This window comes from Ambystoma mexicanum, chromosome 11 (assembly GCF_040938575.1).
Source record: "Ambystoma mexicanum isolate Mex_15411 chromosome 11, UKY_AmexF1_1, whole genome shotgun sequence".
NCBI lineage: Eukaryota > Metazoa > Chordata > Amphibia > Caudata > Ambystomatidae > Ambystoma > Ambystoma mexicanum.
Genome location: NC_090934.1, coordinates 489,812,725 through 489,884,813, shown reverse-complemented (window position 1 = coordinate 489,884,813; position 72,089 = coordinate 489,812,725).

The following is a 72,089-nucleotide window of genomic DNA, read 5'->3' as shown; positions in this document are numbered from 1 at the left end:
CCCCTATCAGAGATAATCTTTCTGGGTAGGCCGTGAAGACAAAAAATGTCTCTAGTGAACACCGATGCAATCTCTGCCGCTGTTGGAAGACCTGGTAATGGGGAAAAATGTACCATCTTCGTAAAACAATCCACAGTAACCATGATGCAAGAACACCCTTCTGAGGGTGGCAATTCAATGAAGTCTGTGGATATAGAACTCCAGGGTCCATTGGGCAGAGGTTCCTGTTGAAGATAACCCACCGGCTTCTGTGTAGAGTACTTCGCACGATTGCAAACAGGACAGGGCTTGATGTAGTTTGAAGTATCCCTAACCAAACCAGGCCACCAGAACTGCCTTCTTAAGAGATTGGATGTGACTGTAGTTCCTCTATGACCTGCCACAGGGTCATCATGACGCCATCGAAAAGCCCTCTGGCGAGATTTCAGGTCAGGCAGGTACAGTCATTGATTGACAAAATATAGGCCATCGTTCTGGCGAATCAAGTCTGAAGATTTGACACTTGGTGCGGATGATATTTCTCTGGAGGCCTGGCAGACCTCTTCAAGAAACGTAGAGACTACACCAATGGCCCTCCGTTGGGGTAGGATTAGGTTAGGAAGATCTACCTGAGAAATCCCTGGCCAAGGAATCCGTGAAAGGGCGTCGGCCAGAATGTTCTTGGAACCTGCGATGTAAGTTAATTTGAAATCATATTGTGAAAAAAAATGTGCCCAGCGGGCCTGCCAGGAATTCACACATTCCATCTGTTGGATGGCCTTGAGATTCTTGTGATCCGTGCAGAATTCAAAAGGAAAGTATGCCCCTGTAGTAGATGACACCACTCCTCACATGCCACCTTCATTGCCAGTAATTCCTTTTCTATCACAGAGTAATGGATCTGACTAGAGATTAATGTCTTAGACACGTAAGCGATGGTTTACTCAACACCTTGATGTTCCTGCAATAAGGCCGCTCCTATGGCCGCAGTTGAGGCGTCGGATTCAATGATAAAGGGCCTCTCTTTGTCTGGTTGATGGAGCATAGGAGCAGAACAAAAAGCCTTCTTCAATCGCAAAAATGCCTCATCTGCCATAGTGGACCATTGAAACGGGGCAGAGGTCTTCTTTAACAAACTAGCAATGGGTACTACCACTTCTGAAAATCCAGAAATGAATTTTCGGTAAAAGTTGGCAAGACTGAGAAATCTCTGAATATCTTTCACCGAACTTGGTACGGGCCATTCCAGAATAGCTGTGACCTTATGGGGGTCCATCGTGATGCCCTCAGCAGATAATATAAATCCCAAGTAGGGAATGCTAGAGACTTGAAACACGCACTTCTCTGGGTTGACAAGTAGGTGATTGTCTTTGAGCCTTTGTAGAACTTCCTGAAGATGACGTATATGGAGTTGCTTACTAGAAGAGTACACAAATATATCATCCAAATAGATGTTGGTACTGTGAAACAAGCGATCAAAGAAAAAGCGATCCATGAACCTCTCAAAGATGGAGGGAGCGTTCACCAAACCGAAGGGCATTACCCTATACTCGAAGTGACCAAATGGAGTCCGGAAAGCCATCTTCCATTCGTCACCTGAGCGGATACGCAACAGATGGTAAGCTCTCCTCAAATCAAGTTTAGAAAAGATAACTGCCCCTTGAACTGCTTCCAGGATATCCTTGATGAGAGGCATCGGGTAACGGTCTCTGATGGTCACTTGATTCAACCCACAATAGGCAATACAGGGTCTCAGCTCATCTGTGTCTTTCTTGGGTATGAAAAAAAGTGAGGCCCCTGCCGGGGAATGTGAGGGTTGGATCAGCCCATTATGAAGGTTGGCATCCAAATACTCTCTTAGAACCTTTCTTGTGGAATCAGAAAAATACAATATTAAGGCTGTTACACCAAGCAAAGGAAAATACACCACACAGGCTTGTAAAGATTCCCAGAATCTTTATTACAAAACTGAACAGTATTGAACAAAGTACACACATAGCTATTTGGCTGTCAATACATCACAGAGACCACCAGCAGGGTTCAATGTGAGCAGTGAGCAGAATTTGCTAGCTGGACATGAGCGTATTTATACAGTTTGTTATAATGATGTCCAGCCTCTTACAAGTTAATTATACAATGGGATAGGGTCGCGCCAGGTTTGTTTCCTAATTTACATATCTCGTGCATGCGGTTTACTTTTAAATACATTTACTAACAGACATTATTATTCCCTTTTTTAACGTTACACTCTTTACATATTGCTTTAATACAGATCAAACAAATGTTTCGATTTTGTCGTATTTGGATAGCATTATTGTTCTTGTATACTTGTAGGTTAACATTGCTAATTCAAGTAATCCCCTGATCCCGAGGTCAACAAAGGACAAGGTCTACATGACCCTAACAGGTAGCCTGAAGGCAGATTGGACATTAACCCTCCTACAGAGGTTGAAGAGGTTAAGGCAAGAACAAGAGCACACAAGACAGCCATTTTAGACTACAGGCTGACTTTGTACAATAAACTAAAATGGCGGTTCTAACCTAAAATGGAGGCTCGATTCACTTGAGGTCACAACCTTGTAATACGGATTTCCTCGCAAAGCGACTGGGCATAGGCCAACATATACAATGAGGATGAAACAATATTATATCAGTTCTAACAAACCCTCCTTTTGGCCTATGGCAAGCGCTAAACTACCTTCAATCACTTTGTGACTAACTCCACACTTCAACATCTATACATCCCGAATCATTGTCTGACATATCTATTGCCATTAGATCTGACACCAGAGTTTCTTTTAACACATACTCTTTGGAAACCTTCTCTGGGGCGTATATTTTATGCCCTAATACACTTGCTGCTTGCGCGCAACATCCCCCTAATACTGAGCATATACCAGGGAGACATTGTATACAACAGCAAAGAAACAGAAAACTTCCCAAGATAATCAGCAGGGCCGAAAACAACATCCATCCCCATGACCGTAGGAGGTCCAAAAACCATGCACTAAGTTCCCAGTTTCCTTCAGGAACATGTACTTCTGAACTAAGAACATGTAGATTTCGGATAGCTATAAAGATCGTCGGAGAGGAGTCTGGTACCTAAACGCAGCAAGTGGACCCCACTAATTTACATACTCCTCCAGGCTCGGCCAGAATGACATCTAATGCCATCCGGTTCTGAAGAGCCACTAATCTTATCGCTTTCTGTTCTAACGTCATATTATAGAGTATGTCAGTGGTCCGATTGATGGTTCTCTCCAATACTCTTGCTAGTCCCCTGATATCTTAATTCACGGCGAGGAGAAAACCGTTTCTGTAAGTACATAATACCTAAACTACCACCATCTGCTTCCTCATTCTGTAACCCTTCCAACTCCTTCCTATACTCAAAAACCCTCTCAACATGCTCATATACCTTCTCCGCAGTATCTCTGGACAACGCTAAGGCGTTCAAATCCCGTAACCCCTGTGGGAAATCTTCATTGTTTAATCTATTCCACATTAAACTCAATGAGTCCCTAATCCTTCAATAAAAACATTTTTCTCAGGAATACTTTTTAAATTTTCGAGAGTGGAAAAAACATCAGCTTGTTCACCCTTCTCCATACAATGTTTAGCCCAAGCAATCAATTCACTCTTTTGGTCTGGGAACACAGTATTACGAGTCACAACCCTTGGTCTCACTCCCTGGTTTACTACAAGCGATGCAGAATCACTTGGAAGAAGAAGAGCAGGCACATTCTGAATATCAACAGGTGGAGGCAAGGGGGCAGGCAAAGGAGCGACGGCTGGAAGAACAAGAGGAAGAACAGCAGGGAGGACCGGAGGAACTTTAGGAGGGGGAACAACAACGGGAAGGGGCAAAGCGCCAGGAGGAGGGACGTGCGGAGGTGGCGCGGAAGCATCGGGCCTTTGTTCATGCAAAAGTTTATTAATCAATTCATCTGACGTATGAAAATCTTTTGAAGGGTAGATTTTCTGAATGCCTAACTGAAACGCCCTGTCCGTGTTCCTAATTGACTCCAATTGTTTATTTTGATCATATAACTGTGCTTTTTCAACACTTGTCATATGTCTATGCATATGTTTCTCTCTACTCTTTAGTTGCTGCAAAGCTTCTGTTTTCCAACTGTGCAATGCGTCAAATGCTGCAGGTCTAGCCTTTTTCTTTACTAATACAGACTCTAAATATTCTATACGAGGGATTTCAAAACTACCATTGGTTGGCCACTGAAGATTAGAATTATGTCTGGTCTGTCTGTGCCAAATGTTATTAAATACTATACTACCAAAGCCTTTCTTACAGTACATAGTACATGCCGGCGACCCCTCCTGTGGTGCGGGACGGCTATCTTCCAAAGATTGTCAGTCGCTGCGGAATAATGCCCTAAAGCAGGCAGACAATTTCCCAGGCATATCAAAGTTCTGGTGTTACCTGGTTAAATAATTGTGCTTGCGAGTGCAATGCTCCAAATTCAAATTGTCAGGGTTAGATTAAGAATCGGGCACGATTCACCTGACCAAAGGACTGGGAGGCCTGATCGGGTTACTAAGGACAATGCTAAGGACCCACGTGTCTGGTGATTTTCGGCAAATTTACTCACATCAATACATGGACCCTCGTCAAGACGTCGTCTCGGGCTACAGCTCACCGTTCAGGGATCGGATCGTGCAGTTTCGTTGAGGAATTCGCTTCTCGTCTAGAGTGGCTGTTTCTGTTGGCACCGTCCGATCCCGGTCCGATAGCCGAGCCAACCTTCAACGAGAGGAAGTCAATCTTGAGGGTCCCTATTCGGGCGCCATCTGTGGAATCAGAAAAATACAATATTAAGGCTGTTACACCAAGCAAAGGAAAATACACCGACACGGGCTTGTAAAGATTCCCAGAATCTTTATTACAAAACTGAACAGTATTGAACAAAGTACACAAATAGCTATTTGGCTGTCAATACATCACAGAGACCACCAGCAGGGTTCAACGTGAGCAGTGAGCAGAATTTGCTAGCTGGACATCAGCGTATTTATACAGTTTGTTATAATGATGTCCAGCCTCTTACAAGTTAATTATACACTGGGCTAGGGTCGCGCCAGGTTCGTTTCCTAATTTACATATCTCGTGCTTGCGGTTTACTTTTAAATACATTTACTAACAGACATTATTATTCTCTAATTTGACGTTACACTCTTTACATGTTGCTTTAATACAGATCAAATAAATGTTTCGCATGTCGTATTTGGATAGCATTATTGTTCTTGTATACTTGTAGGTTAACATTGCTAATTCAAGTAATCCCCTGATCCCGAGGTCAACAAAGAACAAGGTCTACATGACCCTAACAGGTAGCCTGAAGGCAGATTGGACGTTAACCCTCCTACAGAGGTTGAAGAGGTTAAGGCAAGAACAAGAGCACACGAGACGGCCATTTTAGACTAAAGGGTGACTTTGTACAATAAACTAAAATGGCGGTTCTAACCTAAAATGGAGGCTCGATTCACTTGTGGTCACAACCTTGCAATACGGATTTCCTCGCAAAGCGACTGGGCATAGGCCAACATATACAATGAGGATGAAACAATATTATATCAGTTCTAACAAACCCTCCTTTTGGCCTATGCCAAGCGCTAAACTACCTTCAATCACTTTGCGACTAACTCCACACTTCAACATCTATACATCCCGAATCATTGTCTGACATATCTATTGCCATTAGATCTGACACCAGAGTTTCTTTTAACACATACTCTTTGGAAACCTTCTCTGGGGCGTATATTTTATGCCCTAATACACTTGTTGCTTGCGCGCAACATCCCCCTAATACTGAGCATATACCAGGGAGACACTGTATACAACAGCAAAGAAACATAAAACTTCCCAAGATAATCAGCAGGGCCGAAAACAACATCCATCCCCATGACCGTAGGAGGTCCCAAAACCATGCACTAAGTTCCCAGTTTCCTTCAGGAACATGTACTTCTGAACTAAGAACATGTAGATTTTGGATAGCTCTAAAGATCGTCGGAGAGGAGTCTGGTACGTAAACGCAGCAAGTGGACCCCACTTATTTACATACTCCTCCACGCTCGGCCAGAATGACATCTAATGCCATCCGGTTCTGAAGAGCCACTAATCTTATCGCTTTCTGTTCTAACATCATATTATAGAGTATGTCAGTGGTCCGATTGATGGTTCTCTCCAATACTCTTGCTAGTCCCCTGATATCTTAATTCACGGCGAGGAGAAAACCGTTTCTGTAAGTACATAATACCTAAACTACCACCATCTGCTTCCTCATTCTGTAACCCTTCCAACTCCTTCCTATACTCAAAAACCCTCTCAACATGCTCATATACCTTCTCCGCAGTATCTCTGGACAACGCTAAGGCATTCAAATCCCGTAACCCCTGTGGGAAATCTTCATTGTTTAATCTATTCCACATTAAACTCAATGAGTCCCTAATCCTTCAATAAAAACATTTTTCTCAGGAATACTTTTTAAATTTTCGAGAGTGGAAAAAACATCAGCTTGTTCACCCTTCTCCATACAATGTTTAGCCCAAGCAATCAATTCACTCTTTTGGTCTGGGAACACAGTATTACGAGTCACAACCCTTGGTCTCACTCCCTGGTTTACTACAAGCGATGCAGAATCACTTGGAAGAAGAAGAGCAGGCACATTCTGAATAGCAACAGGTGGAGGCAAGGGGGCAGGCAAAGGAGCGACGGCTGGAAGAACAAGAGGAAGAACAGCAGGGAGGACCGGAGGAACTTTAGGAGGGGGAACAACAACGGGAAGGGGCAAAGCGTCAGGAGGAGGGACGTGCGGAGGTGGCGCGGAAGCATCGGGCCTTTGTTCATGCAAAAGTTTATTAATCAATTCATCTGACGTATGAAAATCTTTTGAAGGGTAGATTTTCTGAATGCCTAACTGAAACGCCCTGTCCGTGTTCCTAATTGACTCCAATTGTTTATTTTGATCATATAACCGTGCTTTTTCAACACTTGTCATATGTCTATGCATATGTTTCTCTCTACTCTTTTGTTGCTGCAAAGCTTCTGTTTTCCAACTGTGCAATGTGTCAAATGCTGCGGGTCTAGCCTTTTTCTTTACTAATACAGACTCTAAATATTCTATACGAGGGATTTCAAAACTACCATTGGTTGGCCACTGAAGATTAGAATTATGTCTGGTCTGTCTGTGCCAAATGTTATTAAATACTATACTACCAAAGCCTTTCTTACAGTACATAGTACATGCCGGCGACCCCTCCTGCGGTGCGGGACGGCTATCTTCCAAAGATTGTCCGTCGCTGCGGAATAAGGCCCTAAAGCAGGCAGACAATTTCCCAGGCATATCAAAGTTCTGGTGTTACCTGGGTAAATAATTGTGCTCGCGAGTGCAATGCTCCAAATTCAAATTGTCAGGGTTAGATTAAGAATCGGGCACAATTCACCTGACCAAAGGACTGGGAGGCCCGATCGGGTTACTAAGGACAATGCTAAGGACCCACGTGTCTGGTGATTTTCGGCAAATTTACCCACCTCAATACATGGACCCTCGTCAAGACGTCGTCTCGGGCTACAGCTCACCGTTCAGGGATCGGATCGTGCAGTTTCGTTGAGGAATTCGCTTCTCGTCTAGAGTGGCTGTTTCTGTTGGCACCGTCCGATCCCGGTCCGATAGCCAAGCCAACCTTCAACGAGAGGAAGTCAATCTTGAGGGTCCCTATTCGGGCGCCATCTGTGGAATCAGAAAAATACAATATTAAGGCTGTTACACCAAGCAAAGGAAAATACACCGACACAGGCTTGTAAAGATTCCCAGAATCTTTATTACAAAACTGAACAGTATTGAACAAAGTACACAAATAGCTATTTGGCTGTCAATACATCACAGAGACCACCAGCAGGGTTCAATGTGAGCAGTGAGCAGAATTTGCTAGCTGGACATCAGCGTATTTATACAGTTTGTTATAATGATGTCCAGCCTCTTACAAGTTAATTATACACTGGGCTAGGGTCGCGCCAGGTTCGTTTCCTAATTTACATATCTCGTGCATGCGGTTTACTTTTAAATACATTTACTAACAGACATTATTATTCCCTAATTTAACGTTACACTCTTTACATGTTGCTTTAATACAGATCAAACAAATGTTTCGCATGTCGTATTTGGATAGCATTATTGTTCTTGTATACTTGTGGGTTAACATTGCTAATTCAAGTAATCCCCTGATCCCGAGGTCAACAAAGAACAAGGTCTACATGACCCTAACATGTAGCCTGAAGGCAGATTGGACGTTAACCCTCCTACAGAGGTTGAAGAGGTTAAGGCAAGAACAAGAGCACACGAGACGGCCATTTTAGACTACAGGGTGACTTTGTACAATAAACTAAAATGGCGGTTCTAACCTAAAATGGAGGCTCGATTCACTTGAGGTCACAACCTTGTAATACGGATTTCCTCGCAAAGCGACTGGGCATAGGCCAACATATACAATGAGGATGAAACAATATTATATCAGTTCTAACTTTCTTTCCTTCAAGGAAAATGAGAACATCCGCCCAAAAGGGACAATAGCATCAGGAACAACTTCTATAGCGCAGTCCTCAGGTTGGTGTGGAGGTAGTTCTTGTGATACCTTGTCAAGAAAAACTTCTTTGTACTGACACAATTCAGTGCGGATGTGATTAACCCCTATGGCGGCTGGAGACTGGATCTTCTCTTCTAAGGCTTTGATTGTGGTATAATGCGATTCTGTCAGACACGTCTTGAGACAAACAGGGAGGAGAAAGACATCTGATTCTTCTCCCAATCAATAGTGGGGTTATGCTTGCGCAGCCATGAGATTCTAAGGATGACGGGAAAATGAGCAGCTCTAATGAGGCCGTACTGGATCTTCTCCGTATATTGGAGCACTTTCATGGTAAAAGATGGACTGGTGTGCGTGATGAGACCGGAGCTAAGAGGTTTTCCATCCACACCTTCTACTCTTTGGTCCACCTCCTTCTCCAGCCTTTCTATACCAGCCTTATGGGCCCAGACTGTGTCCATGAAACATCCGGCAGCTCCACAATCAATAAGAGCCAATACATCGAATTGTGTTTGTTGCAGTTTCAGTTGAATGGCTACCACCATCAGACGACTGTCTTTTGCCGGGGTAATCGAGGTAACTGACATGGATACGTAGGGACTCACTGTTCCCCCTCGGTAACCTGTCCCTATTGGTTCTGAGTTCGGCCGTTTCCCGGCCTTCTTGGAGGCACATCTGGACAGTCACGTAGCAGATGTTGTTCAGAGCCACAGTACATACAAAGATTATTATCTCTACTTCTCTTCCTCTCTTCTGGGGTGAATGGGTCTCGGGTAATTCCAATCTGGATGGGCTCTTCTCTTAAGCGCAGAGGTTAGGAGGGAGAGGGGGTAGGCATATCAGGTACATTTGTCAAAGGACATCCTTTTCGTCTTTCTGATCGTCTCTCAGATATTCAAAAGTCTAGCTGTAACACAGTAGACAAGAAATCTGATAAAGTGTCCAGACGGGGTAAACAAGCAAGTTCTTCTTTTAGTTCTTCTCGAAATCCTTGCCGAAATATTGTGTATTGAGCAGCTTCAGGCCAGCCGGTCTCTGCAGCAATACGCTTGAAGGTAGAGATATAGGACAGTAGATTGCTATTGCCTTATCGAATGTCCAACAGTTGATCACTTGCGCCATTTCTTTTCTTTCAAAGGCTTCCTTGAATTGGGCGGTGAAACCGCTATAATCCTGTAGTACAGGACTTGAACTTGTAACCAGGGGTGTAGTCCAGGCTAGCGCATTCCCGGTAAGATTGGAAATAAGGAACCCTATGCACGCCTGGTCTAAAGCAAACGTCTGGGGTCTGAAGGTGAAATGAATGATACAAGCTTCCATATATTCGTTGAATTTATGGGGTGAAACATCAAATTTGCCTGAAGCAAGGAGCAGAGAAGGTAGTTTGGTCTGCATTCTCTCATGGTTATCTATCCTCTGCCTAAGAGTGGCATTTTCCGCCTTTACTGCTTGGAGTTATTGAGATAGTCCTTGTACTGCAGTGAGTAACTCTTGGATTTGTTCTGCAGAGGCCATGTTGGTAGAAATTGGGCATTGCAATCTGTCAACTCCTGGACCCTCTCGCTCCTCAGAACCCCCTTCCTCCTCACCTGAGTCTTCTGTGGAAGATTTCCTTCTTCTTTCCTTTTTCTTGGGAGTCTGTTTTTTTGAGACGAGGAAAGGTCGTCCCTGGAAAGAAGCCTTCCTGGGACCCTAAGAAGTCTGGGTAACAGGGGACCCCCTTCCGGGGTACACCGGTAGAGAGGAAAAAAGCAGTGGTCAAAAAAACCCCTCTGAGTGTTGAATGGCCGGTACCAAGGGCAGATGTCTTGCTCCTTCTGAAGATTCAGAAAGTTCGTTTGGTAAGCAGAGTCAGCGAGTGAAGGCTTCCCAGAATCTGATGAATGTTACTCTGAGGCGTGGAGCATGTGGATTATCCACCCTAGGCAGCGGAATCCAGTGAGTAGAGTGGAAGCGAAACAAGACTCTGCCACTGCGAGAGTGCAAGAGAAGGAACCTTCCATGAGACCTTCCATTCTGGAGGTGATGGAGGTATTGGAGGCGGCGGCAGCTTCAGGCGGCTGTGTGGCTTGATGCCGACGTCGATGTTGATGGGACGCCCGATGGGTCCCTTTCTCTAACTCCCTCGCTCACTCTGGCGTGTTGACGCATAGATTCCGGCGGCCTTGGCGGCTCCGCAGCTCCGCCAGTGGTCTCGTATTGCAGTGGATGAGACTGACATATGATACTTGGCAGAGATTGTCAGTGGAAGACCCTTTGACACCTTGGGCGTTTTAGCCAGCCCTCGTGCTAAGCGCTTAGGACTCAAATATAACTTTTGGTCAAGTTCTGCACCACGCTAGAGGTACAGCGTTTGGCAGGTCTCTCTTTGTTTTTTTGGACTTTCCAATCTGCCGTTGTTGCATATTTTGCCAATTCTGTTTGTCCAGCCCGGGTCGTATAATTTGGGGTCATTATGTCCGCGAATAAGAAGGGCAATCATCATGGCACGCGGAGCAGTCCCCAGGAACAGACTGAAGGGGCCTCACAGGGTTCTGTGGCCTCTTCCCCTCCGACCATCAGAGACCGTGTCTCGGAGGTCTTGGCACTCAGTACTTGTAGGAGACTGAGATTGCGGGATAGACCTCCTGCCACTACAATGCCTCATAATAAAATTCTTGCCTACTCGAAAAAAACTTTCAGTCTGGAACCATGTAGTTCCCCTTTTAAAATTGGCCCCCCAGAACCTGTGTCACCAGAGTGCCTAAAACAATCTAGCACTGCTGAGACCACGGTGCAAGTTTTAACCCCAGTCAAATCTCCATGCCTAGGAAAACTCATGAATTACATGGGTAACAATCAAGGCTTTGCTCCACAAGACCGGGCCAGGCCTATCTTAGCTCAATTTCAGCACATCGACCCTTCACAATGGTCTGCTCTTATGGCCAGTATAGCAAGGAGCTTCTTCTATGTAAGGATCCTTTTGACCTAGGTCTTCTGGCTGATGCCCTTAATGATTGGGTAACGGACATGAGACTGCCTAAAGTGAATACTGTGTCACAAACAATCGAGATGCTCAGTCTTCCAGTCCCACATCAGATATTAAAGGTCAATAATGCCTGTCAAGTTCGTATTTTAAAGGAGATAAGAGATCAAGCCATACAAACTGATGTTTGTAGTGAGAGGCCACCTAACGCCACCCTGCCTATATTAGTCAGCAGGAAGGAAATAACAACTCCCAATTCGTACCCTAAGAGCCTAATACAGGATTTATTATTCTCCTCACTGCCTTCTAATTAGAAATTCGACCAAGAAACGGCCAACCTGCCTATAACGATGAAAGTTAAATGTGAGACTTAACCCACATGGAACATTTGCTTAAAAAAGTCACAAATGCCAACAATAAAGGACACGAATATGCATGATTTCATCATGGACCAAAGAAATGTTATCATAACTAACATTCACAAAATAGAAGGAAAAGAGACTAGAGAAGGTTTGCGCAATAAGGTTCTTGCCTGGCTGGGTCAGAGAACTGGACCTGGTGTGATTAGACTTTCCGATTTAAAAATCATTTGCAGAATGGACCAGAGTGACTGGTGTTCCCAACCTAATAGCGATTGTGTCTTAGTGGGTTGTGGGGACAGTACCCTACCTGCGTTTCTCAGCTGCTGTAAATATTTACCTAGAGAGCCCTCGAGCTGTAATTTGATTCTTTGATGAACATTTAGGGTATACCTTTTTGGTCCCTTTATCCACCCCAAATCTATGGACCTTACGCTCTCTGAGTCTGTTGTGATTTCCTGATTTAATGCTGAATTTCTCATCTCAATGTACGATTTTTTATTTAGCTTTCCTGTTTGTATCTATGTTCTTTGTTCTGTAAGCGCCCTTAAGCCTGCGGGTACCTGGAGTGCAATATAAATAATAAACATAAACATAAACAAACTAGAGGTATGAGGGGAAAACTACGACTAACGAGGAATCCCAGGAATGAGGTAAGTAAAAGAGAGATGGAAAAGAGGACGAGAGAGCGACAGCACCCGGAGCAGAAAGCGAAGGGTTGCAACGCACTAGACAGAACCGGGGACGTGGGTAAGTACCGGAAGAAAACAAAGGAGAGAAAGACTAGACTGGTGAATAAGGAAGTGAAACAAACTAATGGGACACTTCAATGGTGGCGGAGCTTCCATCTACTCCATACCTGCTAAGAAGGAGAGCGCATGACAAGTCATTCCTTTAGTCACACACTGTTTGAATAGTACCCAGGAGGGTGTTCTTTGGTAAAATGTAAGAAAATTGTGATATTTAAAGACTATTTATTCAGCAACAATGGTCAATACAACTAGCTGCATAGTTAACTCATTAAACTGGCCACATTTGCCAATAAAGCGGCCCATTGTGACTGTCCTGCACTAGCAGTTTTGGTACAGGCATTGTCCTATTGAGCTATAGGTCAGTCTGAGCATGACGTTCCATCCATAATGGGCGAAGGGGAGTCCACCCAATGGCCCTCTCACCCATTATGGAGGAGCTGAGGAGCCAGCCCAGAGAAACACTGAGCACTCCCTCAGCTGCTTTTTCCAGCTGAGGGAGTGCTCCTGGGCTGACTGAATTGTCAAAGGGAAACATTGTTTTATGTGAAACCACCTTGTGTTATGAGTGAGTGTACGGTGATGGGTGCTAGTGTGAATGAGGGAGTGATTGCTGTGTGAATGTGTGTGTGTGTTTGTTTTAGTCCATTGTGCTGATTTTGGCGAGTGGGGGTAGAGGTGGGAAGGAGGGTTGTTTTTTTGAAAGCTTGCTCTAAAATGCAACATTTGAACCCATTATTTAAAAATAATTCATGGGGCAAAACCCCCCTTGATTGGTTCGGGCTCCCTCGCTGCGCTCGGTCGCTATGGCATGTCTGGTGGAAATATTTGTGCCCCTCCACTTTAAAAATTCACCAGCCACCACTGGCCCTGGGACTGTGCTGGGAGCAAGGTGGGGGAGTCCAGGGACTGTGGTGGGATCAGGATGGGACGGGAGCCAGGGGATAGTAGTGAGAGCAGGGTTTGGAGAGCCCAGGGTCTGTGGTGGGTTGGGAGAGCACAGGGACTGGGCTAGTAGTGGGATGAGGAAGTGAAGAGACTTTGATGGGAGCAGGTGGGTGTAGGGTGAGGTGACCACGTGCGATAGTTCATAGCCATTTGGATTTATCATCAAGAATATTCAAGTCATTCTCAAAACCACCATCCACCACTAGCACACCCCCATCCACAATAGTATGCAACTCCCTCATGGACCTCTTCAACTCCAAAATACACAACCTCAGACAAGATCGCCCGTCCACAGCCAACTCCAATAGCACATCACCACAAACAACTGCCTCAAGCCATTTCAATCAGGCTCATGCACAGGCCACAGTAAGGTGACTGCAACCCTTCACACTCTGTATGACATCCACAACATTACCAATAAAGGCACTCAGCCCTTCCAGTACTCCTCAACCTCTCTGCAACTTGTTTCCCACATGATGAAACTCTCAGTCACTTTTTCACAACAAGTTTAATTCCTTCTTTACTGAGAGAATACACTTTATCTCAACTGCCCCCCCTTTGATGGAAATCCACTCCAGTTAATTATAGGGTACACAAAGGATCTTCCCTATCCCCCTCCTGTTCAAGCTATATTTTCAATCTCTCAGAGAAACCTTTCAACTGTACACAGACAACACACAAATATACTTTAACATCTACTACCCCTCAGAACCGTGCACTCTCAGAAACATTCTCTCCACTATCAACACCTTGATGGACACCCACTTCCTAAATCTCAAGCAATCCAAAATGGAATATCTCCTCATCTTCCCCACCCCAACCCACCAGGCAGATCCCAACCTTACACCCTGGATCAAATAACTCACCACTGGCAACCCCCCCCCCATCTCCCTCTCCACACCAGGCAAGTCCCTAGGTTTCACCACTGACCAAAACCTATCCTTCATAGACCATTTCACTGCTGTCAACAAAGCCAATGCAGGATACAACACTGTGAAGCTGGACATGTTTTAGGATGGACAGAGCAGGCTAGTCCTTGTCCTACCACTTCTCTGTGTATGTTTTCTCTATGTTTTCTTCCACTGAGGTACATCCTGGATCTCTGGCAGTGCAGCTCTTCAAGTTTTCGTTTTTGGTGAACACCTCCCATGGGAAACCCTTATGGCACCCATGGGTGGAAGAATACCCTTGTACCCCTTGTGTGTATTTCTAGGCACCTGTGTGTTGTCCACAGAGCAGGGTATGGGCTGGTGACAGCTAAATGTGGATGTGGCAGTGGCTCTGAGTGTCCACCATTTTTGAGATACTGAGACCCTGCCATAGGAATTAATGTATTCCTGATGGAAGGCAAGATGGCCACTGTGGCCTCTTGGTTTCTATTGTCTTTTACCTTATTTCCCAAAGTCCTGGGAAGCCCTGACTCTGTCCCATCACACTGACTTGCTGTGGGGTGGAAATATCATATATGGCTCTGGGGCTGCTTCCTGTCAGACTGACTGGAGCCTTACCAGGGTATGTGTGTTGTGGGTACACCCTAGGGGTGGGACATGTGTGAATTGAGTCTGAAGTGAACTCATATTCTGTGTTATGGGTGTCTGGGTGTGGTGTGTGTGACACAATGCCAGAGACTGCCTGACCGAAACTAACATGAATGCAGTATAGTGTGCTGAAAGTGTTAAGGGTGGCTGGGTGGAGTGAATAGTCTGAATGCCTGTGAACCTGATTTGCTGCCTGCCTGCATGAATGCCCTTCTGTGTGATTGGCTGTTTGAGTCTGCCTCAGCCAGAGTGAACGGGGAACAGATGTGTATAGCTGGGGACCTCTCACTTACCAATTTGTTCAGAAGCTGAAGTCAAAGCTGAAGCAAGAAGAAGGTGTTCTTTGAAGCACAGCTGGAGGAGAAGTCTGCTGCTTTATTTTCTTTGTGTAATCCAAAAGCTGCTGTGCTCCTCCAATGACTGATGCAGAGAGGACCTGCAAAGGAGACCTATCCCTGAGTAATGAGGGACCATCGTGCAACCTGCTAGTCTTCATCTGAAGTGCCCTGAAAGCCAGTCGTGTGTGCCTGCCATCTGGAGAAGTCTTTGTGAGTCCTGAAGATGAGTTGCCGTTGCTGTCTACTGCCCAGAAGAGACGGGAACCCTGGCACAGTGCTGCTGGACACCCAGAGCTGTGAAAGTTCCAAACAGCCTAAGAACATTTTAAAGGACAACCTACCCATCATCACTGACTATGTTTTCCCACCAGAGAGACTCCAGAGTAACTGGGTTCAGAGGAAAGTCTATCAGTGGTTTTCCCACCACCAGAAGCTAACAAATACCTCCTGAGGGTACAGACTTGGTGAGGGTCAGAGGTCCATTCCATGGTCGAGTCCAGGTCACCAGAAGCTGTTCAGAAGTTTGTGCTGTGGCTGCAGCACCGAAGAATGATAGTCGAACAACCGCGTAACCACGAAACCCGACACCAAAGGTGACCTGTGAACCTTTCACTGCAAGAAGTGATTGAAGGGTGCCGGGGTTCTTACTCTCATCTGCCAATCCTTTAAGGACCCCACAGCAAGTTTCATCTTCCCAGGTCTTCTACAGTCGGAGAAATCGTTGACCAAAGGAGAGCACTGCGAAGAGCCAAACTGCTGCACTTCAGAAAGACTTTGGTTCAAATGTTCTCATTATTCCAGTGGCTCCTTCTTCCAAGCGGAGTCCATCCTCGGAGGGAACCATCGAGTGAAACCGAGAAACTCTGCCAGTTCGCCTGCCAATGCACCAAAGGTACTGTTACGAGAAAGAGCATCTTCTTGCTTCAAGAGTCATCCAGGGGTTCCAAATTCATCTTGGATCCTGTTCTGCTGTGGTCTCTCAGCTACATCCAGGTGGTAGAACCTTTTAAAATAAAGTACAAGATTATTGAACATTATTGGACTGGGCTGTAAAAGACAAGATAAGTTATTCCCTAACCTTTCCATTACAGGTTGCCCAGTTGGGGGGATCCTCACTCAGAATGACTTATCTAGTCTAAAGAAAGCATTCTGCCACTGTTCATAACTAACGTGCCTCCCTATTCTAGGCTGTTACATCTCACTTACGAATCCACATGCCTATTTAAAACTGTCTGTAGTTAGTTTTTCTCTTACTGAATTTAACTATTGTGTGATAACACATAGAGTGTATATATTTGCCATTCTTTGAATAAGTATTGCCAAAGTACAAAGTGTTATTATTGAAATGTATATATATATTACTGAACTTTATTTTATATAAAGATGCTGTGTTGTCACCTAATATAGCGTGTGGACATTCCTTTGTGGGGGACTTGGGGAAATACTGTACCTGAGAGCCGCCTTCTGTGCATTTACCCTACCATATTCAGGGCAGAAGTACAGATTGTGTGTACTCCCGTCTTTACAGACGCATCCTTCCTCCTTGATCACATCCGTACTGCAGTCCAGGCACTTGATATCTTCAAGCTGGAATATGGAAATTCACTGGACTCCCCAAGAACACTCCCACCCTCCTGCAAACCATTCACAATGCAGCAACAAGACACATTTTTCACTTACCAAAAACACATATAATTAGAGCTATTTCTCAGCTCTGCAAGTTCCCGATACCCCAGAGAAGTGCTTTCAAAGAACTCTGTACCACAAATAAGAACATCCACCTCAAAACACCACACTACCTTCAAAACAATTTGAAACACATCATCAACACAAACCCCACACAAACCAACCAAATTCTCCTACACATCCCACCCTGCAAGCTAATTTCACCCATTGGGTACCAAGATAGGCTTCCCTCTTTGACCAATCTGGAATCCTGGGAAAATCACTCCACCTAAATAGATTTCATTTTCTTTGGGTATCAACATTGGTCTCACCTAGAAGCAAGGGTGATTCGCTGAACTGTCAGTACCCTCACCCATTATGGAGGAGTTATGGTTTAAACTGGTTTCCCCTGACAGTTATCATTACCCCTTGTGCATGCCCAATGCACAATGCAAGGATGGGGGTGTTTTGTCTCCCAGACTTACATGGCCTAGTGAGGATGCAGGCTGGGCAACTATACCTCTGACTGTGCATAGTGGGTGCTCCTGCACCTCCCCGCACATCTGACTGATGGGGCAGTGCATCAGGATAACACCTGCTCCTGTGGGCATGTGCAGGAACCAGGGATTTCCCTTTGCTTCCATGTTCCTGTTCATGCTGTGGGAGCTGGGAAGCTTTCAGGGAGGCGCTGGCGGTGAGCCGGATCTAGACTGGGGCATACATGTGCATGTATCTGTGTGTGTTTGTGTAATGAGTGAGTGTATGATGAACGAGTGCATGATGTATGAGTGTGTGTGTTTGTGTGATGGAGTGAGTGAAAACTGTGTGTCAATGATTGATCGAATGTTGTGTACATGTGTGTGTGTGCGCTTGTGTTTACTGGGTCAGGGTACTGATTTTGGCAGGGGTAGGAAGAGAAGGGAAAAGAGGAGGAAGATTACAGCTTTTTTAACAGACATTTTTTGATAAAGCAAGCATGATAAGCGTTATTACGTGGTTGGACTGGCATTTTGATGCAGCCGGTCTAGCCATTTCTTACTGTGACATGGAATTTTAATGGGAAAGTCAACAGCAGTTCGCTTTTACGTGGGGATGCTGGCATATATTGGCAGAGCCAGCTCGGACATTTATTTATGTATTATTTATTCATTCATGCATTTGTAGCAGCGTGCTACACCCTCAGGTATCTAGGCGCTAGTTACATTAGGGAAAGAGGAAGAGGTGTGCAGGTAAAGGTGAACAGGGAAGTAGGAAATGTATGTTCAGGAAATTCAGCAGTAATATATGGTCTTGGCTCCAAGGAGCTTAGGCAAAAAGCCAGGTTTTCAAGTTTCTACTAAAGGACCAGTAGGAGGGTTCCATTCTCAAGAACAAAGGGAGTTTGTTCCACAGCTTGGTGGTGACGACAGGGAAGCTTGAGCCTCCTGCAGATTGACGATTGAAGCTGGGGACTTTGAGCAAGTGCTCGTGTGAGGATCTTAGTGGGCGAGAGGGGGTGTATCTTTCCACATACTGAGAAAGGTAGGCAGGTGCCATTTCGCAGAGGCACTTGTGAACGATAGAGAGGATCTTGAAGTTGATCCGCTCTCGGATCAGCTTCTCATGGCCGTCTTTTCTGTCTTACAAGACTTGGGCATTTTTGGTAAGTCAGAGGGCAGCTTGGAAGGCATTGTTTTGGATGATTGGTAACCTTTTCTGGTTGCATTCCGACGTGCCAGCAAAGAAGGCGTTGCAGTAGTCCAACTTGGCCCCGGTGATGGTTCTATCAATTGGGTATGGAGAGGAAAGGCTCACTGGTGTTGATCAGTTTGGCTGTGTAGACGGCAGCAGAGGAGATGGTGTTAACTTGACATGAAAGATCAAGTGAGGTGTCTAGATGGACACGCAGAGTTTTGGCAGAAGGTGAGATGAGGATTAGGTTGCCATCGATGTTGAATGAATTGTAGGCCGGTTCCAAGTTACGGAGAGTGGTGGGGGAGCCTACAATGAGAATCTCGGTTTTATCATTGTTTAGGACTGAGAGGGGAGGAGTATTTGGGTGTCATTGGCATAGTTTGTGTAGGAGATGCTGAGGACATCCTGGTGATCGAAGAGGGATTTCGTATGGATGTTATACAGAGTCGGGAAAGGCAAGAACATTGGGGGATGCCGCAGGTAACTGGCGTGGGTGAGGAGGCATGATCGTCTATGAAGACCCAAGAGCATATGTCAGCTAGGAAGGATTTGATCAGTCAGTGGCTGCAGCAAAGAAGTGTGTTGTGGTGGTGAGGTGATCACAGAGAGACCGATGGTCGACAAGATGAAATGCAGCTGAGAGATCCAGCACGAGGAGCAAGGCAGGTTTACCCATGTGTTTCATGTCTAGTTGATTTTTCAGATCAAGCAGGACAGTTCCCAATGCCGTGCCTTCTGTGGAAGCCTGATTGACGTGTGCCAAGGATGTGGTTGGCTTCAAGGTATTGTTGTACTTAGATGTAGGTTGGATGGTCAGGGGTCCTTAGGTGAAAGGGCACTGTTGTGATGGGATGGTAGTTGGTAGGTATGGAGGGGTTGAGGGAGGTTTTTCTTTTAGTAGTGGGAGGATCCATGCTTCTTTCAGGGATGTTGAAACAGTTTTTGTGGATATGGAGGCATTGATTATGGCTGTGATGAATGACGTGAGTGACTCTGCACAGTCTTTGATGATGGGGCTGGGCAGAAGTCACCTTTGTATCGGGATGGCTTGAGGCTTTTGATTAAGTTGGCTGCTTCCAGTTCTGGGACAGAGTGAAAGTCAAAAGGCATGGAGGATGGGTAGTGTGGTGCCTCAGGGTGAGAGGAGTGTGGTGGTTTGGCTCAAATGGCTTGTGGCTTGGAGAAGATTCTTTTTCTGGAGTGTGCAGATTTTTCCCGTAATGGCTTCTTGCAGCTTGGTGCACCATTTGTCATCTACTGTGTGAACGCTGGGACGGGTGACTGGAGAATCGAGTTCGCGCAAGATAGTGATGAGCTCACGGGAATAAGAATTGGTGCTTTCTATTCTCTTGTTGTAGCTGTTGGTTTTGGTGGTGTGTATGGCCTTTTTGTACTTTTTGGCGAGAGAAGTGAATTGGACTTTGTTAGCTAAAGAAGGGTTTTTCCTCCAAGTCGTCTATGCAGTACATTTCAGAGTGCACAAAGCAAGGAGCTCAGGGGTGAACAATGAGTTTTTTCTTTAGAGCAGGTTTGGCTTTGTGCTGTTTGAGCAGGGCGAGTATGTCAACTGCTTGAGCAATCAAGTTGTTGTAGAGATCGACTGGAGCCACAGAGTCGGTTGTTCTGTTGGTTGTGTTTTTGAGGTCTGAGAGGAATGGTAGGAGGTGGTCCTTGGTTAGTTTCTTGGTTCAGTGGGCTAGGCCATTAGGATTCATTGTGTGGCAGGAGGAGGGCCGTTTGCCCATCGACATGTCAAAGGTGATGGTGTGGTGATCTAACCATGGGCAGGTCAAGATGGTCGGGCAGGAGCTGTTACAGTTCAGATCAGCAATCCAATCAAGGGTGCGTCCATGGATGTGGGTAGGGTCTGTGAATCACTGAAGGAAGCCAGCGTGATCGAGAGACATGGTTACACTTTTGGCGTGTATGTCAGAGGGGTCATTGAGGCCCAGGTTGAGGTCACCTAAGATAATGAGTTTGGAGCTCGGTTTTAATGAGGGATTGATGATGGGTAAGAGACCTTCCTCGAAAGAGTCGATGGGACCAGGGGGTCGGTAGATGAGGTGAAGATTGATGGTGCATGTTGGTGAAATGAAGAACTTGGTGGCGAGTGATTCGCAGTTAGGGATAGTGCTTGAGTTAGTGGTTCTGATGGCAAGGGTATTTTTGAACATGAGTGTGACTCCGCCACCTCTGTTGAGGCTTCTGTCATTCCGTAGAATGACATAGCCAGCGGGGATAATGGATAATGCAATGCAATGGATAATGCAGAGCCATGTTTTGGATGTGGCAAGCAAGTCAAGGTCGATGGAGTTCAGGAGGTCGTGGATCTCAGGGGCATGAGCTGGGACTGACCTGGCGTTGATCAAGACACATTTGAGAAGAATAGTATCGGTAGGGGTGGTGGGGCGGCAATTTTTCTTTTGGATGCACAATGTGGGTGGAGGGTTGGCCATGTGCACATACAGAGGAACTTGTTTCTGGTATGGATGGGGTGTGTTAGGAAAAAAAGGGATGTGCAGGTTAGGAAGCAGGAGAGCTGCTCCAAGCAAAGTGGGCAAAGAATGACACTTCCCATGAGCCTTTGCTGTGAGCCTTTATGTCAGTTAGAAGGGAGCAGGTGTGCTGCACATTATGGTACTTAAGACACTCGCCGGCCCGTGCTGCTTGTTGGTGATGGTTGACGTGCAGGCACGGGCTAGAGGAGGGAAGCATTTTGTGCGGTGTTGGAGGATGGGAGGACCCAGGCTAGGTGGTGTGATGGCAGCGCTCTATCCCTCGTGGGAGTGGAGAGTGGAGCGTTTCACGTGGGAAGCTCATGAGGACCGGGTACAGGCGGTGAGGATGCTCCAGTAGCGCTCTGTCCTTCAAGGGCACAGCGCGAACACAGCAGTGAAGCCGTCAATGTGAGAGAATGCATTGCCTGGGGAGGTGCCTGCGAGCCCACCTAGGCCTCAGTTAAGTGTTGCATTGAATCCTAATATGTTTTAGGGGCAGATGATTATTTCTTGGTGCGGCCGCACCGTTTCTCAATTACAAGACTTTCTCCCTCGCAAACAGTTAAGGGAGAGATTACGTGCCGCGGATGACTGCACATGTATGTTCCATGATTACGGGCTAATGACCACATTCTGGGGACTCATGGAATGCGAGCGTTCAGTGTCATTCAATGTGGGCAAAGACACTGTTCAGAAAAATCAGAGAAATGCTATGTTTGTTTGTGGCTGCTCGCTTCTTTGTTTCATTACATGTCATTCACGAGTCATTAATTTTCAAGGTATAAGTTACCCTTCGCCGGCTGACACGGTAGGAGGGTTTGGAGCCATTCCCATGAGAATTCCACACAGTGTCAGGATATATGTTGTTGCTTGTGCTTTGTGTTCCAATATGTGTATGTTGCTGCAGGTTTTCTATTGCCATCAATAACGCTCAATGTACTTATTTGTGTTGCTGCTTCAGGGGTGAATAGGACTACAGGAGTAAGAGTCTAGATCCTAATCAAGAAAGGTACTGGCTAGGCAAACTAGGTTCTGAGAGGTATTGGCTGCATCAGTGTATGTGCACATGTTATTTCTTTTTCCCTATTTTCCCATTCCTATCCCTATCCCAATGCTAGATTCCTAAACCTCTTTCTGGTAACCCTAACACCCCCTACCTATCCACAACCTCTCCCTAACCCTCTTCTCCCCATTGGCTGCCTTGTGCTGCCTGTGAATATCAAAATCAGGAGCCTGTGCCAACCAAGGTGGGAGGGGTCAATTGTATTTGGCTTCCGTGGCTAGGAAGGAGTTGTCTGATACTCCAGGTGTCTGACAGGGTGGAAGCTGTGGATGGGGGGAGTGGGTCTGGGTGTGGAGGACCTCCTGGTGCAGGTTTGGAGACAATAGTTCCAGGTGGTGAGTGATTTGGGAAGGCTGGTGATGGCAAAGGTGGGCCTTCTGGTGCAGGTTTTGAGTCGGTGGGTTCTAATGGTGAAAGATGGAGGAATGATGGTGCGGGCAGGTGTGGTTTTCATGGTGTGTGCAAGTATGGGTGATCTAGGCAGGGGAGCAGGGTTAGCGTATATCCTGAGGGCCCTGGACTGGTCTGCTTCATTGGCACCTAGAAGCTGTGTCCCTGGGTAAGGCTTCACCGGTGGTACTCCCTCCTCTGTCGCTGCAGGTCAGGTTTCCAAGTGGGCCTTAGAGCCTCATGTTCTCTATCATTGAGGGCCTTTCAACACGGTGCTTGACAAGCTCTTGAGTTCCGCAGTCTGTCCACTGCACCTCACTGCTGCCCCCACTGCTCAGCCTCCAGATGCTTGTGCCCCACACTCTCGGGCCCCACCAAGCAGAACTCAGCCACTACATGGCCCAGAGCCCCAGGCAGCCCTGACACCACTCCTCACCATCTGCCAGGCTCCAGTTCAATTAGAGAAGTCCCTGATGCTCAAAGTTGTACGTTCTCCAAGCTTAGTTTTTCACACACCCACCGAGCCCTACAGAACGAACTGCCGGGCCCAGCTTGCTCTCCTGCTTGTTCCTCAGGAGTGCTGGACACTCGGTCTCCTGCTTTGCGCCTCCCGTGGTCAACAGCCAACACAGCACACTATGAGGGCCCTCTGGAGTTTGGGCTGCCGTTCAAGTTTGCTGCCTCTGCAGCCCGCACCGTACCAGGAGCTGCTTTCCACCAATAAGGCTGCCAGCCGCCTCACATGTATTTTTATAGTGAAACTTCTGGCATTATGCCCAAAGCAAAGATGAGTTTGTTCTTATTTGGGAATGCTGGTATATATGGAAGCAGCCAACATGGAAATGTATGGGCACTGACATTGTAAAAATGTTTTTTTTTCTTTTTCTACTGGCATATATTTTGGGGGAAAGGCACCATGAAAATGCATTTGAAATGCTCATGTACACTGTTGGCAACTTGCACTTATTACACTACAAAACCTATTGCAAACTGTCTTGTTTTTTACCCAATTTTTCACAGAAAGTGTGATGTATAATGTACTATTTTAACCCATTATTCCAAAAATGTTTTTGGGAGAGAACCCCCCTGGACCATCCTTGGGTGGTTAGAAGTGCTTCCGTGAACTACCCATGCACGGTTTAATAGACTGTGTTATTTGCTCTGTGTATGACACTAACATTTATGATTTATAAAGTTCAAACCACATGCAAAATTGGCTCTCAGTTTGATCATAACTCATCACCATCACATGTGAACTATGGTGCACCCCTAACAGAAAAATAAATTGAATGAAGTGGTAAAATACTTGGTGGGCCAGGGGGCCTGCACAGCCCTTTATTGTGTATGGCGTCTGCCAGCCCAATTTTACACTAAACACCTCCTGTCAACCTTGGGACAGTTGCCATGGGGTCTCCATTTGCAACAATGTTTAGTGGGATAGTGTAAGAGAAGAACATATTTTTAGGCACGGGAGATGATTGCCTAATCCTGAGACTTGCTCCCTTTCACAAGGATCATATATACAAAATATGGTTCTAGAGGAGAAAGCAGAGTAAAGTAAAACATTAATGCAATGTAATGGAATTGAGTTTTGTACAGTGCAAATTCTTCCATTCACACTGCCTCTTTGTACTATAGGTATAATGGATACAATGCCCACAATCATTGCACAGGTCAGCCTTTCATGCCATCATGTTTAGGCTTTCTGCCCGATTACAGAAGGGGACTAGTTCCAAACCACTCTTGTTCCTGCCACCAATGCGAATTATATTAGTTTGCCCAGCACAATGCCAGTGGTTATGATTATTTTAAACCTTCTCTCATCACGTTTTCATTTTGTTGGTTTGTCATTAAGAAACAAGACCTAGCCAGTGGGTTGCAATTAGGCACATATCTGTGATGACACACTCTGTGATGCCACTTCCCATAACAACGTCTGGGTCAAAGGTTGCACCATAAAGTTTGGCCCCCTAGCGGCAAATTTGGCACCTCTGATCACAGTGTAAGACAATTTAACAGCAGTTGGGGAAGCAATGGCAACATTGTATGTAAAGGGGATTTATAAAGCACCAATGTAGCCTGCAAGTGATGAAGCGCTAAACAAAAAAAGGGGAGATTATAGAGAAAGAAAGGGAAGGGAGGCAGAGGATGAAGGGACAAGGTGAGCTCTCAGTGGGTTAACAAACAACAAAGGGTGTTCCTTCAAGAGTGGAATTTTAATTTCCTCCTTGAAGTGCAGTAGAGATGATGCCTCTCCACATAAAAAAAGAAAGAAAGCGGCGCCACCCGGGGAAGGGCCTTGGGTGGCTGGAACAGCAGGCCTAGAACATATATTCTTGCCCGCTGTTCCAGCCGTCTGCTTGGCCAATTGCCCTTCGTCGGGTGTGAATTCCATTTGCAGAGCTGGCACATAATGACCAGTTTCTGCCATATCCACTTAGCACTTCATTGCTAATTTTTGTTTTGCCCATTTTGCACCTGGAGGTCTCGGGAGGATAGCGCAGGGGCAACGTGCTCGTCTTGGAAGCAAGACAACACGGAGCAACACAGGTTCGATCCCCGGGCCCGCGCTTAGAAACTTCTCAGTTTTAAGTGTGTTATAAATAACATATCATATCATATCGTGATGCCAGTTATGCACAATTAGCAAACCAAGGCCAGTTTCGGCTTGTGCCATCATTGCCCGTCCCTGAATGTCATCTTCCAGCAGAATTTACCGTCGGCTGCCTAACTGAAAAAAAGGGAGACCACTGGCTCCCATAGTAGTCTACGGTCTGTACAGACATGCCTCTTCCTGCCGTATGCACTGCAGTTTCCACTCTACTCCCCTGGCTGTCTGAGTTAAACGTTTGCCGGTGTATTAAAAAGGTGGTTGTAATTCTATAACTGGCACCTTTTTTCGTGATATGGGAATTACTTCCACTTTGACCCACACCGCTGAATCCAGAGTTTTGAGGGAAAGTGTATGATTCAACTCCAGCAATCTGCTGGTGCTAAATACCCCACATTAACTCCAAAAATCAGCAAATTTACTGTGCAGTATTATCATTCCCATTAAGTACAAAAGTCCCCATGGAGTCGTAGGGACTATATAAATGGGGATTTACACATCCTTAACACCACTCGTAAACTTGTGGTAATGCCAAGGGGTCAAGTGGTGATCATAGTAAGTGAATAGATTTACTGCCAGTTTACCTCCAAACGCGTAATGAGGCCCTAAGTGTTTTCTGTGACAACATTTTCGATCTGTAAATGTTCTTTTGTTCCCTGTGCATTGGATGACTTATTGCTTGTGCAATGATTCAGTCTGATCAGGTCTTAGTGGTGCAGCAGTGATCAGATGTATCCAGGGCTTAGAGCCAGTTAAGTGTATACATATGGCTGATTTTCTTACTAGCTCACTATTCGGAATTGCACGCATAAAATATATACACTGGTGTAAGCACTGGTGTTAACAGCAGAACAAATCTGGTCAGTGTGCACGCCATAACAACCACACAACTCTTTACAGCAATAGACGGCACAAAATAGGCCATTGCCTGAAATCCTAGTTGCAGCCTCAGGACAATTACAAAATATAGCTCTGCTTATCCATGATGCATTGACAGCAATGGCAGCAGTGTCAGAAATAGAGCTAACACCAATGCAAATGTGGTCATTGTTCCAGGGCTAACACATATGGGATCCAACCATCTGTTAATTGTGTAAGTGGTAAAACCAGCACAAATCTGGTTCCTATGTTGACTATAAAACTAGCAAATATCTATAAGGAAAAAAGTCATTTGACTCCACCCTCTCCTTCTCTCCTCACATCTCTGACGTCTCTAAGAAGTCAAACTGTCAGCTGCACCGCTTCAGAGGTATTCTTCCTTTTCTCACTTTACCCCAGAAGCTCACTGCCTCCAGAGCTCTGGTCCTCTCTAGGCTGGACTATTGCAACAGCCTCTTTCTAAATCGTCCTGCCACTACTCTTAGACCTTTACAACTTATCCAGAACAGGACTGCAAGACTTGTCATTGTCCTAAAGACAGGGATCATGTCTCTCCAGCTCGGAAATCTCTTCACTAGCTCCCCATGGCTGCAAGGATCAACTTCAAGAACCTCTGCATTGACCACAAGGCTTTTTGGGGTCTCGGACCGCTCTGTTGGGTGTCCTGACCCACGTTTGAGCTATCATGCTGCAACATTTGGTGCTGTGGGCTTAGAAAATCCAAGATGGCCAAAAAGCTGACATGTGCGCCAGAATCCAGGAGAACCACGCAGTTTGTGTGCACACCAAAATGGTTACCTAACTTGCCACCCACCAGTGTAAAGAAAGATCTTTGTTAACAAAATCCACTGTTACTGATGTCAAAAAGTTGCTGAAATCGTGGCTCATCGGACCACTTTAAAGATTCAACCCTTTTGTGGGGTTCCACATAACCATTTTACTGTAAGGAGCCCCATCAAAACAATGTTAAGCAAGGATTATTTACTACCATGTAAGAACCATTCCTGTTTGGAATGCATTAATCCAAGAAAGATCCCAAAAATGGATAGAGTAACAACAAAATCCTCAAGGCGGCGCTAGCGGTCTAAACTCTGACAGGAGAACTGAGTGCAGTTGCTGACAAAGGAATTTGACTCAGCTGACTTCAAAGGCTGCATTTTAATCAAAAATTAGCCACCTGCTGTTCCCAGAGGCCAGAAGCCTGGGAAACCCTCTCACCTCAAGAGATTCACACCACAGCCCAGGATATCACATGGTCATAATAACCAAATGCAAAGTGACCCCCTGGTCTGCTGACCTCAGCCTCCTGGAGACCACACAATAGGCTCTTGCACTTGAATAGAATATGTTGATTTTGACTGTTTCCTGTTAACAAAGGCCTGCCTGCCAGCAGAGGCATGGGCACTGACCCACCCAAGCCTTGGAGGCGGACTCCAACACTCTGAGAACTGAATTTAAAGCAAAATATATATTTTACAGAAACACTGATAACTCTTTGTAATCAAATGACAGGAATGTATAACTTTGAGAGCCTTAATTTTAAAAAATGTACCTTCGATTCAAGCCCAAACTCCAAATTGTGTGATGTTCTGGGGCAAAACCCTGCTATTTATTGACACCACATACTCTGTGTTTAAGCTAGAGATATGGGAATTTACTGGAGTAGGTATGGACAGCCTCTGTATATGTGTATAACTTTTAATGAAGAACCAAGGTTGCATAACCCACTAAAATCGAAAATAAGTTGCCATTTTTTAATGCAAGCCCTCAGGAAGAGCAGAGTTTGAACAGAGTATACCTCATGTGATATGTGATGGGTGCATGTAATTTTAAACAACTGTGTATCTGTGCAATATGTATTTGAATCAAATATAGATGTGTGGGCAAACTGACCAGGGGAGGATCCTCTGACCCATAAAACCTACAGCATCACTCTGACTCACATTTCCTTCCCCCAATCATGGGAAAGGGGAGAATTGGGCCAATGACAAGTAGAAAGGGGCAGGCTTAGCTAGGCCCAGGCACACACCCAGTTTCAAAACACATAAAAAGAGACTGCTGGGACAGGTAGAGACATTCAATTCCATTTGCTGCGGAGCATGCTGACCGACGACTTCACATCCAGAGATCCTACACTTAGACTTCCAAGCTAAACAGAGACTACAGAACTTTGAACCAAGAAGGCCCACTGCAAGCAAAAGTATTTGTCAGCAGGCCCAAAAATCATTTGCAGACTATTCACAGCCGGGCCCAGCTGTTGATTCTGGCCTGAAACCCTGTGCCAGAAAGATCCAGAAGCAGTGCTGTACCCAGAGAAAGCAGAGCAGTATCCAGAACCAGAGGCCAGAGATCCAGAGTAACCCAGACCGCTGTTAGCAGAACCAGAGAGCTGACCCAGATCACTGTGAAGTGCCGAGACCAGAACCGGAGTCCAGTCCAAAACCTGACCAGATCCGTGGCAAGGCCTATTTCAAAAATATATTGTGAGTACCTAGCAGAACTGTGCAGAACCAATCTCTTAGTTAAAATAATCTAATCCAAACTATTTTAATCTAACCAGAACTGCCTCCTAACTGTCACCTGTCATTTGTAAAGCTGCACCACTTTCATTTGTCAATTTTGCAGCTGCAAAGCTGTAACCTGTCGCTTTGAACTTTTAAAATTTCAAATCCGAAAAACGACCTTCACAAAATCGTTCATAACTCCCTCCGTAACCGATTGTGCTAGGAACTTGATTTAACTTTCCTCTGAAAGCTTAGAATCTAGGCTTTCCAAAGAACCTGGAACCGACTTGCTACTCCTTATAGTGCCTCCATAATCACGATTCATGCATTCGCGAATTTTACCGCGATTTGCGATTTGGCCTGATTTCAGCCACCTGTAAAAATCAGCAGCTTTTGCCTGAACTGCTAAACTTTCGTTTGCCTCCTAAGAACCATCCCTGAATCATTGCTAGAGTGAGCCTGAACTAATATTAACTAGATACCACTCACCCTGAACCTCCTGAAGGGAATTAAAAGCATTTTCAGCATATTTCTCACTGCATTGTCACCATATTCAAAGCATTTTGCCTGTGTTTCAAAACTCCTATCTGTTGTATAAGCTGCTGGGGGGGAATTGAACTGAATTCTATTTGATTGCATTCCTAAGAACTGTGTGCTCTCATCTTCATCTCCTTACATTGCATAAAGGGGGGGGGTGAATTGTCCAAGAAAGTGATTACATTGTCTTTTGCTGAAATCCTATCAAGTTATTTTCTGTACTGCATTTTCATTCCACATTGCATCTATTTGAAACCATAAAAGTATTGTTGCTATCTTATCCATCCTATAACCACTCATCATTGATTATAAACAAGTGTGCTAGTGCCAGACTATCCATTATTGATTACTGTTCAGATTAAGTGTGATATTCAATTATTAATTTATTATAAAGTGTGATATATATATATATATATATATATATATATATATATATATAGTTTAAAATCTCAAATAAACCTTTTAAACTTGCAAAACAGAACTACTTCTTGGCTCAGTGGGGTCAGGGTGATTCCAAGAGAGGGGTGTTATATAGGGGTAGTCATCCAGAACTCATGAACTGGACACAAAGATATATCAATAAGGGTTTCCATTCAGTATCCCAGACTAGGCATTGACTTAGCTGTAGTGTTGACTTGAATCCTCTTACAAATTGGGGGCTCGAGCCGGACGTTTGGGTTAGATCTATCACTTGTGCAGCTTAATACAGCGTGCCAACTGACGGGATACATACATCCGGTCGGATCATCACGCTGTTTTACGCTGTAAAGCACTCTTCAAAGGGACACTCTAAGGAAAAGGTCTGTTTTCCAAAAATAAAATACTAATTTCTGTAAGTCAGGACAGAGATCAATCTCTAGAATGACAACCTTGGTAGACATGAAAATAGCGAGGGAGCACCTCTTACATAAGCTATTTGTGAGAGGTGAGGGGACTCACCAGGACCAAACGGTCTGGTTGCAGGCCATCGCGCAACAGGTCACTGAAACAGGTCAGACACATGGAGAGATCAGGGTCCATTACATGTGGCCCTGAGTGAACTATATATGGCTCCTAAAGCCAAAGATGAACACAATAAGATTGCCAGGATAGCAGCATACCTGTACCTATATATGGGAGACATGCAGGATAAATGTACTGAAAGCCAAGATCTGGCAAATAGGCGACAGATGGCATTAGAGAAGGTCCAATCTGACCTGGTCTCTTCTGAGCAGAGGCTACAGAGGAGCCAGGAGTCAGAAAATGATAGTAGGCAGTATTTCATTAAAATAAAAGAGGACATGGATATACTGCAACAGGAAAAGACAGACCAGGATACCAGAATTCTGGCTTTGCAGAAGGAACGCCAAGACAGTTTGGACTCCCTACTGCAGAGCCAGAAAAAGCTGGAGCAACAGATCAATTTCAACAGGGCATGCACAGAGCAGGTAGCCACCCTGCAAATCCAACTAGACAGAGAGAAAGAGGAGAGCAATAAACTGATCCTGAAATACCTGGATACCCAGGCAGAGTTTGATCAGGAGCGCCAGAAAGCTGGTGCCTTCCAAAGGCAAAGGGACGACCTGGCGTCACAAATTCAAACTCTTGGTCAGGAAAGGGACACCTTAGGCCAGGAAGTCTGCCACTTAAGAAGAAAAATGGAAGAAAATCACCTTGCCCACCAGGGACTGGGTGACCTCCAAAAAGAACACCAGGACTTGCTAGAGCACACCAGGAGGGTGGAGGAGGCTCTGGCAAGACAGGAGCAGGCCAATAGGGACACAGCTCAGGAGGTAACCCTCCTGCAGCAAAGACTGGCCCAGTGCTCCAGGACCAATCAGGAAACGCAGAGAGAGAATGAGGCTCTCTGCCAGCACAACGATAGGCTCCAACAACAGGTAGCAATGCAGGAGAGACTGATAGAGTCTAGTAAGGCCTTAACTGAGGAACTGAAGGCGCAGGCTCTTGCATTGCAATAGGGAGCAGGGGCGGATAGAGACCAGGTTCGCTGGGAAAGGGAAACTCCTGAGCATAACCTCAGGAGCCCTAGTACCAGAGGCCTTTATCTCTCTCAGTCCCTGGACTCTGCCACCCCCATGCCCCTGGCGCACATGTGCACCGGGCCACAGGGATGGCAGATTACCATCTAGCCAAAAGCATGGGGCTCATAGGCCAGTACCACCCAGGTATGGAGGGGCGGGCATCTGGGTATGGGCACCCAAGCACAGTGCAATTTAGTGGGGAACCCCAGGAGAGTAGGCCCATTAAGGGCATCCTGAAAACCTCTGCCCAGTTAGGTCAGTGGGGGGGGTACCCATCAAATCCTGGCAGCGAGGAGGGATCTGAAGACTCCTCTGAGCGGTACAGGACACAGGAGACCAGGTCCCCACATTCTGCCAGCCACTCCCAGGCTCGCAGAATCCAGGAAAACCTGGAAGATCAGACAGGAACCTCTGGGAGCAGTGCCTCTGAGTCAGAGGATGAATGGACCAGGGTTACCCGAACCAAAAAGGCCAATAAGGCAAAAAGGGCCTTGCTTAAGGACCCATTGACACAGATTAAGGCAATCAGGAGTGTCATCACGCCTTATCATAAGAACGCCAAGTATTCTGTTTGGGAACACTTGGAGCTCTATGAGCAAATGATGGAGACTTTTCATTTGAAGGACAGCCAAAGCTGTATTCAGGACATTCTCCCCAGAGTACTCCAGTTTCTTTGCGGGGCTGGAGGACCAAAATCATTCAAGGTGGTCCACCTATAGGGCGGCCATCTTGAAACATTTTTCTGTGCACATAAATCCCCAAGAGGCTCGCAAGGCAGCCTACAATTTGCAATGTGGGGAGGATCAGGCCCCACAAGAATTCATGCAAGAACTGAAACGTGCCTTTGCGCAGACCACCAGAAGGGTGCGCACAGACAGCAGAGAATTTGTCAATACATTTTTCCATGCCTTGCCCAAATACATAATGACCCAGCTCGTGAGAGATTTTCATGAGAAAAGATCTTTAGACTGGGTCATTGAACAGGCTACCCGGATCTATGAGGTGCAGAAGCCTATCGAAAATAAAAATAACGTGCCGAAAAACCCCAAAACCAACAGCACCCCTGCTGCTGCCAAGGTGGCAGAGGTAAAGGTCGCCCCCGTTTTAGATTTGGAGATGGGGGGGGCCTAAAAACCTGCCTGCACCAAATAATTCACAGCCCAGAAGGCCCTCGGGCCAGTCACAGACAGGGATTCGAGGAGGTAGTCCCACAAATGGGGTCCCCCGCTCCCCTGACTATGTAAGTCCCCGCTACAAGGGAAACCGACCAATCCTGGGTTATGTGGGATCCAGCCAAGCACCTGACCCGGGGAACTTCCCTCCTAACTTCCCCCAGGAGGGCAGAAATTCTCCAAATCCTGGGCAGAACTTTTTCCCCAGGTATCCACCCAATTTCCAGCCCCAAAATCCTCCACCCTTCTTTTCCCAATTCCCTGAGCCCAGACAACCTAATCCGGGAGAGGGGAGGCCAAGGGTGGAGGGGTACCAAAATCTTCCCAACCAGGGGTACTACCAGAGAAGGGATAGCTACCCTTCCCGGGATCAGCCCAGGGGAGAAAATAGAGCCCCGTATCAGCCTGAGCGGGTTTCCCAGTTAGAGCGCCAGGTCCAAAATATGGCACGGGATCTGGATCACATACTGAGGGCTCAACAGAACCCTCAGATGAGCCGCAGAATGCCCCAAACTCTGGACCTGGTGCTCCAGAACAATGACGGGGGCAGCACCCCGATAACACACCGGTTCCCAGGGAGGAGGCACAAGGGGAAGGGGGGTGTAAAGCCTTGGAGGAAGCTTCCTTCCCAACTTGTAAACAGCCCCTGGAAAACCAGGAACCGGAAACACAATCTCCTGCCCCTAAAAGCCTGCCTCCCAAGGAGCAGAGGGGGGGTAGGAGAAACAAAGGACCCAAACAGACCCACTTTGTGGAGGAGGTACAGGTCTTCCAATTTGAGGGAGAGGGATCCTCAGAAGATCCTGGGAAAAGGATCTTCTCCTTCAGAGATGGGGGAACTCCTCCCAAGGAAAAATGGGTCCCAAGGGATTCCAATCCAGACTGGGGAGATGTGGAGACTGAGCTACCGCCGCCCATCATCTCATCCCAGAACCGACAATACCAAAATCCCAAGGGTCAAACCCATCCTGATGACTGCCTCCAAAAAGGGCGGGGCGGCCCAGAAACGGAACCAGGGGAACCCACAATGGCTCTGATCTCCAGTTGCCAACTTTTTCTTTCAGATTCCCAAGGCTCTCCACAGAATTCTGCCCAAATCTCTTCGCTAGCAATGTCCAAAACCAGAAAGTTAGCCCACCAGTTGTCCAAAAATGTGCATTATCTGTGCCCCCTTGAGGAGAAGGAGGGAAGATACTATGCACCGGTACAAGTACAGGGGCAGGGTACAATTTTGGCACTGGTGGACACTGGATCCCAAGCTACCCTTCTGTCCAAAAGGGCCTTTGAGGAACTAAATGCAGGAAGGGGGGAGAATTACCGAATTCGTATCACCTCTCTTCCTGGACAACTGCAGAACTTTGATGGGAAGGAAATTCCCGTTGAGGGGACTGCAGACTTGGACATTAAAATTGGGCGACACAAGGTGAAACACCCGGTCATAGTAGTGACTCCAGAGGGCACCCCTTGTTTACTAGGGAATGACCTCCTGAGAAGGTTGTCACCCCTAATAGATTGTGTAAACAAGGTCCTCTGGACCCAGACTAGCCGACCAATAAAATTAAAACAGAGTGTCAACCATATTAGTTTAAACAGCACATGCCACATGGTCGAGCAAAAATCTGACCAAGTAGAATTTCACTTCCAGAACAGCCAGTTTCCAGGCGTGACCGTAATAGCAGTAGGACAACAGACTAGTGATGGGGGGTCCTATCTATTTCTGAAAATCAACCTTCCTTCCAGTTTAAAGTGGTACTCAACGCTGGAAGGAAACACTTTGAAATTCTTTACTAATCCACAATCAGAAACTCCCACTACTATAGTCCAGAAAGATGTGAAATCAGCTCAGAGCCTGGCTGATATTCAGCAAATTGGAGAGCAGTTGTTCGTCCCTGTTCAGTTAAATGATGGGAAGGACTCTGTTCTCGCTCGAGTGTGTGTGAACAACAGTAAGAGCTTCATCAGCGAAGCCATGTTCCGCCAACTCCCAAAAGATCCAGCCATTCCCACATTCAAACTGATAGACAAATGGGAAATGGACCTGGAAGCACCTAATTCCAAACATCTCCTGCCAAGCAGGTGTATGCTCAAAATCTCCATTGGCAACAAGAGCATAGTCCATAATTGTTGGGTCGTGCGAGACGTCACTGCCGCCTTTTACTTATGCAGTGACATTCTCAATCGCTTTGCAATTAGTTTGGACCTAATAAACTTCAAAGCTTGGTCCCGATTAGCGGATAATCCCATGAGCTTTGATGATCCAGAAAAAGCATTTAGGTCAGCTCAATTGCTACCTTAAGCAGTTGAAATTCAGATCAAAGAGGAAGTCACCATCCCAGAAAGGACCCGACAATTCTCCCTGGAAGTGAAAGTTAAAAGTGGACAACATTTGAAAAACCCTGATGCTTACATACATCTAAACGCTTCTCTCCAACAGCAAGGGTTGGGGGTAAACCCAACTCCATTAGTCAACATAGAACATGACACCATTCTAATAGAGGTGGATAACAGCGACTTAAAGAGTATTACTCTAGCCGCAGGCACCATTATTGGAATGGCGGTTGATGACCGACATTTTTCAATTGATCTAGGAAATGAACTGTTAGGACCAATCCCCAAGGACTGTTTTGACAGTGACAGTGATGACGATACAACACCAGACAGGATTTTTACCCTGCATGGGGGGAACTTCCTGGTGTACACTTCCTGCCCTTATGGTAAGGAAGATGTGACTTGTGACTTCAGGAGGGATGAGGTGATTTTCCAGGTCCATGAGGGTTGCCCTTCCCACCTGAGGCCTCCAGTCCAAATCAGCACTCTGACCAGGGACTTCTCCACCCAGCTGGAGGAGGCCGCTGAGATAGCCAAACCAGAAGTCTTTCCAGGCTTCAGGCAGATGGTGGAAGAGAGAGTCAACCTAGCTGATGCCTGTGTGACTCTGGAACAGAAGCAAAAGTTGAAACAAGTTTTCTTGGATTTCCAAGATCTCTTTGCGGTAGACTCATATGACTGTGGCCGCACCGACATCCACACAACAACAATCCCCACGGACCCTGGCATGACTCCTGTGTTTGTGAAGCAATATCGCTTGCCTCTCGCATCAATGGAGTCCCTTACTGAAATAATTAAGAACCTTGAGTCCCGGGGAATAATCCATCCAGTCCACAGCACCTTCAATAATCCGGTGCTGGGAATATTGAAGCCAAACGGCCAGTGGAGACACTGTGCTGACCTCCCTAAGGTCAGCGCAGTGTCTCCACTGGCCGTTTGGCTTCAATATTCCCAGCACCGGATTATTGAAGGTGCTGTGGACTGGACGGCCATCGGGCCCTCAACAAACGGGTCCATACTTCCCGATGGCCTCTGCCCTACATTGACCAAGGGCTGGCCCAGATCCAGGGTTCACAGGTATTCACTGCAATAGACCTGACCAATGGATACTGGACTGTGCCTGTCAGTAGGGAGGCCAATACAAGCTGGCTTTTACCTTTGGGGGCCAGCAGTACACATGGACCCGGACTCCCTTCGGATACCTCAACTCCGGCAATGAATTCAACATTTTACTACACAAGGCCATGCCCGACCTGGGTGCAAGGGGTAACCTGGCTTATGTAGATGATGTCCTCATCAAAAGTTCATCTGTGGAGGAACACATAGCGGAGATCCGTTATGTTCTGACCCAGTTGAGGGCCGACGGAGCAAAACTTTCCTTTCAGAAAGCACAGTGGTGTAGAAGCTGTGTTAAATTTGTGGGGCATGAGATTACTCCTCAGGGTCTCTGTCCCCAGGAAAAGAAAGTGGAAGCACTTCAGAAACTGAAAGACCCCACAACTCTGCGGGAACTAAGGAGCCTCCTTGGACTGACTAATTACAGCAGAAAGTTCATTGAGGGCTACGCAGAGATCACCAGACCCCTGATTCATCTCCTGAAGGGGGGGGTCAAGTGGGAATGGGGTCCAGAACAAGCCGAGGCGTAAGACAACTCAAAAGAAGCCTCTCACAAGCGCCCTGCCTAGCTTACCCTGTCAGAAACAAGGAGTTCTTCCTGGAGACAGGGTTCTCTAATACCTGCTTGACGGCAGTATTATACCAAAAGCATGACAAGGTCAATAAGTAATCTCCTATGCGAGCAAAACTTTATCCTCTGTAGAGGAGAAATTCAACGATTGTGAGAAGGCACTCCTGGCAACAGTGTGGGCATTGAAGAATTACCGCCCGTTCATCCATGGGGAACACATCATAGTGGAGACTCCACACCAGCCTCTGCAATATCTTCAAAGTGACAGAATCCGGGCCGGAAATGTGAGTAATTCCCGAATTACTTCCTGGATTCTGTCAATGCAAGGCTTTCCTGTGGAGGTCAGATATGGCCAAAACAAGAAGAGTGCCAATGCATTTCGGAGCATACAGCTCCTTCATCAGGGCAAATCCAATTTACACAAACTGTGGAACATTTATACCAAAAGTATTAAGTTTTGAAAAACATAAACAAAATTGTGATTGTAATACAAAATATAAACATGCGTGAAAACAATGTAAAAATAACATACCAATTTCCGATGAGTTGCACGATATATGGAAAAGGTAAATTAAGCCACACAGTAGGGAAAAGAAAAGATACCGAAATAAATAATGTGTAACTGAAATAAGACAGTTGATTTAAACATGATCAGAAAACCAAGAAAAGTTATCTCAAGGGATCGAGGTAGCCCGTGGAAAAAATGTGCGGGAAGTTGACAACAACTTCACGCAAGATCAAAGGTCTGGAAACCAGACCAAATCAATTCTTCAATCTGTAGGTACAACAACATGTGTTTTAGTGGATTGTCCCAGAATTTGTCATTGAAACTAGTTGTGGAGGTCTGCATGCTTACCTGTACTCGTAAAGCTACGAGTGTACTGAGGCTGGGATTGCGGTCAAGCAGGGGACACCGTTCCGCATTGCCAGGGAACAGCGTTCCCAAGGTTACTCATACTAATATAAACACGTGACCCAAATGTGTCCATTAATCGACACGATGCCGATAGGCCATTGTACTCTATGCAATCAGGCAATTCGGGCTAAGAATCATAGAAATATGGAATTTACAGTAGAGCTGATGATAATTACGGAATTGTAGAAGGAGAAAAAAATTGCAAATAAAAAAACGGCTGATAGACATAGAAAACATACTGCCGATTACACTCTATGTAATCAGACAATTCAAGCCAAGAATTCAAATAAAAAAGAATTTACAGTAAAGCTGGTGATGATTGCGGAATTATACATGGAAATCAATCGAAAAATTTTTGAGAAAAAAAGCGGATAGACATAGAAAACATACTGACGATTGCACTCTAAGCAATCAGGCAATTGAAGCCAGGAATCCAGATGAAAAAGAATTTACAGTGAAGCTACTGATAAATGCAGAATTATAAAAGGAAAAGAAAAGAAAATTAAATATAGGAAAAAGGCTAATAGACATAGAAAACATACTAACAATTGTGTATAAATGAGTGAAAATGTCATAAATAAAATAAACAAACATTGTGATACTAATAATGATAATAAAAAAGCATATTCGACACACTGCACTATATGGAAAAAATCATACAAGGGTAGCATATGTATCTAAACCATTACATAAACAACTAATGGGTGTAATCGTGGATATATCATGTACATTCATATTAAATACACCAGTCGCATGCGGTAGCCCCCGGTAGGCGCCACCTTGGGTCCCAAACCTAAGTTCGGGAAGGGCGACAAAGGTGTGTGAACGTTGGTAATTAGATCCTAATGTGATAACAATTCATATTGAATCCTATAATAAAAGACATGAATGACCCCCTCAGAGAGAGTGTCCCGGTACAAATGTACATTAGTAAAGGAAGGGAATCTTATACTAGTCACTCATGTATCAACATAATCATCTTAAGTCAGGCATGGAAAACAATGATTCAAATATAACAGTGATAGTTAATCTCTTCATTTAGGCCATTTGGGTAAAGGCCCCCAAGTTTGTCTATCCACAAGGTTTCTCTTTGGTTGAGTCGCAGGCCCAAATCCTCATGGGGATTCAATTTCTTTAACACTTCAAGAATGACAAATCTAATTTGAGTCAGGTTATGGCTCTCATCACGCCAGTGTCGTGCCACCGCCGAGTTGGTGTTACATGTACGTATGCACGAACGGTGCTCGTTCCAACGTGCCTTTGCTGATCTCGTGGACTGTCCTACATAATACTTACCACAGGGACATTTTATGCCATATATAATGTTCACACTATCGCACGTACCAAATGTCTTCAGGAAAATCTTGTTGCCTGTTCTGGGATGGTATATCGTGTCACCCTTGATCACCAAATTGCAGTTGATGCAATGTAAGCACGGATATGTTCCTGTGCATGAAGTAATGGGTTCTTTCATCGGTGGCCTCGTGCGGACCAGTTCATCTCGTAGGTTTTTGCTCCTTTGATAAGCAAAGACTGGAAGTTGTTCAAATAGATTCTGGACCCTTACATCATTCTTAAAAATGCTCCAATGTTTCTTAATGGAATTCTTAATTTTGTTACTCTGAATGGAAAATTTAGAAACATATACTGGAGTTTTGAGTTCTTTCTTGGGTTTGGTGGTACTTTTCAATAGGCTGTCCCGATCAAGGGAATTAACCCTCTGGACTGCCAAATCCAATTCTTCCTTTCTGTATCCACGTGCTTCAAATTTCTCTCTCATGTTTAATTGCTGTGCTAAGTAGTCTTCAGGATCGCTCACGATCTTTTTAACTCTCAACAATTGACTGTAAGGAAGATTTTTGAGTAAACTGGGCTGATGGAAACTCAGGCGGTGAAGTAAGTTATTGCGATCTGTGATTTTTCGAAATAATGTAGTAGAATAGTTGGCGTCTTTTTTCTCAATCTGAACATCAAGGAATGTGATTCTGTCTCTGGAGGTCTCTTTGGTGAACTGGATGCGCTGGTCGATGTTGTTAAGATATGTGAAAAAGTCACTGAAGCTCTGATCCGTGCCTATCCATATTCCAAAAATGTCATTGATAAACCTTAACCAGAGGTGTATATTTTTGTTCCATTCCTGGTTATTAAGTATATGGTCCATTTCATACTTATGCATAAAACAATTCGCATCCAGTCTTTGCTTATCAAAGGAGCAAAAACCTACGAGATGAACTGGTCCGCACGAGGCCACCGATGAAAGAACCCATTACTTCACGCACAGGAACATATCCGTGCTTACATTGCATCAACTGCAATTTGGTGATCAAGGGTGACACGATATACCATCCCAGAACAGGCAACAAGATTTTCCTGAAGACATTTGGTACGTGCGATAGTGTGAACATTATATATGGCATAAAATGTCCCTGTGGTAAGTATTATGTAGGACAGTCCACGAGATCAGCAAAGGCACGTTGGAACGAGCACCGTTCGTGCATACGTACATGTAACACCAACTCGGCGGTGGCACGACACTGGCGTGATGAGAGCCATAACCTGACTCAAATTAGATTTGTCATTCTTGAAGTGTTTAAGAAATTGAATCCCCATGAGGATTTGGGCCTGCGACTCAACCAAAGAGAAACCTTTTGGATAGACAAACTTGGGAGCCTTTACCCAAATGGCCTAAATGAAGAGATTAACTATCACTGTTATATTTGAATCATTGTTTTCCATGCCTGACTTAAGATGATTATGTTGATACATCAGTGATTAGTATAAGATTCCCTTCCTTTACTAATGTACATTTGTACCGGGACACTTTGGATGACCTCTCTCTCTGAGGGGGTCATTCATGTCTTTTATTATAGGATTCAATATGAATTGTTATCACATTAGGATCTAATTACCAACGTTCACACATATTTGTCGCCCTTCCCGAACTTAGGTTTGGGACCCAAGGTGGCGCCTTCCGGGGGCTACCGCATGCGACTGGTGTATTTAATATGAATGTACATGATATATCCACGATTACACCCATTAGTTGTTTATGTAATGGTTTAGATACATATGCTACCCTTGTATGATTTTTTCCATATAGTGCAGTGTGTCGAATATGCTTTTTTATTATCATTATTAGTATCACAATGTTTGTTTATTTTATTTATGACATTTTCACTCATTTATACACAATTGTTAGTATGTTTTCTATGTCTATTAGCCTTTTTCCTATATTTAATTTTCTTTTCTTTTCCTTTTATAATTCTGCATTTATCAGTAGCTTCACTGTAAATTCTTTTTCATCTGGATTCCTGGCTTCAATTGCCTGATTGCTTAGAGTGCAATCGTCAGTATGTTTTCTATGTCTATCAGCTTTTTTTCTCAAAAATTTTTCGATTGATTTCCATGTATAATTCCGCAATCATCACCAGCTTTACTGTAAATTCTTTTTTATTTGAATTCTTGGCTTGAATTGTCTGATTACATAGAGTGTAATCGGCAGTATGTTTTCTATGTCTATCAGCCGTTTTATTATTTGCAATTTTTTTCTCCTTCTACAATTCCGTAATTATCATCAGCTCTACTGTAAATTCCTTATTTCTATGATTCTTAGCCCGAATTGCCTGATTGCATAGAGTACAATGGCCTATCGGCATCGTGTCGATTAATGGACACATTTGGGTCACGTGTTTATATTAGTATGAGTAACCTTGGGAACGCTGTTCCCTGGCAATGCGGAACGGCGTCCCCTGCTTGACCGCAATCCCAGCCTCAGTACACTCGTAGCTTTACGAGTACAGGTAAGCATGCAGACCTCCACAACTAGTTTCAATGACAAATTCTGGGACAATCCACTAAAACGCATGTTGTTGTACCTACAGATTGAAGAATTGATTTGGTCTGGTTTCCAGACCTTTGATCTTGCGTGAAGTTGTTGTCAACTTCCCGCACATTTTTTCCACGGGCTACCTCGATCCCTTGAGGTAACTTTTCTTGGTTTTCTGATCATGTTTAAATCAACTGTATTATTTCAGTTACACATTATTTATTTCGGTATCTTTTCTTTTCCCTACTGTGTGGCTTAATTTACCTTTTCCATATATCGTGCAACTCATCGGAAATTGGTATGTTATTTTTACATTGTTTTCACGCATGTTTATATTTTGTATTACAATCACGATTTTGTTTATGTTTTTCAAAACTTGATACTTTTGGTATAAATGTTCCACAGTTTGTGTAAATTGGATTTGCCCTGATGAAGGAGCTGTATGCTCCGAAATGCATTGGCACTTTATGTCTATAACAATTATGGGATGAGTTAGCCGCGGCCTCACTAAGATTTTATTAGTCACCAACTTGGAATTTTCTTTTTGATAAACGCATATTACTTTTGGACCCGACTAAGAGATTTATTTGGATGAGTCACATTTTGTAAATACAGTGAACATTTACTAGTTGATCATAATTTTACAAATTGCACTGCCCTTGGTAGGGCTTAAACAGAGAGCGGCTGCGTGACCAGGTTTGTTACCTGGTCTTCTGTATATTTTTGCGTTCCACGAGTCAGGGTGTCTCCAGACTCATCGTAACCAGCTCCTGTGAATTTTTTGAAGATGATTTATAACCTCAACGTTTTTTGATCTATTTTGAAAGTGAATTTAAACAGGTGGTGCCCACTTACTTACCTTCCTCCTCCTTCCTCCTTCCAAAACAAGAAGAGTCCCTCGCGCAAGGTCTGGCTGACTTGCATGATTGTGCCAGAGAAAACTGTCTCGAGGACGAAAGTCTAAAAATCAAGGACAACATGGAGGCATACCTTAATTCCCCACACAAAGTCTTTGAAGAAGACAAGTGTGAGGGAATGCCCACTGTCTATGTGGATGGATGCTCGTACCATGTTGACAACAACGGGGAGAAAGAACTGGTGGCCGGCGCAGGGAATGCCTGGGTGAAGGTGTTCCCAGAACCCTCCGCTGGATACAAAATTGGTCCCCGAAGTAGTCAGGTGGCAGAATTGATGGCTGTGCATCAGGCCATCCTCACTGCTGTCCAACATCAACTCCACGAACTGGTCATAATCACCGATTCAGATTATGTACGGAACGGGTTCGTGGAGCACCTGGTTAATTGGAAAACCAGAGGCATGTTATGCGCTAATAACAAACCCCTGAAACATGGGAAGTTAATCCAAAACATTGATGATCTGGTCACATCGAATGGGATGACCATCTACTGGAAAAAGATCAAGGGTCATTCCAAAGTAGAGGGACCAGACAAAACTGGAAATGACTTAGCTGATCAGCTGGCCAAAACCGGGCCATCCAAGGGGATCTAATCGAAATAGAGTCCATGTTGGGGGAAATCCAGGTCACTGCGATCACTAGGTCCCAGACAAATGCTCACAATGATCTTTCAACTGCCCAATGGAGCAAGGAGACCCCTGATGCTGATTTGATTACTGCTCAGAAGGGGGATCCAATCATTGGTAAGTTTTACCAACACCTTGAGGACCCTGAGAACTTTCCCCTGACGGACACAGATTACATTGGGAAAGAGGACCTAAGAGTGTTGATGAAATGTCCAAAAATGTTCCGAATCCAAGACGGTTTGTTGGTAAGGAAATCCCAAGCTGGCCATGATCAGTGGGTGGTTCCTACCTCATTCCAAAGTCTGATGTTAAGTCACGCCCATGATGCGGCCACCGCCGGTCATAGGGGGTTTCACACAACACTGGAAATCTTAAGAGAGGTTGCATACTGGCCACACATGGGGCAGGACCTCGACCAATACTTGAAGGGGTGTCTTGTGTGTGCACAATTTCAGCCATCATCCCTCACACAGCGTGCGCCTCTCCAAAAGAGGGGAATGACAATGCCATGGTCAGATTTACAAATTGACTTTGTAGGCCCCGTGATTCGCTCTGCTAGGGGGAATAAGTACATGTTGACTGTGACATGCTTGTTTACCAAGTGGGTGGAATGTCTCCCAGCCCCAAATTGCAAGGCAGAAACTGCAGCTGCCCTGATGATTAACCACATCTTTTCCCGTTTTGGTCTACCTCAAAGGATTGAGTCAGACAGAGGTAGCCACTTCACCAGTGAAGTGATGACAAAGATGTGGGAGATACTGAGGGTCAAGAGAAAGCTACACATTGCTTACAGGCCAGCTTCTGGAGCAGTAGAACGCTACAACCGGACCATTGTGAGCATATTAAAGAAGTTTGTGGCAGATTCTGGGCCAAGTTGGGATATCCGATTACCTCTGGTCCTAATGGCCATCAGATTTACCCCTTCATCTGCAACCAAAATGTCACCATTTGAGTTGATGACTGGACGCAAGATGGTGCTTCCCCAGCATTTGCTCTACAGAACCCAAGAGCAAACGTTGATAAATGCCTCCACAACTCATGAGTATGTGGAGAATTTAAGGAAACACCTTCAACATGCTTTTGCCTATGCTCAGCGGAATCTAGAAAGATCAGCCGAGAGTATGAAGACCCACTATGACCTGAAAACTTCCAGGAAGGAATATCAGGTGGGGGATTGGGTCTATCTATACAATTTCCAAAGGAACCAGGTCAAACAGCGAAAATGTTTGCCTACATGGAAGGGACCGTTTGAAATTATAGACAAGATCTCCCCTGTGGCCTACAAGATCCGCATCCCCAAAGGCGGTTTGGCAGAGGGGGAAGATAAGTGGGTCCACATAAACCAGTTGAAGTTTAGCCATCCCAGGCACACTTTGCAGCAACTGGAGGAGTCCTCTGTAATCCCACAGGGTACCGCTCCAGAGTAATTCAATTCCAACCCTAAAATATCCTACATATAGCCTATCAAATTCTGTGTTTCTCAAGTTTATGTGATCCTGTTGCTTAATTTAAAAAAATGTGCATGTTCATATCTGTTGAGTTCTAAAATATATATGCCACCCCACTATATCAATGGTGGGGGAGAAATGTCCATGAATAGGTATTGCCGTTCTTCCTTTGTCGTCCTAGGGGAAAGAAAACCTGGAGACTGGCCAAGGCGGACGATCCGGAGACCGGGAGCAGAGACCCGAGGGGCCCGGCGTACCGCCCAATATTCCCATGAGGACCGGCGAGGAGAACCGATCGATCAGTACCGGATGAAGGAAAAGATGCTGAACTGTGCCATTTACAGAATTGGAAGAAGATTATGCGGACATACCAGTACATGGGTCAAAACACTCTTTGCACCCGACTCCCCATCGACTCAGATTTAAAGTGCAGTTGGGTGGGGGGCCTTGTTGGGTGTCCTGACCCACGTTTGAGCTATCATGCTGCAACATTTGGTGCTGTGGGCTTAGAAAATCCAAGATGGCCAAAAAGCCCACATGTGCGCCAGAATCCAGGAGAACCACGCAGTTTGTGCGCACACCAAAATGGTTACCTAACTTGCCACCCACCAGTGTAAAGAAAGATCTTTGTTAACAAAATCCACTGTTACTGATGTCAAAAAGTTGCTGAAATCGTGGCTCATCGGACCACTTTAAAGATTCAACCCTTTTGTGGGGTTCCACATAACCATTTTACTGTAAGGAGCCCCATCAAAACAATGTTAAGCAAGGATTATTTACTACCATGTAAGAACCATTCCTGTTTGGAATGCATTAATCCAAGAAAGATCCCAAAAATGGATGCAGTACCAACAAAATCCTCAAGGCGGCGCTAGCGGTCTAAACTCTGACAGGAGAACTGAGTGCAGTTGCTGACAAAGGAATTTGACTCAGCTTACTTCAAAGGCTGCATTTTAATCAAAAATTAGCCACCTGCTGTTCCCAGAGGCCAGAAGTCTGGGAAACCCTCTCACCTCAAGAGATTCACACCACAGCCCAGGATATCACATGGTCATAATAACCAAATGCAAAGTGACCCCCTGGTCTGCTGACCTCAGCCTCCTGGAGACCACACAATAGGCTCTTGCACTTGAATAGAATATGTTGATTTTGACTGTTTCCTGTCAACAAAGGCCTGCCTGCCAGCAGAGGCATGGGCACTGACCCACCCAAGTCTTGGAGGCGGACTCCAACACTCTGAGAACTGAATTGAAAGCAAAATATATATTTTACAGAAACACTGATAACTCTTTGTAATCAAATGACAGGAATGTATAACTTTGAGAGCCTTAATTTAAAAAATGTACCTTCGATTCAAGCCCAAACTCCAATTTGTGTGATGTTCTGGGGCAAAACCCTGCTATTTATTGACACAACATACTCTGTGTTTAAGCTAGAGATATGGGAATTTACTGGAGTAGGTATGGACAGCCTGTGTATATGTGTATAACTTTTAATGAAGAACCAAGGTTGCATAAACCACTAAAATCGAAAATAAGTTGCCATTTTTGAATGCAAGCCCTCAGGAAGAGCAGAGTTTGAACAGAGTATACCTCATGTGATATGTGATGGGTGCATGTAATTTTAAACAACTGTGCATATGTGCAATATGTATTTGAATCAAATATAGATTTGTGGGAAAACTGACCAGGGGAGGATCCTCTGACCCATAAAACCTACAGCATCACTCTGACTCACATTTCCTTCCCCCAATCATGGGAGAGGGGAGAATTGGGCCAATGACAAGTAGAAAGGGGAAGGCTTAGCTAGGCCCAGGCACACACCCAGTTTCAAAACACATAAAAAGAGACTGCTGGGACAGGTAGAGACATTCAATTCCATTTGCTGCGGAGCATGCTGACCGACGACTTCACATCCAGAGATCCTACACTTAGACTTCCAAGCTAAACAGAGATTACAGAACTTTGAACCAAGAAGGCCCACTGCAAGCAAAAGTATTTGTCAGCAGGCCCAAAAACCATTTGCAGACTATTCACAGCCGGGCCCAGCTGTTGATTCTGGCCTGAAACCCTGTGCCAGAAAGATCCAGAAGCAGTGCTGTACCCAGAGAAAGCATAGCAGTATCCAGAACCAGAGGCCAGAGATCCAGAGTGACCCAGACCGCTGTTAGCAGAACCAGAGAGCTGACCCAGATCACTGTGAAGTGCCGAGACCAGAACCGGAGTCCAGTCCAAAACCTGACCAGATCCGTGGCGAGGCCTATTTCAAAAATATATTGTGAGTACCTAGCAGAACTGTGCAGAACCAATCTCTTAGTTAAAATAATCTAATCCAAACTATTTTAATCTAACCAGAACTGCCTCTTAACTGTCACCTCTCATTTGTAAAGCTGCACCACTGTCATTTGTCAATTCTGCAGCTGCAAAGCTGTAACCTGTCGCTTTGAACTTTTAAAATTTCAAATCCGAAAAACAACCTTCACAAAATTGTTCATAACTCCGTAACCGATTGTGCTAGGAACTTGATTTAACTTTCCTCTGAAAGCTTAGAACCTAGGCTTTCCAAAGAACTGGAACCGACTTGCTACTCCTTATAGTGCCTCCATAATCACGATTCACGCATTCGCGAATTTTACCGTGATTTGCGATTTGGCCTGATTTCAGCCAACTGTAAAAATCAGCAGCTTTTGCCTGAACTGCTAAAATTTCGTTTGCCTCCTAAGAACCATCCCTGAATCATTGCTAGACTGAGCCTGAACTAATATTAACTAGATACCACTCACCCTGAACCTCCTGAAGGGAATTAAAAGCATTTTCAGCATATTTCTCACTGCATTGTCACCATATTCAAAGCATTTTGCCTGTGTTTCAAAACTCCTATCTGTTGTATAAGCTGCTGGGGGGGAATTGAACTGAATTCTATTTGATTGCATTCCTAAGAACTGTGTGCTCTCATCTTCATCTCCTTACATTGCATAAAGGGGGGGGGGTGAATTGTCCAAGAAAGTGATTACATTGTCTTTTGCTGAAATCCTATCAAGTTATTTTCTGTACTGCATTTTCATTCCACACTGCATCTATTTGAAACCATAAAAGTATTGTTGCTATCTTATCCATCCTATAACCACTCATCATTGATTATAAAGAAGTGTGCTAGTGTCAGAGTATCCATTATTGATTACTGCCCAGATTAAGTGTGATATTCAATTATTGATTTATTATAAAGTGTGATAGATATATATATTGTTTAAATTCTCAAATAAACCTTTTAAACTTGCAAAACACAACTACTTCTTGGCTCAGTCGGGTCAGGGGGATTCCAAGAGAGGGGTGTTATATAGGGGTAGTCATCCAGAACTCATGAACTGGACACAAAGATAAATCAATAAGGGTTTCCATTCAGTATCCCAGACTAGGCATTGACTTAGCTGTAGTGTTGAATTGAATCCTCTTACAGCTTTACCTCCAATTTTCTCTTCCAAAACATCTTCCTTTTCAAGCTCTCTGCTCATCCACCTCCAACTCTCTGAGGGTCAGACACTCCTCCAAACAAAGAGTTAGGGGCAGATCTATTTCCTCAGCTGGGGCCTCCTTTGGAACAGCCTCCGTGCCTCTCTCAAACTTGAGCAGAACCCCCTCCGAATCCACTAGTAACTCAAGACTTTCCTTGTTGCTTCTGCTTTCTCTCTTCCCCTCCCCTGCTGATATACCTGACTGCTCCGGTCACTGGTCACCTGGTCGACTCTGAACTTGGGCCCAGGCTCCTGCATGTCCAGTTGCCTTTGCACTGCCTCTGGGCTCACCAGCACTTAAGGGTCTGTATTTTCAACCCTACAGTCCATTCTCCCTGCACTTATGAACCACCCGCTGGCCGCACTTGTGAGTTATCTGCACTTCCCCCTTCCCCTCCCCCCTGGCACTTTTCCCCTTCACTCTTTCCCGGACTTGCGGGATCTGAATGACAAAAGGCCTAGAAAGATCGTTATTTTGGCCTCCCTTGTTTCCTTTCCTTCTCTTGTCGCACCGAGAAACAGTCATGTACAGGTGCGTTATAAATGCCACATCATATCATATCACAAGTCTCTGTACAGCCTCAATTTATCCCAGTTTGACAGTCTCACTAGCCAACCAGTTTGACAACCCCATGATATCCCAAGGTTGACCATCCAAGTAAAATTAAAGTTATACCGTATTCACAATGCCCCTGTTCTCCAATTTGTACAATCCTAATGTTTTCCAGTTTGTTTAGTATCCCAGTATACACAAATCCAGTTCACTTCCAGTTTACAATTACACAATTGCAGTGTAGTACCAAATTAACGTTGCACAATTCCAATGTATACCTATTTCACTGTTAGACAACCCCAGTATAGTCACAGTTTGCGGAATAGTACTATATGTCCTGTCTGCTCAATTACAGCGAATTCGCAGTTTGACAATCTCAGTTTGCAAAATCCAAATTATGCATGCGCATATGTGGGTGACTTATAGAACACAAATTATCGGGGGATGGGAGTTTAGTCATCAGAATAAACTCATCATCAGTTTGTGGAGTGGACATTGAAGAACAGAGTCTTGATTTCCTGCCTGAATTCCAGGGGGTTGGGGATCACCTGGCACGGGTGGGCAGCAAGTGAATGTCTTCTTTCTGGTCTTCTCCTTCTTGCAAATCTTGGATTCTTGCTTGTGCATTGTCCTCACAATGATTTTCTCAGCTAGGTCGGAGAGTGGCTTTGACATTATTGCATTGACGCACTTGCATCGCGTATACTGATCACGCTGACTATACGCAGGTACTTTTCCCACTCACTGGAATCTACAAAATAGATTCTGAAGCACTTCACCTAATATACTCCACCATAAAAGCCTGGATGGCAATTAATGGCCTATGCCTCAATGGCGAGATGACTGAAATCATCATTTTAGGTCTAAAAAACACACTAGCCAAACCCTACAGGCATTATGCTAATTTCACAATTGACAACACCATTATCCCTTTCTCCACATCCTTGAAGACTCTAGGGGTATACATAGACTCCACACTATCCATGACGAAACAGGTTAGCGCCATCACCTCTGCACACACCACCAGTCTAATAAACACCATAAAACCTTACTTATCTAAGCCCATCTGTCTATCAATAGCCAGAGCCAATATTTGTGCCAAAATCGACTACTGTAATGCCCTTCTAGCAGGTAAATCTGAAAAAACCTCCATCGGCTCCAAGTCACACAGAATAATGCGCTTTGAGCAGCCTTAAGCATCCCCAAAAAGGAACATATCTCCCAGGTTAGACAGGCAGCTCACTGGCTCCCGGTTAAAGAGTGTATCACGTTCAAAATCCTCACCCTCACATACAAATGTTTCACCCTATCAGCGCCATCCTATTTATCAGAGACTATGAAGAAAGTCACTTCCACTCAGCCCACCAGAACTCAATACACCAACCAACTTCACACGCCACGTATCAACAGGTCCAAAGCTGGTGGGTTAGGCTTCCCATACATCGCAACCAGATTATGGAATGCACTACCCACTGACATCAGATCAGAAAACTCACTCTTGGCTTTCTGCAAAAAACTCAAAACTTCCCTTTTCGCCTAAACCCTTTGATTGGCTGCCCTTTCTTATGCCTGTAACATACTCTGTTTTTCTGTTCTTCTTCTGTAACTAAGAAATCTGTCTTTGACAAGCGCCACAATGCCACGTTATCTCTCATGAGTGTATTGTATTATGTCTGTGCTGCTTCTCATAGTTTTCTGTAACCAAGAAATCTCTCTGTAACAAGTGCCACAATGCCTTTGGGCTGTTTGCGCGCTCTACAAATTCGAATAAATAAATGAATTGTGGTTCTTGAAGACAGTATTGCAAGTGATGCAGGCTCATCAGGGAAGTCAAGGCAGCTCCTTGAATGTGGGAATGTGGCATACAATGACAGTAACTAGCCATATGGGGTTGTACTCACATATGAGTGAAAGGTTCCTGACCTATGATATGCTTGGTGTTTGCATAGTATACCGTGATTGCAACAACGGCACATCAAAGCAATACTCTAGTCAAAACATTGCAGATAACCAAAATAGTTGATTTGCCTGTCATTATAGTCAGGGGTTGTAATCTGCAGCTTTTTACGTGTTTTGAACTACAACTCCCTTGATCCCTCACCATTCACTATGCTGGCATGTACTCTTGGGGGCAGTGGTCGAAAACATCTGGAGAGTCACCAGTAGCAGACCTCTGTATGTGGCTATTTGATATTGCATTAATGTCAATCGTCTTTCAACATTTGAAACACGTGTGATGTCTCTCACTATGATGTCATCGGTTTTTAGTGTCATGTGACCTCACTTCCCATTATTTCTTTAGCTCATGTCATGTGACATTACTTCCAATGATGTCCTTGTGCATGTGGAATAACTTATGCTACCCCTATTTCGGAATAAGGAATAAGCTTCTGTAATGCAGGTAAAATACCATTTGGGTAGGATTAATAAAAACTCATGCGCATCCAATCTTTCACCCCAGAACCCATCATTGAACCGTTAATTCCCACCCTTCCTCAGCACCTTGACAGCTGATACCCCAGCCCAGTGCTCCCTTTTGATTATATAGAGCAAATGTGATTACTGCTCACACTGCTTTTCACAATTTATTTAGCCCATTGTTGTTTTTGTCAATTGAATACGTTCTCATATGAGCCAAAGCCTTCCAGAGGCTTCGCCTTAATATACATAGATAGCTGTGTGATTATGCAGATCTTCAAATTTGAGAAAATCTAATTTATATGAAAATGCTATTTTATGTGAGATTTATAAAGCGCACCTCTTGTCACTTTCAGAATGTCATGGCACTCAGGGACGTCATTTGGGGGTCGCCAGAGGTCGCAAGAGCGACCGCTGACGATTGGCCAGCGACCTCTGTCAATCTCTTGCGACCTCTGTCATCCGTCCAATCAGAGGAGGGGGCGTGGCCACATTGCTGGTCCTCCATTTTGCACGTGGTTTCGGTTTGTCTAAGTGCGCGACACTCCTGAGCTCTGCTCCTCCTGGCTGTGTCCAAGAAAGGCCCGGTGATGGTGAGGTGAGTACACAGTCTCAGGGTGCAAGTGGCTGTGTAAGTCTGACTGAGAGGAGGGGGGTGGGCGGGTGTGTGCGTGGGGGCGGTTGCTGCATCGTGTGTGTGGGGGTGGGCGGGTGTGTGGGCGGTTGCTGCATCATGTGTGTGGTCGGTGTTGTTGCTGTGCCCAGCCCTTGCCTGCTGCCACGGCACCGCCGCAGGCCCAGGCTGAGGTCGGGTGTGTGTGCTTCGCAAACCATGTGGTATTCCCATCTAGCTTTAAGGGTTTGGTGCCGTGTGTTGCTGCAAATTGTAGGGAATACCATGACTCTGCTCGTTTACTGTATCGGGGGGCCCGCTAAACGTTATACATCGGAGAGGTTGTGGGGGAATGTTACCACTTTGAAGAATCTAGCAACAACAGATTGTGACTTTATATGAGTGAAGTAAAGCAGGCGGATGAATGGGGGAAGTCAGGGTGGGCACACGGTGGGCGAGGACGTTAATTCAAAATTTTATCCAGGGTAGGAGGGTAAAACTGGGGCCTGTGGGGCAAAGGACTTATCATGAGGCGCTCTCCGCAAGTGAGCAATGGTGGGCGTAGAGAGGTACAGAGCGGCAGCAGCACAGAGCAATCTATTATTGTGATCTTGGTATTTTCAGGGATCGTTATTGGATGCGGGCCAGGGGCATATCCGGCCCCCTTACACGTGTTCTCATCGTGCGGAATAGTTAAACAGGATGCAAGTACATGTTGTACCAGAGTTTGCTAGCCGTCTTGCTTCGGGCCAGTTCTGTTGTTTGAAAGGGATTGATGGTGGTAACATAGGGAAGGAGGTTTCACAATGTGGGGTGCAGTTCATAATAATTACGCAGTGTTTGCTGGGTGGTAGATGCTTCTTTCTGGAAATCTGAGCGTTTTTGGTGTCCATGCGGTGCCTTTTGGAAATGCGAGTTTGGAAGAAAGAAGCCAAAAAACGAGGAAAAAAAAAATTCCGAGGGGGTGGCAGGATAGGATGTCGATTGAGGGAATGTGGGTTGAGGGGAAGGCGGATTGGATATGAGCAGAGATCGTCATCTCTGTTGTCCCAGCAATAAAGTAGCTGTGATAGCTCAGTGAGTTAACGCACAGGCGGCAGCCACTTGAACGTTGTGGGGTACACTTAATTTTCCATGAACATCGTGCCAACGAAAAAGCAGGGTTTTGCTCTGCATTAGAGTAAACCGGTTGTGGAATGTGGATATACAAGGGAAGGGGGTGTTTTTAGCTATTTGGGGCTTGTTAATTTGTAGGGCGTTTCAGTTTTTACCAGGAGCCAGGGACAAAGGGGTTTGGGTCACCGAGTGACCAAGCAAGTTGGGAATGGCGGGAGCCACATCGCCGCAGGGGGGCACCCAGATGAGGTACAGTGCGGGCACCAGAAGTCAGTTACAGTGCAGCAATTGCTATTGCATAAATTGAATTGAATTGCATTCGGTCATCACATATTTCGGAAAGGGTAATGTCGGTGTGCAAAGTGAAATATAACGAGGGAATATTCATGGGGGAGAGCAAATCAGGTGGGTATGCATGGGAGCTGGAATTGCAGGCAGAGGATGGGGGGAGTGGTTGCGGCCAAGAGTCCAGTGTTGGTTGGGGGCCATTGGGGGTATTAAGTAGGGTGTGTTTCGTTGTTTGCCATGCAGCCATTGCTCAGGAATTTAGGGGCTCGTGAAATTAACAAAATTGGCACCCGGGCACTCCGCAGATTTGAATGGTTTAATGAAGGGGGTGAGGCGGTGGTTGAATAAGATTTAGATTTTCATGTGCGGGGGCTGGAAATGGGCTCCGGGATGTTGTTATGACATGATGGTCATGAGGGGGATCCAAGAGAGCACAAGGCGATACTTAACAGGTAGCTGTACAGGCAAGGTAGGCCTCACATTTAGGAACCCTAGATGTAGGAATGCTTCCAACAGTTCTCAGTCCCGCCACTGCACCAGGAAGCAAGGACACCCTGAGACTCACATTGACCTCTCAACACATCCCATAGGTGTAATCTCACTACCAGGGGTGCTTCCACCAAGTAGTTTAATCCCGTGGGCAGGTGACCGCTAGGAGACGTCTGATGGTGCCGAGGAGGGAAATCCATGCATTGCTTGTGTGGTTGGGGAAACCCTTTTGATTGGGAGGAGAATGGGAGGGAGACTATTGCCAGCTCTAAGCTGGTACTTGGGGTAGCAAATCTCTCGCCAGCCATCTTTTCCCTCTGCCACTCACTGAATCAAGAAGCCTGTTTTGCCATTCAGTTTAATAAAGGCACGGTGGAGGCGGGGCTGAAACGAGCTACCACCAGCAAAGCTAGTAATAGACCACTGATCAGATGCTGCCATGACAGAAGGGTTGGGGGAAGCAGGTGAAGCTAACCTTTATATGCCGGCCTTCAACCCTGCAGCTCTGCATTCCTTAAACCAGCCCCTATCACTCTACTTTCTGACAGAGTAAGAGTGGTCTATCCAGCAACTCATGTAAGGGCAGCACCACAAGCCAGTTTAGACAGTTGTTTGTGCTAGTCTCATGATAATTGGGCGGCTTGTACTTTTGACCAACGGTTTTTGAAAATACCCTATTTCACACAACCCTTCCAAAAAGTGCACACAGAAGTACAAACAAATATGAACTACTCTTTTTTTGGTGGTGGGCTTATTTGAGGTTTTGGCTATTAAGTGGCACTTTAGCATCACCTATAGCAACAGCTATGGAGAAATGGCATAGGAGGAGTGACTCAAATCTTGTAGGTGTTTGGTTATTTACCTACCCATCGACTGTACATGGCCATGTTAATCCCTATGGCCATTACCAACCTCTTCCTGCCCCGCCCCTCTCATACCCTCCCAATGCACATCCTCCTGGGATCTTAGAGCTCAAGCCTTAACATCAAACTTTGTGCTCGAAGTTCCTGACAGTGTTTTTTTCAAAGCAGTCTTCTGAGAGTTAATGACATAATTAGAGTTGCAGTATTTGCCAATGCATTCATCAAACCCATTTTAAACTTAGCTCTAGGTTCTGGAGGAGATGCAAATCAGAGACGTATGGCTGTTTGGTCCAGAATTAATGAAGTTCATTAAACAACTGAAAACAGTACAACGCAACACTGAAGGTAACTTGTTGAATCAGAAGAAAATGGGGTAATTGAGTTCATACACTTCCCGTGGCAACATGGACCTTGCCACTGCTACATATGATGATCCATTCTTGTATGAAATGTCACAATAGACTGATATTGTAACCATATTTTTCTTAGTATACTGAGGGATAATGCTTTGAGGCCACTTCCTGTGATGTCACCTTGGGGTGTGGTCAAATGGCATCACGTCGAGTGATATCACGTGGGGGTGTGGTCAAATGACATCACTTCCTGTGATGTCACTCTTGGGGGCGTGACATGTGATGTCACTTCCGCTACCCCTGGCATTTTGGTGAAATGGCGTCCCTGATGGCACTGATGACCATCTCAAGAGATGTCTGATGCAGCAGACCATGGTGTCATGGTATAGGCCTGTGGGATATCTAACGGGGACAAGGACCTATAGACTTCGCAATATCTTGCCTGTCCAGTTTGGGGAGGTGATGCATGAGGTCTGTGCAATTCATTTTGTATGCTGCATTATAAGCGTGTCGATAATCTATGTGTCATGTCCTTCTACTATGAGTAGGAGTATCATGGTGTGGGTCAGTGGGGTTGGCGAGGTAGTAGTCTCAAAATGGGGGATGGTTTCCTGTAGGCTCTTGACATTTCTTACATGTCCGGTATTGTTGAGGTAATGCATAAGCATCTATTGGTCCCTCAGAACCATAGAAACATGAGGCGCTCAGTGGAAAATTTCGTTAAGTATTACAATTTTAATACACAAATTGAAAGAACCAACATGCCGGCCTCTGCATGATGGTTGTTGCCTATGTGGTTATGTTTGGTGCTGGCAGGACCTCAGACTTTTGTAGGATCTACTGAACCCTTACCTTTCGGAGTGTCATGGAGTATGCATTTGACATCAATAAAATGAATAGCTCTGGCAGTATATTGGCAACCAATGGGCTCTCCCCAAGTAATTCCTGTAGAAATGCCATGGTGCAGGTCTCTGAACTGGGTATATGGTATGGTCTTTTCTTAGGGTGGGGGGCGGTCATCTGAGATCCATGCTGAGTGTTTAGTCATTCAGCAGCAGCTGCATGGTTCTGAAAAAAAGAAACATTGATTAGTTAATACATCACAACAATGAGGTGTGCTGCTGGGTTATCACCATGTTCCAGTCCGGTGTCAGATGGCGCCTGCCTTCCCACAGATCTATTTCGAGCTCTGGCAGCTTCGCAGAGGATGTCAGCCATGTGGTAATGTAGGGCATGTGCAAAGAAGAGCGCCGTAGCATCCGTCAACTCGTAATAGCCTGGCACGAGCATCTGATGTGACCTGGAGCTGGGCCACAGATTTAGCATTTGCTGCTAAGCATTCCATATGTTGACTCTGCTGATCTTGGCTTCAGACAATTATGTAGAAAGGTTTTATATCAGCCAGAACAGTTTGAGCGTTTGCGGAGTCTATATCAATGCTTCCCTCTGCACGTCCAAATCTTGCCAGAGAAGACCTGGGCAGATGTGCCATTTATTTATTCTACATTTGATAGTCTCTTATTATTCACCTGCAGTTAATATCAGAGAAGACGTTGCGACTGAGTGAATAGAGGGAAATGATTTTCTTGGGCAATCCATACCCAGTGTTTTTGTCACTGAATTCTCATTGAATGTACATCATTCTTTCCTATTGGTAGACTTTGGTAAGCCTGGGCGAGTAAATGTGGTTGAACCCCAAATCAGCTGCATGTTTACAGTTTTTGGGCAGCAACATCATTTAGGGGTCGGCAGGGGTCACAACTGAGACCCCTTATGTCCCCCTTGCTAGACCTGATATCCGCCATGCTACCCCTGTGGCCTCCCTTGCTACCTGTACAAAATGTTTTTTTTATTTTTATTTTTAATGTAAGGTCCTGTGCTGTGGCCAGTGCCATGTGGCTCTTTGCTTCTGGAGTTGCTGATATTCTTGTTCAGGCCTCTTAAAAAAAAAAAAAAAAAAAAAACTAATAGAGGAGGAGCCAAGTACCAGAAGTTCTGCCTCTATTCTTCCTATGTGTTGGCAACCAGAAATTGCAACATGCACAATACCAGTGAGGATGCCTATACCGCGAAAAGTCCTTGAAACAAGGTATTCATTGAGAAAACCCTATATGTATCCGCAGAGAAATGACAATCTTCTGAAGGAAATTGTGGTAAAAGAGTGAAAACGAATGAAAGAGAAGACTGGTGACATCACGTGAATTAGAGGTGACACACCCAGAAGAGATGCAAATGAAGTAAGAATATAAACCTTATAGAAGCTGATGACGAAGTAGTGAAATAAGCAACATTTCGGGAGCAAAATGAAGATTGCACGTGCGAAAAAGCACTAAAGAAAATGCTAAACCATTTTGCAATTGTACAGACGCAGTAACTGAAGTTGACAAAGTAATCATAAGGCTGACTACGTAGTGAATAGATAGCGGCTATGCGCCAAGGTACATAGCCGATTTGATAGCACAGTGAGTAGAGCGCTTGTTTGTTCATCTGTGCAGAACCTGACAGAGGTTCAAATCCTGACAGGGCCAAACTCAGCCTTTCATCCTTCTGAGGTTGATACATGAGCATCACACACCCGTGGGTAATAATAAGCAGTGCTCAGACACCTGAGGGTTCGTAACGTTATATAAATGCTAAATTATTATTATAGGAATGTGTAGAATCTGTATTTTCCACGACACACTTCAGCAAACTTGGACCCCGTGAATGAAAAAGCTGGAAGTATGGTGCAGCAGAACAAAGATAGCTAACAGCGATGGAAGATTCGAGAAAGGCTTGCCTGGCCCAGTATCAAGAGTTAGGGCTGCCGAGACCCTTGCCCTGTACTCAAGAAGATACAATAACGTGAGAAGCAAGCTGAGCTCTTGTTTGAGGTGGAACGAAAGTCACTGAGGGTGCCAAGATTTCTTCATTTAATAGTATTTAATACAACGAAGGGCTAAAAAATGTGCTCTCCAGTTAGATGGTCAGATGAAAATAGACTTTGGGCAAGCTACACCGAGACCAGAAGATAAGGCCATTCTACACTCCCTTTTATTCTCATGCATAGTGAGCCTCTGCAAGGCTGAGTTCAAATGAGTTAATTGAATGGTTGACTGCAGGAGTGATGATGGATGTTGGGCTAAATGGGTGGGGAGGCATGACCAGGCTGACCCACCCCAGCACCTGGAGTGCCAGCTTGCATGCTGCAAGCAAGTGTAATATTCCAGAAGGGTACACGCTTGCCAACCAATTGTAGAGGGCCATGTATCAAGGAGCCCTATAGTTTGAGAAGCCAATAGTATGAGTTGTGTGTTAGGCTGAAAGAGAAGATGACTTGCACTTGGGATGGGCTTAATCGCCCACCTGATCTTAGAGACCCAGTCACGTCCCTGTATCCCATAGAAAGTATATGTAGATGTTCCCGATTGACCAACCACATCCCCCTCGTAGGTTTTCTTATTTGCCACATGACATCATGTATAACGAATATTTAGCATAAAAGCACTGTTTTTTATGAAACATGTTGAGATAATTCTGTGCGGCGTCAGTTGATATCCGTTGTACTCCCCGTTTTAAAGAATTGCTATTAAAACAGCTTTAACTTTTGCCAACTTCCTGAGTTGGTCTGATTATTGATGTATGAGTAAGATCTGCACCCCCATCCATCTCAGATACTGTTACCTCATCTTAAAGGACCCGTTACCTGGCTTCAAACTAAATGAGAAAGACTAGGAATAACGAATAATGTATCTTTCTGGAATTCATTACAATAATTGCTATTGAAGGTTTATTTAAGGCACACTTCAGTCACTGATTTAGGCTGTTCTTAAATGCCTCAACTCAGCCTTTCATGCTTCTGAGATCGATAAATGAGTACCAACACAGGTTGGGTGATATTGTATGTATATTTGTTCTATATAAATCGCTTAAGTGTAAGTGCTATATAATAACACATCATTATCATTTGGCCATGGACGTCTGCTTGCATTCACAGTAATTTGGTAATATGGGCCTAGACCCACTGATCTTAACGATACATATGGTGATCCATTCTTGTATGAAATGTGTATCCCATTATTGCGAAAACGTAAAATATTTCTCAGTGTACTTAGGGACAATGCTATGCGATGCCACTTACTGTTTTGTCAAGGGGTGAAAGGTCGTGTTCCATCGCTTCCTCTGATATCGCTTCAGGGTGGGGTCCATCAGAGGTCAAGGGTTGTGTGATGTCACTTCTGCTACCCATGGCATTTTGGTGAAATTACGTCCCTGTGTTTGGGTGGATCAGGCTCGCCCCAAACCTTTAAGAGATTTGGGTGACGCATTCAGGGTAATTGCATGATAAGGTCCTGCTGATGAATTGTTGATGTGAAGAGTCTAAAGTTAATGGAATAGGTCAGGACCTTTCCTGCCCGGTATGCTCAAAGAAATCAAACTGTCTAATGTACTAATGGCTTGCATGTGACTTAATCTATAATATAGATCCTAACATTAGCTCTGTTTGCAGCTGACAACATTAAACACATATTTATATATTTCCAAATTCAGAAAAAGTCATGCAAATAAGGAATGTACCGAAGATGCATTTTTTATGTGCATTCTTTTGAGAACTGTTCAGGTTACCATATTCTGAAAGTTAGTGTGTACATTTGCAGAGAGCCAGTGCTGCAGCACAAATGATGTGCTGGCCAGCTCTCTTACATACATTAGTGTTTGGAACATATATGGCACTCCCTGCACAGACATAGATTCGGAGAGTGCATTATATCATGAGAACCTTAAAGGGCCTGTCGTTGTGAAAGGTATATGACAAAATTAAAAAAACGATGTCTATCCCTCTTGAAGGGATAGTTATGTAAGTGATTCAGCAGCCGATGCTGTTCGAAACTTAAACAAAAATGGCAAGAATGTGTCAGAAATGACCCTGCCACGAATTGCACTTCCCCTCTGCCCGTCCATAAACGCACCAGGGAATTTGTTGGCTGCAAATTTTAATGTGCATTCCATTTCTGATTTTTGGGCTGGGCATTCAAATATGCAGACACGCCCCCTAATTTGTGCAAATGTGCAAGGTGGATAAAAATAGGAGACTGAAAGTGTGCAGAAGATACACACATTCAAAGGAACTGTTTGAATAGGTTATATCTTTTTTGGGTTCAAGTGATAATGTGCACTTGCGCATCTCATGCTTTGTGCCAGCACACGTTTGGAGAATAGGCCTGTAGATATATGTAGTGTTTACCCAGGTGTAGAGCTCATAACATTGCAATCCTACTTAACTAAATGATATTCCTTTAAGGTAAGTCGGAGTCTAAATGATACATTCTTGATCTGTGAGTCTGCCTCAGCCCTACTGGCCTTTCTGAGGTCATTGGCCAGCAGCCATGGGATCTCGCTGTTATGAAATAAATAAACATTGTAGTCATAATGGAAGCAAACGGAATTATATGAAACCTCATGCATTTATATATTGCATGACTGACTCTCCTTTAGGCCTTTCACGGGTCCACGAATTACAATACAAATTTGGCGACCAAATTGGTGGTAAATATGCAGATTTACCAACAAAATCGTTTGTCGCTAAAAGAACCTGTTCCTGTGGCATGACCAAAAGATTACGGTTAGTTGGAGTGTACTTTAAATCCACATTTTTGAACTTCATACTGCCCCATGTGGATTTTTGGCAGGTCTATCGTGAGTGGTAATTATGCAAGGTAATACAGCAATTATTGGAAATAAAGCCAATCCCAGCTTTTCGCTCTACTAAGCCCGTTAAAGGCAGGGGTCTGTTAGGATGGTGGGATATTTGCTGACAGTTTTTATATGGCCGTGGCAGAATCAATGCCACGTTAGAAAGGACTTTGCATCAGAAGCATCTCAACAAATGTAGCTCTTGATTATAATTGGTTATTTGTAACACACTTACTAACTGAGGATAGCACAAGGGCAACATGCTGATCTTGGAAGCAGGACCACGCAGAGTAACAGAGGTTCGAATCCTGGATCCGCGTTTAGAAACCAAACTCAGGTATTAACTGTGTTATAAAAAAAAAGGCCGGGCATGGGATTCAAACCTTTATTGCTCTGCGTCATCTTGCTTCAGAGACCAGCACGCTGCCACTGAAAAATACTACACTAGCTTCTGTTGTGCTATCTTTTGACATCAGGAGCTCAGACATCTCAGAAATAATACATGTTACGTTCTGCCTGTTCATGTAGTAAAAAACGCCACAGAAATATGCAAACAGTCACACTAATATCAGGTGATACTGTATAACACCAGTTATTGTGACTTCACATATTGTGTCCTGATTTAGGCTGCAATTGCTATGTTTGGTATTAAACACTCAGCCTTTAAGACAAATACTTTTGTAAACATCTAATTTAATTACTTTTAATTATTTCTGCACAAACCCTCACGATTTAAGAATATGTTCCTCTGAGCTAACCTTTGTGGGGCCACATTGATATAACTTTGAACTGGTACAAGTACACTTTTATTAGCACTAGGGCAATGAATACCAAAAACATGAGTCTGCAATGCAAACGTTGCCCTACTACTGATATTATTTCATATTAGCACTAGGGCAAACTTTGCCCTGGTGCAAAACTGCTTGCTTCATTTCAACGTTTCTCTTATCTGGCCACCGTTGTTATTAATTGTAATTACAATGTGATCGAAATGCTGAGTCCAGCATCTTGAAAATAGCGCAAATGCGAAGGGCAAGAATTGATACCGAACGGCTACAACCTTGTCCTGCCCAACGGTGGCCAGTGATGGTGGAAAAAGTCTGAGTAAACCTCCCATACCTACGGTTGAAAATCCTCTCCTGGAATAAAGCAGGGATTCCAAACAGCCTGACGAGGACTGAGGTGATCTTATTGCGGGGTCTGATATTATTTGCTGTCAGGAAACCTTGTCTGTGCGGCTAATGAGCAAGCAAGGTTACACCACCCTCTGTAGCTAGGTGGGAATGGGTGAGCAAGGACGACCAAGCAAGGGTCTATTGCTTTGGTTGCCTTTGTACTGTTGGATGTTTGGAGCGTGCTTCCCCTGATATTCTGGCAAGAAAACCACATGTCTGAGGGATGTCTCAGAAATGTGTACATCAGACCCAACGTGGATGGCAAAGGGATACGTTTGTATATTACTCTTATGAACTAACTGCCAAAAATAAAAGAACGACTAGATTGCCCCAAACAAATGTACATAGTTTTAGTTGGTGATTTTAACATGCGGCTTAATCCCTAGCCCTCCTTTAAGGATGTCATGGAATGCAAGGCAATACTTTAGGGCTTCCTGATTTGCTGCGATCACAAACAAAAAGGTGACATCAGAATGCTGCATACTGGTCCCAGGCCCCAAGGGACAATAAGGAAATCTCTACAGGAGCACCAAATGTAATTCCTGTAGAGGAGGGCAGGACAGTGGCCTCCACCTCAGACATGGGGTAAGGTTAGATCAGGCTGAGAGCCTGTACTCCAAGTCCAAATATATCTCCTTTGTAAATTGGTAGCAGGAGCGCATGGAATGGGAGAATGATAGGGGATTTCCAGGCTCACTCCACATATAGGTGATTGAAAAAATTATTGACACATTAACTATATCTTTGTGGACCTTGCTGCATGGGACATGGTTAAATACATGGCTGTTTGTAAGAAGCCAGAAAGAAATCATGAGCCTTTAATTTTAACTATTAGTATCTCCCAGTCAATCAAAATAGACGGGGACAGCAGCCCTTAAGGTGACAAATAAAGTGAAAAGAATTAATTGGGCCAATTTGGCCTATCAGACTTTTTCCCCTACACTATTTGTTTCCATCCTCCCATTTATTAGCGATAAATTGTCAGATAAATCTCTCTCCTACTCTATTGATCTTTCCGAATTTTTGGTGAGCTTAGAGACACCCTATTTCACTCTGCACTGTGATAATTGAAGGAAACTGGGGAAGAGTGAGGTAGTACAGGCTGTGGTGGCTATTGCATTTTTTAATTGAAGGGGTGTGAATGTTTCTCACAAATCTGCAGAAGAAACCAAGCGTAGAGAAGTAGCCCGACCCAACCATGTGAAGTTTATTGGGGTTCTTCTGGCAGAGAACATTTTGATAATAATACGTTAAAATGGTGAATATTTGGAAACATTAGGTAGAAAACCACACAGATTGCAATCCGATTTGGAGGCTAACTCATGAAAAAATCTGGTAGATACGAGTCACCAACACTACACAGGAGCATTTTCATGATGCCTTTTCCCACATTATATGCAGGTATAAAAGAAATGTTCAATCGGGCTGTACCCATGCATGTCTATGCTGGTTGCACCAATATCTATCTGTGTTGCCATGTCAGAACATACTCATGTTTGCTTTGTGAATAATGCCAATAATTGATAGAAAAACATGTCCATGCTAGCTCTGCTAATATATGCCAGTAACCCCACATACAAACATACTCTTTCTGGCTTTGCCAGTAAAAATTGTATGTCACAATAAGAAAATGCATCACGACTGACTGCATCAATATAGGCCAGTCTATCTAAATAAGATCACTGGTCATACTGGCTTTCCCCTTGATGCCGGTAAAGAATGCAATGCCACATCAGAAAATATATCCAAACTGTTTGCATCAAAGTAGCCCAATATAGCCCTGTAATAACACGTATTAAATGTACTTTACTTGTGATGCTCAGTAAACTCTGACATGCCACAGTAAGAATATATGGCCAGACTGGCTGCACCAAAGTAAGCTAGTCTAGCCATGTAATTAGACTTGTCATGTTTGCTTTACTATTGCTACCCATTGAAACATGCAATGACATAGTAAGAACATATATACAGACTTGTACCACCAATGTAGGCCAGCCTTTGCATGTAATAACACTTATAATGTGTGCATTACGTTTGATGCCCATTAAAACATGCCACACCACTGCAGGAAAATATATCCAGATTGGCCTACCAGTGTAGGACAATCTCACCATGCAATAACACTGATAATGTTTGCTTCACCCTTGATTCCCAGTAACCAATGGCGTGGCATAGTAAGAAGATATGGCCAAACCAGTGCTACCAAAGAATGCCAGTTGCCACATAATAATGCTTATCATATTTGTGTTACTCTAGATGTTGATTAAAACATGCCATGCCACAGTAAGAAAAGGTAATCCAGGCTGGCCCACCAATGTAGGCTGTTCTTGTCATGTAATATCACATATCATGTTTGCTTTAGCTTTGATTGCATGTATAAAAAATGCCATGCCCTAGCCACTGCTGGACAAATAACCCCCCTTCCCTATGCAAAATCGTAGTCTGACTCCCTGCACACACATGCATTCATAGATTCATTAATTTCTCTCATTCACTTACACATTCATACAACAGATACTCTCTCATTGACTCACGCACACTTACAGATACAAACACTTACATGCATACATACGAACATACATACAGACATACATCACTAAATAATTTTTTCATTACCTGAAGCCAGAGTTCCAACAAGGTCTGCCATAATGAACCACCAGCTCCAGAGAAGCACAAACTGGAACCTGGTAGCAGGGTGAGCTTCCTGGTTTCTGAGGGTATTTAAGGTGTCACTGTAGTGCCTTCTCAATGTCACCAGGTAGACCTAAATGTGAAGGGAGACACAGGAAGCATTTAGGCATGCAGCTCCCCAGCCTGTATCCACAAAGGGCCATGCAAGGCTGGTGAATCAAAATGCTACGAGTCAGGGCCGGTCTTTGCATCAGGCAGCTCAGGCAGCGGCCTGACGTCTGTCCGCCTGTAGGGGGCGCCGCACAGCGGTGCTCAGAGTCCTGCAAGGCAGGCCACACCCAGCCAGGCCTATTCAGAATCATTTTTTATAATGTCATCATGACATTATAAAAAATGATTCATGTCACAAACAAAACAAACAACGAACGTCACTCACGTGACGCCCGTGTTGTATTACTGCTGCTTCAGCTTGCAGCCTTTGCCCTCAGGCAGGGCAGGCCGGGCAGCAATTGACAAATAAGCAACATTTGTTTGTTGCTTTTGCTTCCAGCCAGGCCCATCATGGCCCAGATTTAGAATGGGGCTGGCTGGCGCCCCCGCCATTCGGACAAGAGGAGCGAGTGTCGGTGGAGCCAGCAACACAGAGGTGTGTGTTTAATTGTTTGGGCAACTATTCCCGTGGTTTTCATTCTTCGGATTCAGAACATAACTAGTAAAAAAAAAAAAAATGTTGTCCTGCTGTTTGGCACTTATGAATGACTGTGGAAATGAAGGGAACCATCGTTTGTTAATAAAGCCACTGACAGCCATAACTTGCAACATTGCAGATAATTTTGCAAGAGCATACACAGTTCGGCGACTGCATAATTAATCCGATCCCCATTCTCTGACATTATTGTTTCTGTTTCCTTTAATATGCGTGTTGCCCTGCCACGTGCCCGCCTTGGCTGTTGGAATCATGTTCAAATCTCCAAATGAACATTTTATTTGCAGAATCGTGATTTGGATTTGTTTTTTAATGGGGTTCCAGATAGCCACTTTCACCGATTATCCTCTTACTTTTCCATCACCCTACACGTTGCATACTCTACTCACTCCCCATGCACCCCTGCCCCCACTTTTTGTAAGCAAGACACTGGTTCAGACAAATGAACATTATCGCGATTCTGTAACAATAATGCACGTTCGTGATGATTCTGCGTGTCAATGCACATGTAGAATCCCTTTTTATTTGGAGTTTTAACGTGGGTGCAAGAGGACGGGGGTCACACCCATATATCACGAGACTGGGTATCCTGAACCCCTTTCACCGCAAGCCGTAGAAAGAGGAGGTACTTGCAACAGAGCAAGGCGACTTGTATTGCTGTCAGAAGGTCAGATGGACAAGGAGTATGCAAGACATAGAAATGCGACAGAGAAAAAAGTGCAAGGGAAAGGGAATGTTTGAAAGGGGAAAGGACAGATTAGAAGTGGCATACAGTGTAACATGGCAAATAAGGTCATATAAGTATCAGGGATTGCGCAATGGAAGTAGGGCGGGGGGAAATGCATGACTGAAAGTGTACAACGAATGCAAGCATGGTAAACAGGTGAAAAAATATAAGTGAAAACATGTATAGGTGGTGTCAGGAAGGAATAAAGGGGAAGGGGAATGAAAATGTTTTAGAGGGGACAGTAATTAGAGGGGAAACCGTAGTACGGCACACAAAGGAAATGAAAGAAGCTAGGCAGGAAAACAATGCATAGATTCCTGTACACACAGTGTGTCCCCAGTGTGTGGCATTATCACTCATTGCTGCACCCCATTGAGTGCCTTAAGTATTCTAAAAAAAAAACAAGTGATAAAATACAGAGAAATCTGAAGATTTGGTTGCTATGTACACGTGCAATTCTCACTGCATTCTCAAATTTCGGACAATGATTACGTCCATTATTAGAGCGCAGTGCTTGGAAGTTGGAATTTAGCTTGGAACGCTACGGCAGTGCACCAAGCATGCCTGCCTACATTTGAAAATCAAAATTACAGAGATTTATGCACTGCCCACAGTCACACAAAACTCCGCCCATTTTCACATGCCTCTGCCCATGTGTTAAAAAGGTAAACTCTGTTATAATGTGACGTCAGAAATGTGCAGTTCCAATTCAAATAGGCATATTTCATTAAATTGCCTCTTCACAACCACCCAAATTGCATAGGACAAAAGGCATTTGCCTTCCATAAAGTCAACACGTTAAAATGTGCACATGTAAACTCCAAGAACCAATACAAAGGTTTTCCCTGAATTTTGCAGTGCCGAAATTGGACATTTCACTTTAGTTGTTTTTCATCAGGTTATGTAGTGCAGTGGTGAGTTGTCCAGACTGCAAACCTGATGGCTGTGTGGTTCAATGGGTCCACCCTAACCTGGGCAAAAAGAAAGCAAAAGAAATGCATGATCCCATTGAAAGTCGGCAAAAAAGAATGAAAGGTGAAGCAAAATAAACATGCGTTATTTTGCTTCACCTGCGTTCTTTTTGCCAATGTGCTGGAAGCGTTACAGTCATTACTGCAGAGACAAAGCCACACTCAGGCAGCGAGTCCATGGCAGTGCAGTCTTGCAGGCATAACATTACAAAACAAATAAAAGTAATCAGTGAAAGCTGTCCCCCACCAAAATTCCTGAGATTCCAGGGTCTTTATCAAAGACCCGGAGAAATGGTTAAAACTCCTGAGTCTCCGGCAAAAATCCGGAGGTTAGGCAGATATGGCACCAAGTCATCATTATTATTATCCCTCTGCTCTTATAGAGCTCCTTTTGAAAAGTAATCCCATCACAGGTAGCTAAACTGCATATTCCACATTATTAAAAGTTGCCTGTGTTACAAAAAAATAATGCACATTTGTGTAAATCGCCCGAAAATTAGAATAGGCAATGCATAATCCCTTAAAGTGTGTGACATTAAAAAGCGGTATCTTTTTAGGCGCCCAGGTGGACCAGGTCACTGAACTGCAGATGTTGTTGAACTATGAAACTGTGATGCGTGTGAGACCTCTACTTACTTGCATTCGTTTGATGAGGTGTACTCGGCATATAGGGGCAGTGGTGATATGGTCTTGCGTATAGGGGCTATGTTTAATAAGCTTTATACTAGGCATGATGGGAGTGGCTAAATCGGTTGGCGTCATTGTATAGTTTGTCATTATGTTGTCCATGTCTGTTATCACATCTATTTTAAAACTAGTTGCACTCGTTCTAGCATGCTCAGTTTTCTTAAGATGGTTATTTCTTACTTTATGTATGACCTGTATTAAGGACTGGGTGTTTGTTGCCAATGATGAAGGGATGCCAGCTCAAGTGGGAGGTGGGAATTCCAAGCGCCTGGAGATCGAGTATGGCATGCAGATTAAAGCTTGCAATATGTACTGCCAGTCCGCCAGGTTATACTCATCGACATAATATGCCAGTCTCCGGGAGATTTTGGGAACCGGCTTGTTTTGGTGTGTTTGCCTAGCACCGCAGACCCTGAGTGCTGTCAAAGGGCCTCTATTTTCAGGGCCATTTCAAATTTTCACCATTTGTGCAGCGGCCTGGTATGTCCATTGGGAGATATCACTGCCTGGAGTTGTTGTCGCCATCTTAAACAACGTAAAACCACATTCTCCTCACATTTCCATCTGTCACATCTTGGAATGTTAACCTACTATCAGAAAATTATTCATATGGTAAGTCTAGTATTGCCCCTTGTGAAATACATGTGAGGTGTTACGAACAGAACACCTGGCTGCAACACAGGGCCAGTGGTCAGTGGGCCCTCAGACCCCTGCAGGCTGGTCACACTGAAGTGTGCCAGTACGGACAGTTTGAAACTGCTTCCCTAAGAGCAGGTGACAGAAAAACCATTTACTTGGGCAGCAACAGCTGTGATTCTACATTAGAATTCTTCTGTAAAGTACTTGCATTACAAAGTAATGAAACCAGCTTCATTTGTATATCAATTATTTATTCATATTGAGGAGGGGTTTTGTCGCACAACAGATGTGTAGTTTGGGAGTGACGTGAGCCAATCGGGGGAGGAGGGGTGCATTCTGATGAATGGGGGGGCACCAACGATGCTTCCCTCCTGGGGTGCAATCTGGTGTAAGACCGGCCCTGCCACGAGTCTTGCAAGGCCTATTGGGTAAGCATGCCTGGGAACTTAATCTGTCAGCAGGAAACCATGTTTCCTTTTAGCAGTTAAAATGAGCTGAAGTAGTGTTGGGAGTGCTTTTTCTGGGCTGGCTTTGGGTCATCCATGTATGGGGGATGGTGGCCAGCCATCGCCCCATTGCCCATTATGCATGAGACACCCCTGACTACAAGCATTAAAAAACCTTGAAGAACAGGGGTGGCTCTACTTGCTTGAAATACAGGAGGCAAGGAGAAAACTTAAAGCTTTGATTGTGTTCCAAAAAAGAGGTCACGGTCCAACATTAGGAAGCATTCTTTCTGCTATAGCCCAAAAAGAACAGTAGGATATTTGGAAAATAATCACATAAACTGCTGTAGACACTCAACTTTTGGATATTTTGTATAAGTGAAGAAGTGTCCTTGATTTTTTTTAGCAACGTTTTCAAAGTTGAGATATCGATCGGTCTCTTTCAAGGCTTCCCATATGAGGGTCGCAGTGCTTCCCTCATTTTCTCAGAGGTTGAAGTGTGGCAAAGGGCCAGGACCAGATGAGCACCCCTTGGGTTTATTTAAGAAAGATATAATGATCAGGGTTCCATTCCTCAGAAAGGTGGTTTACTTACCATCCCGACCCACTCACCTACCTAATATATTATCTGCACGCTCAACCACCACTGCCAGTTCCCATTTCAGATGGTTGCAATGGAAGGGGAGAAAAGACTATGAGTAGTTCCCTTCTTCCTCCTTGGTGGCCATTTTGTTTTGTTGGTTTTCTAACTTGTGAAACAACCACCATGCCATTTCACAACTTCAATAAAAAGCTGATTGCACCCTGGACAGTATGTGAAGGGATATTAGCTACAACCCCTTTGGTGAAGTACTTTACTGACTGATAATTGCACTGTAGCACATCTGAGGTGTGCTGCTTTACTAAGGCGTTACATTGGGCCCTAGGACATTAAGAGGTGGAAAAGACCCCCACCACGGGAGTTATTGCTTAATATATCCCACTGTATATTGCAGTATATTGTAGCATTCTATAGAATTGTATAACGTTTTGGGATAAATGCCTTAGTATATGTTTTGTGTACTGGGGTATTTGAACAAATATCTGTGTATAGTTGTGTAAAGTACTCACAGCAAAGCTTCACTATTTATGATTAGACACTCTAGTGCACGTCTAGTATCTGTATTCTGCAGAATATGGGAGTACACTGCAGAATATTATATATCTGTACAGAGGGCTATGAAAAATACTGCAGCATTGTCTCTACAAATAGAGCCTTGCCTTTGGCTTGCAGGACACAGATCTTGCAATGTATTGACGTATTCTACATTATTCACAGCTAAACTGCAATCATTTCTAGTAGAAATGGTAGCATATAAATTATGCATCTGGTAAACTGCAATATACTCTGAAGTATATCGTAGTGCACCGCCTATTTTACAGAATGGCACAATTGTTTGTAACACATTTTGCTGAAGGGTTTCCACACCGCAATATGTGTACAGTATGTATTATTACTTCAATCATATTCACATCAAACTATGGTGCCATGGGTACCTCACATGCAGTCCCCCCTCCAATTGTACAATGTCATGCGACACGAGTTCACAAACCCGTTCAGACCGACTCAGCCCTTCATCCTTCGGCAGTCAATGCATTTAAATACTTCGGGTGGGTAAAAATAATGACGCTGATTACTGTATTCTTTAGAATCAGATCTGCATGAAGAGCAATAAGAATGTATTAATATATTATTATTATTATTATTATTACTGCTCAAAAAGCATATTTTAGCAATAATGCTTCCCCTCCACCCTTTTAAAAAAATAATGCTCTTTTTCCCATGAAATATTCAGTCACCAAATCCCCTGAAGCTGATTGATGAGAGACTGCTGCTTTGGGGATTTTAACATGGATGAGGGTGGCTGGTTTGCCCTAGCATCACTTAATGGAAAGGGATAAACATGTAATAAAATGTAAAGTGGGACATTTCGAGACATGTGTCCTAAAAGGCTGTGGATGTTTAGTCTATGGACAGTCCAGTGCAAACACATCTATTTTTCGACATTATATTTCTACATTTAACCATCCACAAACATTCAGCCACTTTGCTATCAGTGTCTGGATGTGGCTAGACCAATAGCTTGTCAATTTAGGAGATCTTTTATGGTCAAAGGTACAGGTTACAGGGCAACATGTTTCATGGTTCCTAATGTGAAGTGTCATGCAACCTTACCTATACGTTGCCACAGTGATAGTATAACATAGAGGGAGGGGCAATTATAAAGGTGGATCCAGAGTATATTGACGTGTTTTTCTAATATAATCCAAGCTTTTTGATTGGCAATTTCAATCCACAAATTCAGCTTCTGTTTGCCACAAGGACTATTTTCATAGGTTATTCATCCATTGGTTCACATTTCTTGCTGCATGCTGTCAACCTAAGATCACACCCTAAAATACAGAGCTAGCCTCTGTCTTGTCATTCCCTATTACAAAAGTAAAATGGCAGGTGGCTCCAGCTTTGCAGTTTCTGATCCAACCCTCTGGAACTCTCTACCCTCTTCCATGAGAAATGAACAATCCTAAAACAAATTTTAAAAAATTAGCCAAAGCCTGCCTCTTTGATAAATACGACTAACATCTGATTTGCTATTACTGTATCACTGTATGGCTACTCATCAATTCACTTACTGCAGGCACCAAACGCTGCGATACCCATAGGTTTGGGCATTACACAAATGCCATAAATAAATAAATCAACAGCACGTAGTTAGCTCCTACTGGGGCACCGCATCTGTGTCTTTGCTCAGTGATGTAGTCTATTGCATATAAGAACATTTTTAAGGTGGCATGGCCATATGATTATAATTCTGTGCCAAGCTTTTCTTGGGAATCACTGTAGAAACCTATGTGTTTCAATAAATGCAGTACTATCCGTTGCAATACGTACACCTGTTAAAACAGTTGCATAGTGCATTATCCTTAACAAGGGCATGGCTGCCTCCAAAATCGTGCCGGGTCCGGGTTTCCTGAATGGGGAAATACCGGGCCATTCCAAGTATGGAGGCCCCGGTATTTCCTCCTTCAAGGAACCCGGGCCCGGTCCCTGTCATTCCCCATTCCCATTCGAGCCCTCATAGGGTCAGAATAGTTCATATAGAAGATATAGGTATCTACAACGGTTGTAAAATATACACACAGAGTCTATGGTATAGAGTCCATGCAGATGGTGGTGGTGAAAATAAGAATCGACCTCACCCTTGAAACCTAACCTGCCCCATTAAACCCATGTGACCCTGGCCCTCATTACAACACCGGCGGTAACCAATGGCGCTATTAGCACCATGGTTGCTGCCGGTATTGTAACGTGTCCGCCATGGTGCAATGGGGAATTACCACCCCATTCCAAGGTTGGCGGGGCGGTAATTCCCCATGCACCATTGGCCCTTCCCCATTCTCATTTTTGCCCCATAGGGCTCAATGGGAATGGGGAAGGCGGTAATTACGCAAATTGCGGTACCGTAATTACCTTCAAGGTCCCTTTGCGGGTCCCTACTTTAATGGCTGGCCCAGACCAGCCGTTAAGATCGGGAGCCGCAAAGGGACCTCGTAATTAGGCACAAAGGGGTTAACGGCGCTGCAGCCTTTTACCACGCCATTAACCCCTTAGCGCCAGGGTTGTAATGAGACCCCTGTCTCTTAAACCTCCTGTAGCAGAAAAATGACCTTACCATACTAAGTAGGTGGCAGGTGTGGGTGGGCACAGCAATATACTTCAATGACACTGACCATAAAACACTTAACTGGCCTCTTAGCTGTCTCCAGAAACCCCGGCTTACCTGAGATCTGTATCTCCTGTGTGCACCTCGGTGGGAAGTGGATGTGGGATGAAAAGGCACAGGTTAGTATGGAATTCCTAAAAACCTCCTAGGGGAAAAAAACACTGGGTAATAATCACCTTTAGCACAGACAAAAAGAAAGCCAGCCAATTAAGTTTTTCTTTTTCTCTTTTTAGA